This window comes from Lotus japonicus, chromosome 2 (assembly GCF_012489685.1).
Source record: "Lotus japonicus ecotype B-129 chromosome 2, LjGifu_v1.2".
Taxonomy (NCBI): Eukaryota; Viridiplantae; Streptophyta; class Magnoliopsida; order Fabales; family Fabaceae; genus Lotus; species Lotus japonicus.
Window position 1 is genome coordinate 4,192,594 of NC_080042.1, and position 71,283 is coordinate 4,263,876.

General features: G+C 37.8%; 6 protein-coding genes and 2 long non-coding RNA genes across 10 annotated transcripts in view; 3 read left to right on the plus strand and 5 right to left on the minus strand.

Moving 5' to 3' along the window:
• Window positions 1–10,983: 10,983 nt before the first annotated feature.
• Window positions 10,984–13,628, minus strand: LOC130735939 (uncharacterized). Its single transcript, XM_057587807.1, has 4 exons — window positions 13,113–13,628; window positions 11,866–12,878; window positions 11,604–11,754; window positions 10,984–11,025 (listed from the first exon to the last, which is right to left on the minus strand). The coding sequence occupies exons 1-4, from the start codon at window positions 13,626–13,628 to the stop codon at window positions 10,984–10,986; spliced, it is 1,722 nt and encodes a 573-aa protein (XP_057443790.1).
• A 16,548-nt stretch (window positions 13,629–30,176) lies between these two features.
• On the minus strand, window positions 30,177–35,821 carry LOC130737438 (pyrophosphate--fructose 6-phosphate 1-phosphotransferase subunit alpha). The gene is made up of 19 exons (XM_057589196.1): window positions 35,506–35,821; window positions 35,198–35,370; window positions 34,981–35,093; window positions 34,733–34,807; window positions 34,526–34,639; window positions 34,373–34,440; window positions 34,070–34,153; window positions 33,649–33,702; window positions 33,424–33,504; window positions 33,233–33,326; window positions 33,071–33,144; window positions 32,771–32,881; window positions 32,626–32,670; window positions 32,476–32,532; window positions 31,920–32,024; window positions 31,716–31,832; window positions 31,279–31,382; window positions 30,988–31,153; window positions 30,177–30,490 (listed from the first exon to the last, which is right to left on the minus strand). The coding sequence occupies exons 1-19, from the start codon at window positions 35,593–35,595 to the stop codon at window positions 30,359–30,361; spliced, it is 1,857 nt and encodes a 618-aa protein (XP_057445179.1). The 5' UTR covers window positions 35,596–35,821; the 3' UTR covers window positions 30,177–30,358.
• A 1,174-nt stretch (window positions 35,822–36,995) lies between these two features.
• Window positions 36,996–37,418, minus strand: LOC130735940 (uncharacterized). The gene has a single exon (XM_057587808.1). It carries the CDS (start codon window positions 37,416–37,418, stop codon window positions 36,996–36,998), a length of 423 nt encoding a protein of 140 aa, XP_057443791.1.
• Window positions 37,419–37,586: 168 nt separating this feature from the next.
• On the minus strand, window positions 37,587–38,414 carry LOC130735941 (uncharacterized). The gene has a single exon (XM_057587809.1). The coding sequence runs from the start codon at window positions 38,412–38,414 to the stop codon at window positions 37,587–37,589; it is 828 nt and encodes a 275-aa protein (XP_057443792.1).
• Window positions 38,415–56,180: 17,766 nt separating this feature from the next.
• Window positions 56,181–58,263, plus strand: LOC130735200 (uncharacterized). Its single transcript, XR_009018336.1, has 2 exons — window positions 56,181–56,274; window positions 57,980–58,263. It is a non-coding gene; the product is annotated as an uncharacterized LOC130735200 (long non-coding RNA).
• A 2,004-nt stretch (window positions 58,264–60,267) lies between these two features.
• Window positions 60,268–62,964, plus strand: LOC130735202 (uncharacterized). The gene is made up of 2 exons (XR_009018337.1): window positions 60,268–60,975; window positions 62,681–62,964. It is a non-coding gene; the product is annotated as an uncharacterized LOC130735202 (long non-coding RNA).
• Window positions 62,965–65,234: 2,270 nt separating this feature from the next.
• LOC130737439 (cytochrome P450 71D11-like) lies at window positions 65,235–68,096 on the plus strand. 2 transcript variants are annotated; one of them, XM_057589197.1, is made up of 3 exons: window positions 65,235–66,300; window positions 67,014–67,632; window positions 67,743–68,096. In XM_057589197.1, the coding sequence occupies exons 1-3, from the start codon at window positions 65,386–65,388 to the stop codon at window positions 67,760–67,762; spliced, it is 1,554 nt and encodes a 517-aa protein (XP_057445180.1). In that variant the 5' UTR covers window positions 65,235–65,385; the 3' UTR covers window positions 67,763–68,096. The 2 variants fall into 2 exon arrangements, with proteins under 2 accessions (XP_057445180.1, XP_057445181.1); XM_057589198.1 differs by having other exon boundaries at window positions 65,237–66,300; window positions 67,014–67,628.
• A 1,252-nt stretch (window positions 68,097–69,348) lies between these two features.
• The window catches only part of LOC130737440 (splicing factor U2af small subunit B), a 3,447-nt gene continuing 1,512 nt past the window's right edge, over window positions 69,349–71,283 (minus strand). The window contains exons 3-4 of one of the 2 annotated variants that reach the window (XR_009018692.1): window positions 69,691–69,806; window positions 69,349–69,572 (exon numbers count right to left, since the gene is read on the minus strand). The gene's annotated coding sequence lies outside the window, so the exon portion shown is untranslated. Of the gene's footprint in view, window positions 69,807–71,283 lie in introns of both variants that reach the window. The other variant, XM_057589199.1, reaches the window with a different exon arrangement.

The following is a 71,283-nucleotide window of genomic DNA, read 5'->3' on the forward strand; positions in this document are numbered from 1 at the left end:
ACTAACTGTTTGTTTGACTAAGCATAGGATGGTGAGCCCTGACCGTATGGCGAAGGCAATAGCTACCATGATTGAGGTCAATGATGAATCAGGCTGCTGAGGACGCTTACAGACGCGCTGAGGAGGCTGCACGTGAACGACCTCAACCGCTAATCGAGGCGTCCAAGTACCAGCATAGTGGATTGGACCGAGCTGGAGCTGGAGGACCAGTGAGATCAGATCCACAGGAGTACCGGCAGTGGAAGCCATACCAACATCCTGAGGGAAGAGACCCTACCCCAGGATCACGCAAGTCAACGACCGCAACTAATTGCCAGGAGGCTGTGACATGCTACCGTTGTGGGAAACTTGGACACTACGCCTTTCAGTGCCCAATGACTGGACCAAAATGCTTCAAGTGTAAACAACGTGGACATTTGGCCGTAAACTGTAGGACGTTTCAGGCAGGACCGTCTGACAACAAGATGAAGGGCAAGCTTCCTGCCATGGCCAGAGGGGAAAAGAAACAAGTGTCATGTTACAGATGTGGAGAAATTGGTCACTATGCTAACAAGTGCGAGGACAAAGGGAAGCCGAGGTGTTTCAAGTGTGATCTACCAGGACATCTGGCCAACAACTGCAAGACACCCAAGGTTGAGCCATTTGTTAACACCATAAGGGGAAAGCGCCCTGCTGCTACAGGAAGGGTTTATATCATGGACGGTGAAGGAGCCGAGGGGTTAACCAGAGGAGAACGCAAGAATGATGGTAACCTTCTAACCATTCTTCCTCATTCTAGTATAATACGCTTCATTACTCTCGTAGAATGTGCAACACACCTAACTTACTTATACCGTTTAAGCTTTGACCTTATAGTTAATACATCTATTAAGACTTTATTTGACGGTTACTCGTGTTTAAACTATAGAAGTTACACGAGGTTTAGAATGACACGCTAAGCCTAGAAAGTAGTCTAGCACCGATGCGGTTATAAGGAAGCTAGAAGCTAAAGAATGAATCTTAGAGGAATTCCTTATGGGCAGTATACGGGTTATGTTGAGGGTGTGTGGTTCCGTAGCGGAATCGTTAGGGACTTGATATCAAGATATTTGTGGTTACTGGATGTTAGGAACTCATTGACTGTTCCAGTGGGTTTTTCTAAATTTCCACCTTCGATGTATTAGGCCTGATCAACTTAATATTGAGGGGGTGATATTCGGAATCACAGCTGGTCATGGGCTTTGATAGAAGGATGTGTAAGATGAATTTGAATTGATCGAGGATTAGTCGGATTTGAGAGGAAAGTTCGTGTTAAGTAATTGATTTTCCTTGAGAAGGAGTTGTAGCTTTAAGAAATGAATATTCATTTAAGAAGTGTTGGAGAGTTAAAGGATATTGGTGGTCCAAACTTAGTGAAGGTTTAGATTTTAAGTCAATTGATTTTATCCCAAACGCGTGAGACAGGAAGTCTTGTCAGGTTCTGATCGAGAGACTAATTGTTGGATTGATTGGAGGATGATCAAGTTACAGTAAGGAGAATGTTAGTATTAAGATGGATACCTGAGGTTGTTATATTTGGACGAGTTTCGTAGAGTTTAAGAGTCAATGGAACTTTGTTATGGTTTTCTGTGACGCATGCTAGGGTTAGCATTTACGATTATAGTAAAACCTCGGAAAGTTGAAGGATCGAATGATAAAATGACTAGTTAAGTCCCTTGAGGTATAGTTATGATTTAATCTTCTAGGGGATGAGTTCTGATTTGTGCGAAGTGTTAAGGATTTCAGTAAGTGTGAATTGGTTTGAGTAAGGAAAGTTTTAAGGAAGGAAACGACAATGAAGGACTGTTAGATATTAAGACGATGATTAGCTTATCAGTTGTTTGTGAATTGATGTTAAGGGAATACGTTGAGTGATGTGCAAAGTATTTAGACTCAAGTAGAGTTTTAACTTGAATGGAGACTAAGAAGAAGATTGATTCCATGATGCGAATAAGGTTAGTTACGAAGTTGGAAGTGATGTTAATAGACTAGTAGATTCCAAGGAAATAATTCGTCCAGGAGTTACCAAGCGATCGAGTTGAGTTTTGGATCATGAGTGAACATCACGAGGACAAGTTGAGCATTCACTCCAGAACATGGAGATGTACCGAGTTTCTAGTCAGAATTTTGAACGAACAAAAGCAAAGGAGTAAGTGGTTAAGGTTGTGCGAATGCACGGAATGCCAACAAATATTATTTCCAACGTAGACTAAATGCAAGTGGTCACGCTGGACAACATAGAGCTGAAAGATAATATGTCTTTTGAGACGCTGTCGGACAACATTAGGGCTAGAAAGTGAAACAATCGAGAGGAGAGCAGAGTGCTTTAGTGAAAGTTATTTGGAACAAAGACACGGACGATGCTATATGGGAGTGAGAGGAAAAAAATCAAGGAATAATATCCTGAGCTTTTTACTGAACCTTAAGTTTCGATGACGAAACTTTCTTTTTGGAGGGTAGTAATGCGAAACCCAAGTTTTCAAGTTTGGAATAAATCAAATAAAATTCCTTTTCACGACTAATTTGATGTAACGTGAAGGAAAATCTGAACAAATGTTTATTGGATGGAATCAATTTGTGAAGGAGAAAGTTCAGGAAAAAACTAAGGATTTTATCAAAGTCGATAACAATTATAGCACGACTAATATTCGCATTAAACCTAGGTCAAGAACGCTAGTAAATAACTAATTTACATTTTTTAGACGCGATGGAAATTAATTCCAAAAATCTTCAGAGAAATGTTAGAACTTCTCTTATTCGTCTATAAACAAGGGTTTCGATACGAAACCCTAGAATGTAAGAACGTCAAATTCCAATACTCGGAAGTTTGCCGAAGCCGAATCACTGATAGTTCAAAACCCTAAAATCAACGGACGATGAAGACTTTTTCTATTCAGAGCTTCAAATAAAGATATCATCCGCGTTCGCCCACTCTAATCGACGTTCCAAATCTTTCTTCAGAAGGAAGTTTCTGCATCCGAGGTCAAAACCATAAAGTGCATTTTAAGCCTGTAAACATTAAAAACAAGCCTCGAAAACCAAAAATCATACTGATATTTCTTTGGAGAATTAGAAGATTCAGAGGGAAGAATATCGTGTCTAAAATACGTAGGAATCAGTAGGAAAAATCGGAATCGCGAAATTTTCATTTTTCCGCATTTTCCAAAACCTATAAATAGCCAAGAATTGAAAAATTTTCAAAATCCACCCCATTGAACCCCAAAACCCGCGAGCACAAGGAGGAGAGGAGGAGGAATTGATTTTCGCCGTTTCTTGCCCAATCGCTACACAGCTCGTTGCTACTTGAAGATTACGAGGTATAGTTACTATCCCTCGCTTCTAATCGTCGTTTCTGTCGCTTTTCTCTATGTCTTTCTGTGCTCAAAGTTTTGAGCTTTTTGTAAAACTGTCCAAATAAGCTGATTTTAGTGTCTAAACTTATTCCTTGCATGCCCCTGAGCGTGTTTAGCGGATTACATTTTGCCGAATGTCGCCGAAATGCCGCCGGAATCCATTTCTGTTGGAAAAACCCATTTCTGGGTAAAGCTCTGTTCTTTACGTTAAAAATTCACGACCTAGCTTAGCGCTAGTAGGATTAGTCGTCATAAACGTCGTTGTTGACGTCTCCATCCAATTTTTTTTTCAAAAATCCAGTTTTGAAATTCTGAGCTGAAAATAATGACCAAAATACCCCTGCGACAGTTTTCGATCCGAAAATTTTTCTGAGCTTAGAACCGTCTTAGTTACGACTAATGATAACCTAGGAACCAAGTTTGATCGAAGAAAAATCGGCCTTCCTAATTGTGAAAAGTGGCCGAGAGCTACCCTAGGGGGGGGAGGAAATTTCGTTTTTCGAAAATTTGTCTTAACGCGTTAGATTGTCGTACTTCGGAGGTTGTAATGTTTCGTGTAACCCTAGTACGTATTGTTTGTTGAGTTTCTGACTCATTGTGATTGATTTCCGTGAATTTGTCCTAAGGTTCTTTTGAGGAACTTAGTGGATTCGAGGAAGAAGATTGTGAAGGAAAGTTTGGGGAGCAAGCTGGAAAACCTACAGGTGAGGTCTTCTCACTGAAACTAGATAATGAATTAGGTGTCGACGATTTCGACTTGATTTACTGTTTATGCACTTGATTGTGTTTGACTGGGAAAAACGTTTTCTGAGGCTACGGCTGACAATTTATAATCATTTATTGCTTGATTGTTGTTGAGGTTGGTTCACATGCTATGTGCTACCTGGTTAATCTAGGATGTGTGATATCTGCCCTATATGCTAAGTGCTAAATGGTTAGTCCTCAATGTATTGATATATGTGTCATGACTGTTGGATTGTATTGTTTTGAATATGCAAATACACATATATCTGTTGATTTGATAGAGTGAGGATAACGGGCGATTATGCCGGATTTATCGTGAGATTTTGATAAAGTTTGACGGGACGAACAGAGTTTCGAGCCTTGTTGTTGTTTTGTTGGATCGAGACCTTCTCTGGAAATTACTTGGGATTACGGGATCTTTTAAACTCATAAGGTTAGAGACAAAACTAAATGGAAACTGTTTTTACCAGGAAAATTCATAAGACATAAAACAACCTCTAAACCTTTAAATAATGATCACATTCTCAAATAAGAGCTTAGGATTTGGATATTAGTTTTGCAAAATGAGAAGTGTCGCCGAATCCAAGATTTAGGAAAAACTAATGAGTTTCCGAGTATTTTTATACTCTTTCGCTCGATGAGCAGTTTTGTTGTTTGGCTATCTAAAAGATAAGCCGGGAAAATTAATAACTTTCTGAGTACTTTGATGCTCTTTCGCTCGATGAGCATTTTTGTTGTTTGGCTATCTAAAAGATAAGCCGGGAAAATTAATAAGTTTCTGAGTACTTTGATGCTCTTACGCTCGATGAGCAGATTTGTTGTTTGACTATCTAAAAGATGAGTCCGGGAACTATACGTTTCCAAGTACATTGGTACTCTTCGCTCGCTGAGCAGATTTTGACCGTCGGATGGAGATGAGTCAGATAACTCGAGAAGTTATCACGAGTGATTACACTCTCTCTGATATTTAATTGTCTTTTGTCGCAGAATCGACATTTACCTTAGGGTATTCTTTTTAGAGACAATAAGTTAGCTAGAACACGTGACGACGTGACGAGTGAGGTCAGAGACGTTGTTTGGCTAATCACGTTGCATTCATTCACACATTTTGAGGTATTAACACGGCAGGAAGTCGGACCTCGATGGATTCCAAAATGGTCATAAGACCCGGATTTCCATATAAGAACACTACGGTGATTCTTAGTAGCAGACGGAAATGGCAGACCTACGGGTTCACTGCTGATCTGACTACATTTTGTTTGGTATAAGAGACGCCCGAGCAGAAATGGTCCCACCTTGGCCGGTGTTAGGGCTGACTCGATGGTGCCCATCCCTCCGGATTGCATCTTGTTCCTTAGCATTTGCATTTCATGCACCATTCATGCTGATTTAGTTGCTGGATGTGTTTGCTACTTGTTATCGTTGTTTAAGACATGTTAAATGCTTGCAACTGTTATTTATTCATTTGACAGGATATACAATTATAATGTTGTTATACATAATTAAGCCTATGTGGCTACTACTTAAGTTTTGCCTATTGGATGTACTATTATGTAATTCTTTGAGTTGACCCTTGCGCGTACTACCTGTGTATGGGGGGCTATGTATGCTCTTTATTGTCAGATGTCGATGGCCGACTGGTTGAGATGGTTGTAAGACCTGGATTTACAGAACAAGTTAATTTCCGACTCACGCGTAGAATCAGTGTAAGCGTGACAGGAGTTGGAGGTTTGAGAAAGATCAATGAAGAGGAAAGTTCAGGAATTGCTTGAGGAATGTTGCGTAGTCACTGTAGGAATTAGGGCGAGTCGTCTGCACACCTGCCTTATGGCGAGCGTGTCCAGAATAGGCTAATTTCGCTTTAGAGCAACGTTTTAAGTGAGATTTCGAATCCTTGGAAAATTTAAAGATTCTCTTTATTTTTCCTTCGACCAGCGTTTCATTTCGGAATTCTGGACTGTATGCACGATAGTATTCACTTTTCGGAAGTCCGACGACGCTAATTTCTTTGCTTCGAAACCCTAGATTCGAGTAGTGGATGAAGACTTTTTCTATTCGGGACTTCTAACAAAGTTTCCGTTTGCGTTGCCAGATTTGTTTCGACATTTCCAATCTTTTTCCAGTACAAAGTTTTGTCGTTTGAGCATCACAGCAAAAAGTAGTTTTTCGGGACAGATTAACTTACACCGCCTTTGGGATTTTGGATATCGTTTTTCCCAAATCATAGATATTTGTTTTGAGTTCTGGAATTCTGACGCCAGAATATCTCTTAGAATTCATCGATGAACGTGCTGCAAAAATCGGAATCGCGAAATTTTCATTTTCCCGCGATTTGGCCTGCCTATAAATAGCCAAAGTTTCAAAAATATCCCCCATTTGCACCCTTAGAGCCGCGAGTTTCAAGGAGAGGAGGGGAGAAGAGATTTTCGCGAAAACTCGACCAATCTTCGTACAGTTCGTCCCTACTTCTAGGTATTGAGGTAACTAGCATGATTCCTACCTCTGATTACTGTTTCAGTTGCGTTTCTGAAGTCGTTTCTGTGCTCACAGTTTTGAGCTTTTTGTAAAACTGTCTGATTTCTCTGATTTCTTGGTTGGGGTTTGTTCCCTAGGTTCCCAAGAGCCTAAAACCTCCGTCAGTAATCGCTGATTGTGATCCAGTTGACAAGGATCTGAAAAACTGATTCAAAACCCCTTTAGTCGCACATTTCGAAACTTTATTGTCGAAAAGCTGTAATCTGACTTCGTGCCTTTAGGATTTGTTGTCACGGATGTCGTTAGGATCAATGCTGTCAAATTTGTTTTCCGAACTGATAACTTTGAGGTTTTGAGCCTTTATTTTGGACCAAAATGCCCCTGGATAGTCGTATTTCGACCCGATTGTCCGAAAATTGTTCCGACAGTTTCTTTGCCTTAGTTTTACCCTAAAACTACCTTGTAAACAGATTTGATTGAAGAAAAAGAGACGAAGCCCTTTTTCCTTAATGGCCGAGAGCTATTCCTTTAGGGGGGGGGGAGTTTTCGTTTTCGAAAACTTGTCTTTTCATACCCGATTGTCGTATTCTGAAGCTTTAATGCTTTGTCTATCGTTTACGTGTTGTATTGCGATCGAACTAATCGATTTTGTTTGGATTCTGCTTTGTTTTCTCCGAGGTTCAGTTGAAGGAACTTTAGGAACTTCAAAGCAATTGAGTGAAGGAGCCTTTGCTTGCGAGACTGGATCAGCTCGAGGTTAGGGCAACTTACTATATTAGCTATGATTGCATGATAGGCGTCGATAAATTCGACTTATGCTTTATTTGATGTTGTTTATGATGATGAGTTGATGTTATGATGCTTTTCCATAACTTGTGATATTGTGCTATTGTTGGATTGTGCGTTTTGACGCGACTTCGGAGTGGAGATTCATTGATCTGGTGATCTTTGATATTTCGGGTTGGATGAACAACCTTAGGCAAGTTCAAATGTGGGGTTTGAGACTTAGCCATTTGTTGGGATTCGTTTGAATACTTAGACTTTCCCCGGGAAACTTCTTTTGGAGGGTTTTTGGAAAACTTAGAATGATTAGAATTTCGAAAACTAGAGACTTTGGGAGACTTAGACTTTGAGAAATAAACTCATAACCTGACTAATCCAATTCGAACCGTTTTTACTAAACGAATAATTATAGGGAACCTAAAGGAGAAAATGATTGCGAAAGACGGGGAAAAGTCGACTTTTGTTGTGGGTTTGGAGAGTTTTGGAATTGGGGAAAGCCACTAAGGTGAGCTTTGGTGATGATTGAAAGTCACCGAGTACTCTAGTACTCTTGGGAGTGTTGTTCGAGTCGTGCTGTATTGACCGGCACAGACTCTGGGCTTTGTTTGTGGGTTTTGTGGTGGGAGTTGTGTTGTATTGACCGACACTAACTCCGAGTCGTGTTGTATTGACCGACACTGACTCTGGCTTTGATTTTGGGTTTTGTTGTTGGGGTTGTGTTGTATTGACCGACACTAATCCCTTGGGTTATCTTGTTGTTGGAGCCGTGTTGTATTGACCGACACTTAGTGCTCTTGTTGTTTGGGCTGTGTTGTATTGACCGACACTAGACCCTTGTGTATTCTTGTTGGTGGAGTTGTGTTGTATTGACCGACACTTACTCCGAGTTGTGTTGTATTGACCGACACTAACTCTTGGGTTGTTTCGAGTTTGGGTTTGAGCTAAACACTTATGTGGTGAGGACGATTCGATGTTTGGCTAATCATATTGCATCAATCGGGTGAATAACGGGAATGGTTCACCTGTGCATCTCATGGTGAATAACGGGAATGGTCCACCACTGCATTTAATGATGAATAACGGGAATGGTTCATCATACGGTGAATAACGGGAATGGTTCACCAAGGATGAATACCGGGAATGGTTCATCCATAGTGAAGAACGGGAATGCTTCACTTGTGGCGAACGGGAACGCGTCACAATCCGGATCATGATTGCATTTCACGCATACATTCATTCTGACTGGAATTGTGTGCTGTTTGATTTATTGAAGCATTGTTAGAGCCAATAACATGCTAGGATTGTTTATATATATATATATATATATATATATATATATATATCAACATATATATCTATACCCCATATCACATGTTGAGTGTATATCTACTTATTACCGTGAGTTGACCCTAGCGCCTTGGCTTTGGTTTCATGTTTGTGTTTGGGCGGTCGTCCTGCTGCCAGATGTCGACGGTGGATTGGGTTTCGATGGTCTCTCCCTCGGGGGGGATCAGGTATGAGCTTGTGGATCGTGCTGCCCCCACCGCTTGGGTGATCAATCTTGTGGGTCATCGAGCGACGTACCGGGGAAGGGTCATGGAGGACTGACGAGCGTGGACGTCTGACGAAAGGAGCTTTACGACGCATGGAGCTGAGCTTCAACTTACCAACTTCAGTTTGCGGTGGACTTGGTACTGGGAGGGTAGGTTTAGGCTGGCGTTATGTTTTGTGTAGAGCTCTGATTCGTTTTGCTTTTGGGACAGGGTAGGTTTCCGACGCATGACTTTTTGTGTGGTTCTCTTACTGAGGGATCACAGTGAGTCAGTTGGACCATAGGGGTCTTTGCTTAGGCCATTTTGAGGCCGACTTTCTCCTGGTGGGTTGTACTTATGATTTTCTTACTTACACTTCTGGGTCTGTACATATTTGCCTACGAGCACACTACTTTGGAGTCACTGCGAGTGCGCGTGACGTGGAAGTGCAGCTGAGGCTGTACATGTTTATATTTGATGTATATTGGTTAGTTTAGTGGTTGGGCTATGTCTTTATTTCCTATTGCTTGATTTAAAAGGAATCAAACGAAAAAAATTACCTGTTTTCCGCGTAGAGTTTATTTTTGGTTACTAAAGTGGCACCTGGAATTCGGGGTGTTACAATGGTCGTCCCTTCGGGGGGGACTAGGTTCGAGTTGTTAGATACGGACACTCCGGGCTATTGGGTGGTCGACCCCGCCGGCCACCGAGCTATTTATTCGGGGCGAATAATGGAGGATCCGCGTTGACCGAATGGGAAACATGACGCACGGAGTCTTGAGACGACACACCGTTAGCTTAAACCTACCACCGGGCGTGCACTGTGGCCCTAGAGTTGTTGTACCGCCATCATCACCTGAGGACGAGGAGGACCCTTCGGAGGAGTTGCCTGTAGGAGGGACTTCATCTGAGTCTAGCTCACCCACCGCCGCGGCTGCTGTTGATTTGGGATCGGGTACAGTACCCGTAGGACCCGCTGGGAGTGGTGTGTTGTACTTCTCTAGTCAGGATTAGGGTAGGAGTAGTGTCGAGGCTCTGATCTTCAGTTTTTCTCATTTTGGACAGGGTAGGTCCCCGACCTTTAGCTTTTTGTGTGATTCTCTTTACGGGAGTCACAGGAAGTTGGTCGGATCTAGGAGGTCTTCGGGCTATGTTGAGCTGACCTACTTTCTTTTGGAGGACTGTATTTCGCATACTGACCTTATATTTTGTGTTGTACATATTTTCCGTCAGGCACTACTTTCCCGTCACTGGAGGTTACTCGTGACGTGGCTGCTGTTTACTGTGGGGTGTGTATATATATTGTACATTAGTCTTGTTTATATTCTGTCGATGTTTCATTGATTCGGCAAGTCATTATTTATTTAAAACAATTATCGATCGAAAAAAAATATTCACGTTTTTCCGCTTTTATTTTCTTTTTGGTTACTAAAGTGACGCCACCAAAATTGGGGTGTTACACCTTTCCCGTATCGGGTTTTTGAAGGAGATTAAGGATGGGCAGGTAGTCGGCGATGATGATGTTGGTATTGACCTCCTTCCTCAATTCAACTCTGAAAGTGAATCTGAGGAGGAAAATGGTGAAGATGGTAATGGCGAGGACAAGAATGGGGATGAAGGGGAAAAGGACCCAAAAGTTGCCGCAAGCCAAGACAACAACGCCAACAATGAAAACCTGGCTTGATCTTATTTGTTGTTTTATTTTGTTTATGAGCCAAGCTTTGTTTTGGGCTTTGCCTCTTTTTGTTACTTAAAGCATGTATGGGCCACGCCCTTTTCTATCTTTAATGAAGTTCATTTCAGTTTAACTATGTTGTTACTTTGAAGTTGTTATTTACTGAGCTTTATTAACGTTTAGGTTTATATCCCTTAGCCTATTTTTCGACGAGGCTTGGTTTCTAGTGGCCACTAGAATTGTCAAGGCTTTTAATACTCGGTGGCGATACTTTCTTATTCCGAAAGGATTATTCGCGGTATTTTATACCTTGATACGACTTACGCCGCATAAATTCGTAATATAAATCAAAAATAAATAATCTCTTGAAATGATTTTTTCATTGCTTTTCCACACATGGGAACTATTGTCCCTTCATTTTTACATATGCCGCCTCATAGAAAACCTTTCCAAAGAAAGGGAAAAAGAGTGCGGCTTCATTCATTTTTGTTGTTCCACTTAACTAAAGTACTGCTTCAAGTGTGAGGCGTTCCATGTTCGTGGAATCTTTTGACCATTAAGTTGTTCCAATTTATAGGCTCCACCTCCAACATCGCCAATTATCATGTAAGTCCCGCCCCAATTGGGCGATTGTTTGTTATGCTTGTCAGGTATAGTCTTCTTTCGAAGCATTAAGTCTCCTACCCTCATAGTTCTTGGGACCACCTTTGTTGCGAACTTCCTTGCAATCTTCACCTTTCCCGCCTCATTCCTTAAGTGTGCCTCCCATTGTTCCTCAGGCAGCATGATTAGATTTGCTATCAAATTCTCCCAATTGTCGTCCTCATTAAACCAAGTGACTCGCCAACTTTGGTTTTCAATTTCCACTAGGAGCATGGCATCAGTTCCATAAGTTAGACGATATGGGGTTTCCTTCTTGCTTGTCTGTTCAGTCGTGTCGTATGCCCATAGGACGCCTGGAAGCTCTTCCGCCCAAAGACCTTTCGCTTCATCCAATTTTTTCTTTAAGCCCTTCAAAATAACCTTGTTGGCTGATTCTGCCTGCCCATTGGTCTGAGGATGCTCTACTGATGCAAATCGCATTTCAATTCCCATATCCGCACAAAATTCTCTGGTGACATTGCTTGTGAATTGAGTCCCATTATCCATTACCAAAGCCATGGGGACACCAAACCTGCACACAATTCGTCGCCATAGAAAGTTCCTGACTTTAGGGGCTGTAATAGTCGCCACTGCTTCCGCCTCTATCCACTTAGTAAAATAATCAACCGCCACAATGATATACTTCATTTGCGCCTTTGCTACCGGGAATGGTCCTAAAATGTCCGTCCCCCACATAGCAAATGGCCAAGGTGCCATCATGGTTGTTAACTCTTCAGGCGAGGCTTTGTGTAGGTCAGAGAAAACTTGACACTTTTCACACTTCTTGACGTATTCCAGGCAGTCTTTCTTCATTGTTGGCCAGTAAAATCCTGCTCTCAATACCTTTACTGCCAATGATCGCCCTCCTATATGACTAGAGCATACTCCTTCATGAACTTCTACCATGATTCCTTGGGCATCTCTCATGTCAACACATTTGAGCATAGGAGACATAATTCCCCGCCGATATAGATCATCGCCTACCAGCGTGTAAAAACTAACCTCCTTACGCTTTTTTTTCGTGTTCAGATCATCATCCTTTGGAGGGTTTTTGAGGAAAGTTTTGATTGATTCCATCCACGAAGGCTTGTCTTCGGTTACCGTTTTTACTGCCTTTAACTTAACTTCCACCAAGTCAATACTGGGGCGAGGAAGAGTTTCTTGGATGACTGTTTGATAATTGCCCAATCGCCCCGTGCTGGCCAGTTTTGCCAGCACGTCTACCCTTTCATTTTGACTTCTTGGAATATGTTCTATCCTGATCTTCTCTATTTCCATCATTAACCTGTGCACCACTTCCAGGTATTTAGAAAGTTGTGGATCCTTCACCTGATACTCTCCTTTTACCTGCTTAACAACCAGCTGTGAGTCGCCTTTGATGAACAATTTCTGAACGCCTAATTCAATGGCGAGCCTTAATCCGGCGATTAGTGCCTCGTATTCTGATTGGTTGTTGCTCGCCTTAAACTCGAATTTCAAAGATTGTTCGATGACCATCTTGTCCGGGCTTTCAATAGTTATTCCTGCCCCACTTCCCGTATCGTTGGAGGATCCATCAACAAACAGGACCCACTCTCCCTGAGTTTTCTCGCCTTCTGTGGGTGTTAATTCCGCCACGAAGTCAATCAAGCTTTGGATTGTAACTTGTCCCCTTGGCTAACACTGTATATCATATTCAGACAACTCGACTGACCAACTGACCAATCGTCCTGACAGATCGGGTTTCTGGAGTACTTGCCTTAAGGGAACATCAGTTTTAACTTTGATTTGGAAACTTTGGAAGTATGTCCTAAGACGTCTCGCTGTTTTTAGAATTGCCAAGGCCTCCTTCTCGATTTTTTGGTATCGCAATTCAGCACCTTGCAGAGTATGACTCACAAAATATATAACCTTCTGCTTTTTCCCTTCTTCCTGAAGCAACACCGTACTGACCGCCCTATCCGTAACTGCCAAGTAGAGCGTCAAAGGAACGCCTGGCGTGGGTTTGGATAGTACTAGTAATGTTGCTAATGATTCTTTCAATTTAGTAAAAGCTTGTTCACATGCCTCGGTCCATTGAAACTTCGAATTCTTTTTCAAACAAGTGAAGAACGGAGCTGCTTTGTCACACGCCATTGGCAAGAAGCGTGCTAAGGCAGTCATGCGTCCTGTTAACCGTTGTACTTCCTTGACATTTGTTGGGCTTTTCATTTCCAAGATCGCCTTACCTTTATCTGGATTTACTTCTATCCCCCTTGATGTTATCATGAATCCCAAAAACTTTCCCCCTTGAATCCCAAATGAACATTTCTCGGGATTTAACTTCATACGGTATTTTCTTAGCTGAGCAAATGCTTCCTTAAGATCATCGCCGTGGTCACTGGACTTGGCGGACTTAACAATCATATCATCCACATATACTTCCATGTTCCTTCCCACTTGGCTCGAAATTTTTTTATCCATGAGGCGTTGGTATGTAGCTCCCGCATTTTTTAAACCAAAATGCATAGTTTTGTAACAATAATTCGCCTGATTAATCATGAACGTCGTACTTTCCTCGTCTGAAGGATGCATCATGATTTGATTATACCCAGAGTATGCATCCATGAGACTTAAAAGTTCATTTCCGGAAGCCCCATCCACCAATTTATCAACATTGGGAAGAGGATATGAATCTTTGGGACACACTTTGTTCAGGCTTGTGTAATCCGTGCACATTCTCCACTTCCCATTGGCTTTCTTGGCCATCACTACGTTGGCGAGCCAGGTTGGGTACTGCACCTCGCGAATGAATTGGGCCTTGATTAACTTTTCAGTTTCTACTTGCACCGCCTTGTTTTTTTCATCACTCATCCTCCGCCTTGGCTGGATGACTAGTGTTGCCCCTGGCCATTTGGCCAGTTTATGAGTGATAACATTGGGGTCAATCCCTGGTACATCATTAATTGTCCATGCAAAGAGATCTAGATTATCGCCCAAAAGGGTGATCAACCTTTCCTCCTGTTCTTTTGTTAAACTGCTGCCGATTTTCAAAACCTTATCCTTGACTTGCGCTGATTTGGTTTCTTCCAAAGGTTGTGGGCGGAAATCGTCAGCATCATCCCTTGGGTCTAAACTAAACCCTTCTTGTGGAAAAATTTATGTGATACGGTGGCTTTCCTTGGCGGCCTTTCGCCCGTAGAGCGCCACACTTCTTAGGTAACATTCTCTCGCCGCATTCTGATCCACGCGAAGGACACCGATCTACCCATTGCAGGCTGGGTATTTGATAGTTAAATGAGCGGTTGAAATTACAGCGCATAACTTGTTAAGAGTGTCCCGCCCCAAAAGTACATTGTAATTAGCTCTACACGCCAATACTAGGTACTTGACTTGAAATTTCTTGACAAACTCCCCTTCACCAAAGGCTGTTGGTATTTCCACGTATCCCCGCACATTGATACGATCCCCTGTAAATCCCACCAGGGTTCCTTTATATGGTTTCAAATTTGACTCCTTTAGCCCCAGGCGATCAAAGGCATCTCCATAAATGATGTCTGCCGAAGATCCCTGATATAAAAACACTTTCTTCGTCATGTAATTGTTAACCCTGATTGTTACAACAATCGGGTCATTGTCATGGGGAATTACATGTGCAAAATCCTGAGGGGTGAATATGATTGGAGAGTGATTCAACCAACATTCGCCTTCGTATGCTTCGTGCACGGAATGTACTGCTGCCACATAACGCTTTCTAGCCTTGCTAGAAATCGCGCCTTCTCCAAACCCTCCTGCAATGGATGAGCATTCCCCAACAGGGTCGCCCAATTCATCTACTATCTCCTTTCCTTTTCCTTTGTCCCCTTGAGTTACCTTGGCGGCGTCTGGCGTTGCTGCATCTTTAACAAAATTTGCCAGATGGCCAGCCTTAATTAACCGATCAATCTCCCGCCGCAAGTTCCAACAATTATCCGTGGTGTGACCCAACGTTTTGTGGTACTCACACCATCTGTTTGTATCCACATTAGTTGGTGGTCGCCGAGGTGGTGGCGGATATTGCACAACATTTGTCTGTCCAACTGCTTTCAATATGGTGCTTAGGGGCGCATTCAGTTTAGTAAGTGGAACCGTATTTGGCGAGGCAACATGTTGACCAGCCGAGGCTGTAGTGGTACCTTGGGGATTTCTATGACATGTATTATGGAATCCAGGTTTGGAGTTTTGATATGGACCAGGCCTTGGTGCACGTGGAGTTTGAGCTAGCCTTGTATCCTTTCCAACCTTGGGTTTGTCCTGCGCAACTCCGCCTGGTTGGACGTGTTTCCGTCCCTCCTCCCTTTCTTGCTTTTTCTGATCGTCTTGCTCAATTAAGATGAATTCCTGAACGCGAGCGCGAAGATCCATCATGTCACGCGCTGGTCGTCTTGTTAAATCTCGATTCAAATCTCCCGCCCTAAGGCCATTTTTTAAAGACGCCAGGCATACATCCGGGTTATCCTCCTCCAATTGAACAGCCATCTTACTGAAGCGCGCCATGTAGGTCTTTAGCTTCTCTTCTGGCTGCTGATGTATGCTGATGAGATCAAACATAGTTGCTTTTGTAGTTTTGTTGGCGGAGAATTGAGTTAAGAATTTAGTGGACAAATCCGTAAAATTGTCAATTGAGAAGGGCGGTTGTCTAATGAACCACTGCATCGCCATTCCCTTGAATGTTGAAGGCAACAATCTGCACTTCACCTCGTCCGTTGCCCCACCAATAACCATTTTGGTGTTAAAGTACCTCAAATGTTCCATGGGATCAGTATCGCCCGAAAAGGCGTCTAATGCCATTGTTTGCAAATGTTTTGGTATGTCCACCTTTGTGATGGCTGGAACAAAAGGTTGAAATTCGACGACATCCTCAGCCTCAAGACGTTGTCTCTGCTTAAAATCTTGCCTCTGTGTTAAATATTCCACCTGGGCTTGTAACTGTTCGTTCTGGTTTTGTACCTTTTGCAAGGTATCCAGCATTTGCTTCAAAGCCACGGGCGTGATACCCGTTACCACCTCCTGCGCTTTCCTCGGAGCACTGTTCTTAAGATCTTCTAAGTTTACGTACTCAGGCGGCGTTGATCGTCGCCTGACACCTAGATCTGATTTGGCTATCAGATCTGAGGGCTTACCCGGAGCTAGTTTTACCAGCGACGTTGGTGACTGCGCCACCGAGTGAACACCCTCCGAGGAAGCCTCCTGCTCTTGCTCTTGAAGTACTGCACGATTGTTGTCTCGACCGCCGCCGCGTCCGCCCTGACGACCACCACCTCTACGGCGATGATCACGGCGGCCCACACCGCACGAACGAGTTTCCATGAATCGTAACTCTCACCCTCTACGTCACTTGTAGATCTAGGTTAGAGCCATAGACGGCGCCAATGTTGCATTCTAAGGTAAGCTTACGTGAGAAAATGTACAAAAAGCAAACCCTAGCAGAGCACTAAAATAGTAAAGATGTAATAAAAGGGAATATTCTCATTAAGTGTCAAAAAGTTCTTTGTACAAGGTGATGACCTTCCCTTTTATAGAGGGCAGGGTCATGATATGGACTTTTCCTACATTTGGGCCTGACAACCTGTGCCCAAATCCCTATGCACATAGGACAAATCCAAGAGAATCTTCCAGCTGGATTGCGGGTCCACTTAAAGGAGTCGAGAATCCTCGGTATTTCGTCAGTTCCCGCCATGTCTGTCTCCGTCCCGCTGATTGCTTGTTTTGGGCGGGCATGGAGGTCTTTATGCCCCGCCCAGTCCAATGTCATTTGATGGTCTAAAAACAAATGATTTAAATATGTTTTTTGTCTCCCAAAATAAAGGATATGTTGGTATTTACTCCCAGGAAAATGCTTTATAAATCCCTCGAAATATATATACACTGTTATCTATTTTAAATCATGTCGCTAAGAGCATCTCCAACAAGGGGATCTTATTTGGTGACTTAACTCATTTTTTGTGGGTCCGTGCTACCACATAGGATTTAGGACACCCATAAGGTCCCGATGCACATTTTGCTCAAATATTCTAGATCTTACTTTAGTTTTGGTTGGACCCACAATACCTAATATATTTGTATTATTTATTTTAGGCTTAATACATCAGAAGGCCCCTGTAATTGTAAAGGGAATCAAAACCAGGGCCTAGAAAATTTTTGCATCAAATTGGGTCCCTAGAAAAAAAAATTTAATTCAATTAAGGCCAAAGTGTGCCAGCTCTCAATTTTATCTCAGTCATCATTTCCACGTGGCTTTTATTATTATTTTTTAATTTAAAAAATAATTAAAAAATATTTTTAATTCCAACTCTATTATTTAACCAGAAAACTTATTTTTTAAAAATTTACTAATTTACTAATCTGATCTAATTAAACACAACACAAAATTAAAAACCCTAAAATTCTGAATTCATCCCCAACCTCCCAACCACCTTCCTCAACACCTTCTTCATTCCCACTCTCATCTTCAACAACCCACTACTCTTTCCTCCTGTTGTAACTCGCTCTCTTCTTTCCGATGGTTTCAGTGGCCAAATTGGTTACGGAGGGATCCCGAATGGGAGTGAGAGAAGGAGAGGGAGGCCGACTGCAGATCTTGACTTGGGTGCATCTTCATTTCCGGTTTGCTGGGTTTTCTCTTCACCCCCACTCACCATTCTCCTTAAAGCTTGAATCTTTTCACTTTTCCTGTACAGATCTGATTTTTCGTTCTCCATTTCTTCTTCCCCTTTGTTGGATTTTGGGATATTTGGTTTTGGTGGTGGGGTGGGGATTTTGGGATTTTCGGTTCTGGGTTACCCCATCAAAACCCACACCTCCATATCTCTCTCTACGAACCCCTTATCCCTTATGTGGTGGTTCTTCCTTCTTCCTCTCATGCTCTGCTCTGCTCTCCCTTCTTCCTCTCTGCAAGTTCTGGTTGTGGGTTCAATTCTTTTTTTGTTTTGATTTGATTCTACTGGGTTTGAATGTGTTGTGGTGGTTTAGATATAGGTTCTGTTTGGGGGTAATGGAAATTTTGATGATAGATGCCGGTGGAGTTGAAATTGGGAGAAACAGAGTTGTGGCACATGGTGGCTATGGGGTTTGGAAGCAATTTACCAAGTGGATCAAGTTTATCAATTTTAGGGTTGAATTTGAGATCGAACTTGGTGGATCTGGACAAGATCGAACTTTGTCATCTTGTGTTTGATAAGTGTTGTTGTTGCTTGTTTAGAGTTTGATAATTTGAATTCTTCTTCCTCTCCTAAAATTCTGAATTCATCCTCAGTTTGATACTGGTTGGGTTTGTTGTTGATAATTTCTGGGTTGAGTTTGTTGTTTTTGGGTGAAGGGTTTAATTTATGGATTAGATAAGTAACCCTAATTTATTAAGTTTTTAAATTTTTATTCTGATTAAATTATTGAGTTGGAATTAAAAATAATTTTTTTTAATTAAAAATAATTATAAAAGCCACATGGAATTGATGACTGGGATAAAATTGAGATTTGACCTTAATTGAATTAAAAAAAATTTCTTAGGGACCCTATTTGATGCGAAATTTTTCAGGCCCTGGAACTGATTCCCTTTACAGCATTTCTTATACTGAATGAGAGAGAAACAATGATTATTTTATTTAAGATCTCCATTGGAAATGATGTAACTTATGTGATGCCTATGCGTCTAACAAAATGCTGAATCAATCACCCCACATGTATGGCAATGTGCACATGGTTCAATTTAGGTTTCACAAAATTTTCTAAAATCCAAACGTTCATTCTGCTCTTCTTCTCTCGGACGGCATCGGTTCTGCACCTTCTTCTCCAATGTTTTCTTCCACCACCTCCACCACCATCGAAATTTTTTGCAACTGATCTCCACCATCATTGACCATTTCTTCCTTCCCTCAAGGTTCCTTCTTTTCTCCATTCCATATAACCAAATGATGGGGAGCCAAAGTGAATAAAAGAGGACAAGGATGTACAAATATTATGGGATGAAGAAGAAAATAGAAAAAACGAAGAAGATGAAGCGAAGAACAAAGTGGAGAAGATGCGGGGAATAAAGAAAGAGATGCAACAAAGGAGATGGTTTGGGAATAACTTCAGAATTTGAGGGAACTTGCTTCCTCATGAAGTTAGAACACGAGTTTTCTTCATCACCCAGTTCAAACGTTGATAATTTCATTTTATTTCCTGCCAACGTGCCACGATCTCGGGTGACAACGTTTTGCAAAGGCTTTCATTTTTCCTCTCTCTATTCTTTCTCAGCTGCTAGAGTTTCTCCAACGAATTCTACTTCAAATTGAAATTGTCACTCAATTTCATTGCGACTCTATGAATTTCACGGCTCACAAGATAACAAACCATGGCATTGAAAAATAGGATTCTAACATCACCATCAAATTGATCGGTGTTTGCAGAAAAACCCTTGTCTAGTTTCCGCTTAACCGTCTTAAAATAAAATGAAAGGAAGTGCAGTGTACAAGAATAGGTGATGGAGACAAAGGAAGGGATATCACAAGACAAGGACGTACGGATAAGATGGGACGAAGAAGAAAATTGGAAGAACGAAGGAGATGGTGTGGGAATAACGACATTTGCAGGTTCTCTTCATCACCTGATTCAAATGCTGATAATTTCCTTTTCTTTTATGACAATGAGCAACGATCTCGGGTGACTACGTTCTTCAAAGGCTTGTGTTTTAGCTCTCCCTTTTGTTTCTCATTTTCCCAGAGTATTTCCAATGACTTCTAGTTCAACTCAAACAGACCACTTAATGTCATTGCGATTATGCGAATTTCATGACTCACGTGATAAAAAGCAATGGCACTGCAAAACATGATTCTAACATCACCAGCAAAATGATCAAAGTTTTCATAAAAACAGTTGTCTAAATTTCATCTCACCATCTCAAAATCAGATGAAGGGAAGTGCATCACATAAGAGCAAATGATGGGGAACGAAGAGAGAAGAATAGAGGACAATGACATACAAATAAGATGGGATGAGAAGAAAATGGGAAAAACTAAGGAGATGGAGCGAAGAAGAAAGTGGAAACTTGTCCGGGAAGAATGAAGGAGATGGAACGAAGAAGATGGTTTGGGAATAATTGTAGCATTTGAGGTAACTTTCTTACTCATGGAGTTAAAACACGAGTTTTCTCTTCATCACCCGGTTCAAACGCTAATAATTTCCTTTTCTTACCAGCCAATGGGCCACAGTCTAGAGGACAACATTTTGCAAATGCTTTTGCTTTGGCTCTCCATTTTTTCTCTCAAAGCAGAGTTTCTCCAACGAATCCTACTTCAACAACGTCACTCAATTTCACTATGATTTTGTTAAGTATTTAGTATTTTAAGTATGGGGTTTGTTAACTTACACCCACTAGATTTTATGAAGGAATAAGTTAACAAGGAACACCTTTTTTTTTTTTTTTTTTTTTTTTGACTAAAACTGCCCTTAATGTTTATCATTAAAAAAAGTCAAGTTATGGGTTTATTGTAATTTAAAACACAATTTGTTCTCTCTTCATTAGTCACTTTCTTTCTCTTTTTCTCTCCTTATTTTTAATAGTAACCATCACCCTTCTTCATCTTCTTCATCTGCATTCCAAAGTCCAAACAATGTCATGAAATAAATCAAGTCTCTTTCTCTCGTGTGTTTTGAATTGTTTGTCCTCTCCTAATTCAACTTGCTCCTAACTAAATAATTTTGTAAAGGATCTAATAAAGGAAAAATATTGTTAAAATTGTGACGAACTATGACTGGCCGGAGAACAAATTCAAATTCCTCTTGCTTTTCTCCCTTCAGATGCAAGTGATTGCTGACGTTCTTGGCATCGAAACTGTATTCGAAAAAGTTTACTCCCTCCGGTCCTATTTATAAGCATGAAAGAGAAGAAAAATCTTGGTCATTTTTATAAGAACCAAATGAAAGTTTGAGCTATATTAATTAATTTTTTCCAATGAAGCCCTTATTAATTCTAACTTGTAAAATGTGTCTCATTAATTATTCTCTCTCTTTTCCACTTTCCAACACTAATAACAAAGGGTAATTTTGGAAGTTCATTTTAATTTAAGACAAATTTAATGCATTTTATCTAGTTTAACTACATTTCTTAAACTATGTGAATTTTTTTTTTGTTGCTTATAAATAGGACCGGTGGGAGTATTTCCCTGGAGAAGTAGCTGCTATGGTTTTGATGAAAGAGAAAAATAAATAAAGTGATAAATGTGGAGAGAGAAAATTTTGAATTTTAAAATTGAATGGAGTTTTGGGTATTCAAAATTACCAGAAACCCACATTTTAAATATTTTTAAACAAAAAAAGTGGGGGCAGTTTTAGTCCAAAAGAAAAGGTGTTCCTTGTTAACTTACTCCTTCATAAAATCTAGTGGGTGTAAGTTAACAAACCCCTTTAAGTATTAGTATTTTATTTAGTTTTGTATTTTTGTTAGTTTCTCCTATTGTTTAGGAGTATTTCCCATGTTTTCCACATCTGAGTAGTGGGTTGTTTCTTTTTGTTGTTCAGTTATTTTGTAAGGCCATTTAATAGCTCTTTTACTCATTCAATAAACAAGATAGTTCTCCCACTGATTTTTATATCTGATACTTGGTATCAGAGCAAAATCATTTCTGAAGCCGTAGTCTTCTTTGGGTTCTAAGCAATGGAAAAAGAAAAAGAGACTTTTGTTCAACCAGCTATCCCCAAGCTTGATGGACATTATGATCACTGGTGTTTGCTTATGGAGAATTTTCTTCGTTCCAAGCAGTATTGGGACTTGATTGAGAATGGGATTCCTTCAGCACGTGCTAACTAAACTGAAGGACAGAGAAAGGCTATTGAAGATGCTAAGTTGAAAGATCTCAAGGTCAAGAACTATTTGTTCCAGGCCATTGATCGATCAGTCCTTGAAACTATTTTGAACAAGGACACTGCAAAGAGCATTTGGGATTCTTTGAAGCTGAAGAATCAAGGCACTGCCAGAGTGCAGCGTGCTCAACGACAAGCTCTTCGTAAAGACTTTGAGGTACACTCAATGACATCTGGTGAGTCCGTTAATGATTTCTTTGCTCGTACGCTTTTTGTGTCTAACAAATTGCGCAACTATGGCGAGCCCATAACGGATACAATAATTATTGAAAAAATATTGCGCTCTATGACTCCAATGTTCAATTATGTTGTTTGTTCCATTGAGGAGTCTACTGCTGATTTTTCTGCCATGACTATCGATGAATTGCAAAGTCGTATTCTTGTCCATGAGCAGCGTATGAACACTGAAGTCATTGAAGAACAAGTACTAAAGGTCACTCACGGTGATTCATCCAACGGCAGAGGACGAGGACGTGGTCAAGGTAGTTACCGTGGACGAGGTCGAGGAAGAGGCAGGCAGTCTTTCGATAAATCCATCATTGAATGCTACTCTTGCCACAAGCTTGGACATTTTCAATATGAATGTCCTCGCAAAGTGCAGGAAAATGCCAATTATACTGAGGTCAGTGATGAGATGCTATTGATGGCCTACCAGGATGTCCCAACAACAGATCGTAGAGAAGAATTGTGGTTTCTTGATTCTGGTTGTATCAACCACATGTGCGGTAAAAAGGAGTATTTCAGCGAGCTTAATATTAATTATCGCACCTCTGTAAAATTGGGTGATAATTCAAGCATGGCTGTTCATGGCAAAGGCAATATACGGATGCTGGTGAATGGTATTGTACAAACTGTAACTGGTGTATTTTATGTACCAGGCTTGATTCACAGCTTGCTCAGTGTTGGGCAATTGCAAGAAAAAGGCTTAACAATTCTGGTGCAACATGGAAAATGCAAGATCTTCCATCCTGAGAGAGGATTGATCATGGTCACTACTATGTCCTCAAATAGAATGTTCACTGTGACCTCTCTTATACAACCAAAGGTGGGAGAGGTATGTTTAAACTCTTTGACTGAAAATCAATCTTCTCTTTGGCACAACAGATATGGGCACTTGAGCTTTACTGGATTAAAGGCACTTCAACAAAACAACTGGGTGATTGGTCTGCCACCATTAGAAAATCCAACCAAGCTATGTGATGCTTGCTTGAATGGAAAACAGCGACGAGATCCTTTTCCGAAAGCAAGCACCTGGAGAGCCTCTCAAGTTTTACAATTGGTGCATGCTGACATTTGTGGCCCAATCAATCCAACTTCACATAGCAACAAAAGGTACTTGCTTATGTTCATTGATGATTATAGTCGCAAAACTTGGGTATATTTCCTAGCAGAAAAGGGTGAAGCTTTTACCTCTTTCAAGCTATTCAAGAACCGTGTGGAGAAAGATACTGGTTCGTCATTGAAGTGCCTAAGAACTGACCGTGGAGGCGAATTCACTTCACGCGAGTTTACTGATTTTTGTCAAACTCATGGCATTAGCAGACAATTGACAGCTGCCTATACACCCCAACAAAACGGTGTAGCGGAGCGGAAGAATCAAACCGTCATGAACATGGTTCGCAGCATGCTTTCTGGGAAACAAATGCCACATACATTCTGGCCCGATGCAGTAAATTGGGTTGTATATGTTCTCAATCGAAGTCCCACCTTTGCAGTTAAAGTTATGACTCCTGAAGAAGCTTGGAGTGGTATCAAACCCTCAGTGGCACACTTTCGTGTATTTGGTTGTCTCGCACATGTTCATATTCCTGACACTAAGCGCAAAAAGCTCGATGATAAAAGTGTTCAGTGTGTCTTGCTTGGAGTTTCTGAAGAATCAAAAGCTTATCGCCTCTACGATCCAGCTACAAAAAAAATTATTGTCAGTCGTGATGTGATTTTTGACGAGGCAAAAGGGTGGAATTGGACTGTACAGCAAGAAGGAGCTAGTTTTGTGGATCTTTATTGGGGTGAACCTCTAGAAGATGAGAACACTAATGCAGATCTTGTTGTAGTTGATAGCATTAATACTGATGCAGATCTTGCTATAGCTGGTGGCACTAATAGTGATGGCAGCACTACAATGAACAATGCATCAACAGAAGATGTTGTGACTGAAGATACACCTGAAGTCATCAACCGTAACACAAGAAGTCGAAGGGAACCAGCTTGGATGCAAGATTATATTCCTGGAGAAGAACTTTCTGAGGAAGATGATTCTATCTTCTTTGCCATGTTTATTGGTAGTGATCCAATCTCTTTTCAAGAAGCAGTGAAAATTTCAAAATGGAGACAAGAAATGGATGCTGAAATTGCTGCCATAGAGAAGAATGATACATGGTTTTTGACATACTTGCCTGTGAATGGGAAGAAAATTGGTGTCAAATGGGTTTATAAAACTAAGCTTGATGCCAATGGAGAGGTGGATAAATATAAGGCTCGATTGGTTGCAAAAGGATACTCTCAAAAACATGGGGTGGATTACACTGAAGTCTTTGCGCCTGTGGCTCGTTTGGATACAGTTCGATTGATAATCTCTCTTGCAACTCTAAAGCAATGGACAATTTTTCAGTTAGATGTCAAGTCGGCTTTCCTACATGGTGAGCTTATTGAAGATGTTTTTGTGGAGCAACCACCTGGCTACATAAAAAAAGGGGCTGAACAGAAAGTTCTGAAATTAAAGAAGGCATTGTATGGACTTAAACAAGCTCCTCGAGCTTGGTATAGTCGTATAGAGTCCTATTTCATGAAAGAAGGCTTTGAGAAATGCAAGCATGAACACACTCTTTTCATCAAGTCTAGAGATGGAGGTAAGATCTTAATTGTTTGTCTATATGTTGATGATCTTATTTTCACCGGTAATGATGAGTTGATGTTTGCACATTTTAAAAAGTCTATGATGTTAGAGTTTGATATGACTGATCTTGGCAAGATGAAATATTTTCTTGGTATTGAAGTGCTACAAACAGCTGATGGTATCTTCATTGGTCAAAAGAAATATGTACAAGAGGTGCTGGAACGCTTTGGTATGGAAAATTGTAATTCAGTTAAAAATCCTATGGTTCCAGGCTGCAAACTTGTAAAGGATGCAGATGGTATACGAGTAGACAACACTTTCTTCAAACAACTTGTTGGTAGTCTTATGTATTTAACAGCTACTCGTCCTGATATCATGTTTATTGTGAGCCTTATCAGTCGTTATATGGAATGTCCTACTGAGTTACACTTGGAAGCTGCCAAAAGATTATTAAGGTACTTGAAGGGAACTGCTGATTTTGGTTTGTTCTACAAGAGAGGAAGACAGCAAGAGTTAATTGCCTACACTGATAGTGATTATGCAGGAGATATGGATGACAGGAAAAGCACATCAGGGTATGTCTTTATGATGGGTTCAGGAGCTGTCTCATGGTCTTCTAAGAAGCAACCTGTGGTGACTTTATCCACTACTGAAGCTGAATTTATTTCTGCTGCCTCTTGTGCTTGTCAAGCAATATGGTTAAGAAGAATTTTGGAAACACTGAGTCATTCTCAACAGACTTCAACTACTGTGTTTTGTGATAATTGTTCTACAATTAAACTGTCCAAGAACCCTGTGATGCATGGCCGCAGGGTTTCGCTTTGGCTCTCCCTTTTCTTTCTCGGTTGCCCACATGTTCTCCAAGGAACTCTACTCCAACTCAAATAGGTTACTTAATTTCACTGCGATTCAGTGAACTTCATGGCTCAAATGATAAAACATCTTGGCAGTGCAAAACATGATTCTTCTAACATCACCAACAAAAGCATTAGTGTTAGCATACAAAAATCATTGTTTAGTTTCCGCTTCTCCGTCTTAAAAGGAAATGAGGGGAAGTGCAGCCCACAAGATCAGATGATGGGGAACGAAACAGTGAAGAACAGAGGACAAGGACGTACAAATAAGATGGGACGAAGAAGAAAATGGGAAGAATGAATGAGATGGAGTGAAGAAGAAAGTAGAGAAGAGGCAGGGAAGAACAAAGGAGATGAAACGAAGATAGTTTCAGAGTAACAATGGCATTTTAGGGAGCTTGGTTCCTCATGGAATTAGAACACAAGTTTTCTTCATAGCCCGATTCAAATATCTTCTATTTCATTACTGCAACGAGCCATGATCTCGGGTGATAACATTTTGCAAAGGCTATATATGAACCAAAATCAAATTTCACTAATTATACATAGACCAAAAAACTAGTTAACCCTTTCATATATCTAATTGAAAAGAACATAAATGACGTGTACGTGAAGTTATGTTATGTGATAGCTCTATCTAAGAGTGCAGAGATAAAGCTATGTGAAGATAATTTGAGTATAGGTCACAAAATTGAAACCCCCGGAGATTAGAGTTAGAGCATGAAGTAAAAGAAGAAATTGATGCCCTTAGTGATACATCTATACTTATATTAAAACACTAACTTTCCAAGAATTTTTTCTGCAAGGAGAGTCATCCAAGCCTCTTCCATCCAATCACAATCTTACACTTGTCCCCTCATCTATTATTTTATTAGTTTTTATTCTCTCTCTCTTCATTCTTATGGGGCCCTTTCTCTAAAATAATAATATTTTATTCTCTCTCTTCCGATGGCCCCCTACTCTCTTAAAAAATATTATTTTATTTCCTTTCTCCTTCAAATAAATTCCTTCCTTAATTTGTTTTAATGATTCCCTTTCCCCATACATTATTCCCCACACTTCCCTATTCTCTCCTTCCCCTATTCAACATAAATTTATCCCTAATTTCACTCATTCTCTTTATCCCACACAAACTACAATTAATCCCTTTACTGATAAGATTGTTCATATTCTATCATTTCAATTAGTCCTCAATTTGTAATTTCCGAACGGCTAACCATTTTAAATTAAAAAATCATTATTTTATTTTCCATAATTACGTTCATATCTTATTCAACCATTTTTTTTTGTTTTTGATTCCCTCCATTTGCAGATCTTGATCTCTTCCCCAATCTAAATAAATCATTATCTATTTGCCATATTTCTATTTCCAAAAACAAAAATCCATATTTTCGTTTCCAATTCTTTGAACCTGTTAGTTTCTGCAATCTAATAATAATAATAATAATAATAATAATAATAATAATAATAATAATAATAATAATAATGATGATGGTTAAAAGAATTGAAATTCCTGTTGGAACTCGAATCCTTAATTTTTTATTTGTCCATCAATACTTTAAATGTTATTCCTATTTTCGTTGTTCATTTGCTTTTTCCAAGATTTTTTTCCTTTCCTCTTTAATGATTCGTTATTTTCAAAATATCCTTTCTTATTAAAGCTTTTTGGAACTCCAATTATATAGGTAATCCAAAGGTTTTGTGCCCTTATTTTTTTCTATATAAGCCCCTTTGGTTTGAAGTTTTGATTCACTATCCAAATTTCCATCGGCTGATTTCTAGAACTCTAAGAATTTCTGTTTCATTTATCCTATGGCTCTCAAAGTTGATGATCTGTCCAAAATTGATGCTTCTAAAGAAACTTGGATTGTAGTTGTGAAGGTCCTTCGATTGTGGTTAACTCCTAGCTACTCAGGTTCTAAACTTCCTTCATCTTTGGAAATGGTTTTGATGGACTCGAAGGTATCTTTTATCTAGATTTTTAATCTTTACATCGTTGCTTTTAAATTTTTTGATATTTTGTTTTTTTTTTGTCATTTTTTCAAGGGCTGTAAAATTCATGCATCTATCAGATGAACATTGGTATCGTTTCCAGAACCAGATAACCGAGGGTCGTGTTTATCAAATATTTTTCTTTGGTGTTTGCGAGAATGGAGGCGAATTCAGGACAACCTCTCATTCATACAAGATCAATTTCCCAATGCATTCCAGTGTCAGGCTCATGTCTTCAACCTCTATCACCGGAAACCCATTTTCTTTCATGTCATTGTCTGATGTAGTATTCAAAGAACCTGATACCTCATTCCTTATAGGTATTTGATTAATGTGTTTTTTTTTAATTTATTAGTATTTTTTTAGTTGTCAATAACTACATGCAGATTGGTTGATTTAAAAATAAAATACATGATAATATTTATATTTGAGTAGGTTAGGAAAATTTAAGTTAAGATTTTTTAATTTACAATCTCCTCCCTTGCGTTTTTCCTCTCACTATATTCCTCATTAAATTCGTACCAATTTGTTCTTTCTTCTTCTCTCTTTAGAAATTTTAAATTTTAAATTTTAAATATTTTTATTTACCATGTGTAGACTGTTAAGTATTAATGCTTCCACCATGCATAACATTCATTGGGAACCTACACCATTTTCAAGTTTCTCTCATTCCCGCAAGCTTTTATCAAGTTCTCATTCTGAGTTGGAACTTCTCATGGATCCTTCCACACAAGCTTTTTGTGGAATGCTCATCTTTTTTTGGTCTCTTAATTCTAGCAACTAAAAAAATCGGCAAATATTGATTTTAGTATAATAATTTTATTTTGAATCATTGTGTTGGTACATGTCTAAATAATACGAGAAAAATCTCCCGTGCGCGGGTAAGAACATTCTACTTGAAAACACTTTCATGTAAAAGCTAATAGAAAAAATAATTTTCAAATAATTTAAGTGGATTGTTCATAATTTTAAAATAAATTTAGGAGCAATTATATATATATATATATATATATATTAGTTGACCTTTGTAAGTCCGGAAACTAATAGATCCAAATATATATGTATTTATATCTTCAACGCAAAAATCATTTATACGTCATATGTGCAACACTGACAGTAGTAAACTTCGCCGTGCAGCGCACGGGGAAAAACACCAATCAAATTCTTCTACTAGGAGGAACATTTTAACAAGAAAATACTAACATGTTAAACCTAATAGGAAAATAATTTTATGAGTAAATATATGTAAAAGTTGTGTGAAATTTTGCGAGTTGTGTGTTATTCATTGTGCTTTTATTTTATTAAATGCTCATTTTTTTATTCTCTTAATTCTAACTGCTAAAAAATTGGCAAATAATAATTTTAGTATATCAATTTTGTTTTGAATATTTATATTTGTACATGCCTAAAAATAGAAAAATCCACCACGTACGGGTCAGAACATTCTACATGAAAACACTTTCATGTTTAAACCAATAGAAAAATTTATCTTCAAATAATTTAAGTGCACTGTCCATAGTTTGAAAATAAATATAGAATTAGTTATATATATATATATATGTATTTTGGTTTCACTTTGTAAGTCTCAACCTAATAGTTTTAATTATATGTATTTACATCAAGGAAAAAATCATTTATACATCACATGAGGAAAATTGAAGATTTTGGCTAATTAATTTCTTTTTGTTATGAAATTTTTATATTGATTAAATCAGTGTATGAATACAAAATACTATAATTGAGTGCCCGAATTTATGTTTTTTAAATATCTACTTCTTTATTATGATTGTTCTTTCATTTTTAGCATATATAATTATTTATACTTAAAATAATTATTGATTTATCAAATGTAATAAAAAAAATCGCCGTGCAGCGCACGAGGAAAAACACTAGTTCGATAGAAACTACAAAGATTAAAGTATCTTCTGAATAACAAGGAACACTAATCATAAAAATTAAGTCCAACATATTAGGGTCAAAACTAATATAAACCTAACTTTTTTCCCTTCCCCAAATTGATTGTTCAATTTGCCAATGTAAAAAAGCACTATTTTCCAGTTTTTACTGGCGCAGACATAGTTCTGACCAATAATATTTGGAGAATTTTATGTCTTTAAATACAGAGACCTGAATAAACAAATGAACATCAACATGTTGATCTAGGTGGTAGGCAGCTAGATCCCTAAAAAAAGTTTGAACTCTGGGAAGTTATTTGTTCAGAGACAGTGTCACAATCTCCTGAACAGGTTTACGCCAATCAAAAAATATATATTAAAAATGAACCATATAAAGGTTTTCGGTAAAAATTCACATAGCAGATCACTTGTAATATAAGTATAAGAAATTTAAAAAAAATGTAAGTATAGAAAATCAAAAAATGAGCTATCCCAATAAGAACAGGAATAATCTCAAACAATGCCACATGGAACACTGATGTCGAAAAAATCACCGTTATATGAAAGAGAGTCAAAACTTCTAATACAATAATCTCATGTTCACATCATTTCAAAACTCTTATTTCCAACCATCAGCTACCTCCATGGCTATCAAATGTAAATAAAAGAGAACAACGTTAAGCCACAAAATTTCAAAAAGAATACAAGTTCCATCTGTTACTCTTAAAGGGATGAAAGGCCGTTACTAGCAGCTGACGACGTCATGACAGACAGAACTTCAGTAACAGACCCCATGGCACTCAGCGCTGCTTTCAGAACCTCTTGAGGGCACCCCGGCTTTACAATGTTTCGAACCTGAAGCAACAAGGAGAAACTCCATGAGAAGCAGAATATTGATTCAAGAAACGGAAAAATGGTTAACTTAGTCCTCAACAACTAGGTATGGAACATTAATATTAAAAGCTTCTGCTAATCCAGTACATATGAGGAGAAGCTACTCCTTGCTTAATTTTTACATTTGATTCTAAAGCTAAAATCAATTCTTGGGAGAAGCAATTTTAGCAGCTTTTGGTTGTCAGAATTGATTCTAAGGAAAAATAAGTTGTGATCTAGATGTGCTTCACTGGTTTATAGGTCTTGCGCAAGAGACGCTTAACACCAGCAGCAGCAAGTGAGCAAACATATTTACCTAATGATTCAATAAAATTATCTAGTTGATTCAGTCTAGAAGATTGCATCTAGTTATAACGCTTGTTATACCCTAAAATTTGAATTTCTTTAACATGAGATTTGAAGTAAGGAAATCATGTCTTGGGCAGTTAAGGTATCAGTGAGTTAATTATTGTCAATACCTGTTCAAGGTACACCTGAAGTTGCTTAATGCGACCCATGTAGTCCTGGTCTTCAACAGAAAGAGTTATAGGTTTGGCATCAGCACCAGGACCTTCAAATTGAAGTGGACCAGGATTTCTATAAATATCATCCAGAAGAAAGCTTGTTGCGTTTTTCCTCAAGAGACTGCAACCAAAGACATGCATCAGATTCAAATAACTGCGCTCTAGAGTAATAACTAACTAACCATGAGGAGTTGCAAATTAAAAATCTTTTCATACAGATACATAAAACATGACAAAAGGGCTTACTCATATGCTTTGCCTCTCAATTCCACAGTAGCTGGATGAATAGCAGGTTTCCCAATTGATGTGGCTCCTGGATTTGGGGACCAACGCTTCACAGTCATCATTGACTAGAGATTATCACAAATAAACAAAACCTGTTAAAATTTTCTACCGTGGAAACAATACGCAAACAACACATTCAGTTTGAGAGAGAAAACAAGAGAAATAATGTCTGAGCAAGTATATATAGCTGATCTGATTAGTTACAGAGCGGTTACAATCTGCTATGATAGTTCTAACTAATGCTAACCATAAGCAACTGCTAGGTCTAGAACACTCCATGACATCAGGGTCTAAAACACTTCATGACATCAGGTTGTGTACTCTAATAGCACAAAACAATCATGAATAACCATTTAGGAGGGAATATAAGCAAAAATATGAAAAGAACAAAGACATACAGAAATTGGAGCAGCCCCACATCGCCACTTGTTCACAGGATTCTTCAGGTTGGTTAAAGATGCCATGTATCCATTTAAACCTGCAGCCAGTATATGGGAGCAGATGTGTCCAAGAACCTGCAATAATATCAAAGACAACAAGTTATTAACAAAAGAGAGAAATACAGAGAGATAGATGATGATGAGGCAACTGAATCAACATACATATGCATAGTCACAGTCAAACTTTGATGGAAGGGATCCACGAGCTTGATAACCGAAAAAATGGCAAATGGCATTGAATTTCTTCCCCTTATATGTGCCTTCTTTCTGTCAAAAGAACAACCAGATTTTTAGCTTTCAGACAGAAGTGGATAATTCATCTTATAAGTCACTAAAAGCAATTAAAGCCATGTCCACAAAGCTTTTTGAGCCTCAAGCAACAAATTGAATGATTTCAAAACCATACTACATTATCACAAATATCTACCATTATAGCCACCAAGGAAATGTTCAATTTTTAACAAATTTAAAAATTGGTCATAGAAACATAACGAAAAAAAAAAAAACAGATGTAGCTTGGGAGCAGAAGAATAAAAGCGAGTTGGATAGCTTAGTAATTGTATTGCAAGTAGGAAACAGCCACAAACAAATACCAAAAAAAAAAAGTTCATGCATAAGAGTCTTCAGAAGTGCAACCAAAATGGCGGAAAACCAATTATGCCAAATCTAGTAAAAGGAATATATGATGCAGAATGAAACAGAGATCTAGAGACCACACCTGACGCTTGTTTATCTCTGCTTCCACAAGGTATGCTAGTAGTTTCTCAGTTTCAATCTGAGAATCATTACAAAAAAGGGAGAACAAAGACGTTAAGAAATTTCCTTTCTAGTAAATCATATGAACAGCAAAGGATCAGACAATTAGTACCTGTGACAACTGTGCAGAGTCATCTGATTCAGGGTAAAGGAGTAGCTGCAGCATTGAAGACATTAGGGTAAATCATACCTGTGTTAACTGTTTAAAACCAAGTTGATACTAAGGCCAGTTTTCAGCATGAAAATAATAAGTTTACCTGTTTCCTAATAAATGGTGGTAGAAATTCGAATAGAGCAGATGCCCATGGCGAAAGCTGAGAAGATATCTTGCCAACCGCAACACCTTGTCTGAGTAAAGTGTGAATTTCCTGAGAGACAAATGGTTATGGAAAGAACGGATTATGGTCACATTGTTTATCATATTCAAACGAGACAGAAAACACTATTAATAATGGCTAACATCATATTCAAGAGTCTTCTATGGCATGAAGACACATAATACCGATGGATGAATACTTTAACTAACAAGAGTTTGAAAATGTTTCGTTCTTGCGTACCTTCAAGAGTGCATACACTTCAGGGATGCTCTCTATCAACCCTTCTGGCAGGAGGATTACTCCATGGTATTTGTCTGACCAAAACATAGGAATGTAATTCTAGATCTAAGCAGATAGTAAGAAAATGAAGACATGTAAAAAGGCAATTCAGATAATTCAAACCTTGCTCTGCTCTAGCCTGAACGGCATCCGAAATCTGTTTCGTAATTTCAAAAAGGGTAAGCTTCGATGCAGCAACCTCCTCACCAAGAATTACCTGCATAGAGCATAATAAAGAATATTTTGTCAGCATAGATTTGTAGACCATAAGGTCATGAATAGTCATTAATGATGCAAGACAAAATAATATGTACCATGTTTGGATGGGATTGGAGGGTGCATTCCAAAGCAACATGTGATGCCTTGCGTCCCATAAGACGGATGAAATAATAATACTAGCAAAGAAAACTCAGTCAGAAAGATGTTAGAAAAATAATTATTGAATATTCAAAGCTTACTCGAATATGCAAGTGTGTCTGTGTGTGCATAAGAGCGCGTAGAAATGATATTAAAGAAAATCAGGGCATTAGACTCCTTACCTTCTCCGCAGAGAGAGCATCAGTGCAGACATTGCTGATGAGCTGAGAATTCACCTGAGCAAACAAAAAGAAAGTTTTCACTGGTACTTCAATTGCTCATTATTCCTTAGCATAATTTTGCAAACTATCCCAAAAATCCCAAACAGTGTTTCTTTATGAACAGGAAAATGTCACTTAAAAAAGATGAAATATTTTCATCAGCCACAGGGGGAATAGCAAATACAGACTGGCCTATCATATTGAACCCAAGTTGGCAATCATCACATTTCCTAATAGCTGTCAGAATGTCAAAATTGACACCCTCACGATAACATCACATTTTCAATGTAAAGCATAAAGAAAAATACACACATTGAGCTCCATCACATGAAAACAATTTAAAACCCCATTAAAAAAATTCTCACCCTCATTGGACAAATACCTTACAAATGGTATCAAAACCAACATTAGTTTCCACAAACTGATTTTTAAGATCTCCATTCAAAGTCACAGGAACGCCAACCACCTGCAGAATCCCAACAAGTGTCATCAATATATTTTTGTAGAAAATATACATATGAAATTAAACCAAACAATATGAAGAGGTACAACAGATAACTCGGAGACTAAACCAGTAACAAAAATTAAGAGATAATCTCAACCATAGAGCTTTTATAAGCAGCCCTTGTTGTCTTGCATCTACAATGACAAAATTACAAAATCCACAAGATAGTCCCAACCATACCTTTGTGGGGCATTTTGCTTCAGCAAACGTTTCTGCAAGCTGGGCAGCATCTGTGTTTGATGTCACCCCTGAAAGATAATGTATTTCAACATTCAGAAACCTCTTCCTAAAAATGTAAAACCATACATGAAGATCTAGTAAGATTATGTATACCCCCAATGATGACAAGACCATCAAGTTTCAAGCTGTTGCATGCAGCAAGAGCAGCATTAACTTGCTCTGTGGTCCTAATTTGATCTTTCGTCCGACCAAGCAAATCATAACCACCTAAGAAAGAAAGCCATAGTGTCATAAGAAGGCCTTAATAATTTTCTGAAAGATAATTGACAAACTAAAACAACTTCATTTGCCATAACCAACCTTGATTCTTGTATGTGGAAAGAACACTGTCAGTTATCTCCAGAGTTTTCTGGGCAAATAGACCTTCTGAACCACCTGGAGAAAGGAATAAGCACATGCAGACCTAGTTACTAAGTTTTCTATCAAATATGGCAATTTTAAAATGGAAGAAAATATTAAATATTAAATCAATATACCAAATCAAGCAAAACATGGAGTTAGGATTTCTAGTTGAAAAAAAAAACTAAAAGACCAATTATGAAAATTACCAAGAAATCCAAGTAGAACACTTTTAGGATTGTGGATTTTGAGAGCAGTGTGAAGACCCCAAATGACATTGTGTCCTCCAGGAGATTGCCTTCCACAAAAAACAATCCCTACCCTGAAACATCACCAACAAAACTTGTAAGATTCAAAACACACAAGAATCATAAGCAGATTCAGAACAATGCCTAGGGAACATCAACATGACAAACAGAAGTTGACCTCATTGGTGGGTGCTCAGTAATAATCTGAGCATCAGGGACTTTAGCAGTGGCCCTGAGAAAGTGAGCCAAAGGGTGTCCATAGGTGTGTGGAAAAGCTCTGCTTATAGCAGGGGCATCAGAAGGGTCAGCAGTTGTGGTAGCATCACCAAATTCAACTCTCACAGTGGTTCCCTGCACTCAAAAACAAAAAAGAAGAAAAGGGTCAACGCAATTTCAAACAAGTTCATCACCCAGATAATAAAAAAAAAAAAAAAAAAAACATGAGATCTAATCACACAAATAGGTAGTGAATGAGCGAGCACTAACCTGGAGGCAAGGAGGAAGCTCAGGCTGGTACAAGGATCTAAGCTTTTGAAGATCTGAGAGTTCTCTGGGAATACCATAGTCAGAATCCATGGCAGAAGAAGAGAGGGTGAGAAACACAACACAAACGTTGTTGTTGTTGTTGTTGTTGGCGATGAGTACTATGGAAGAGTGTAAGTAACTATTGTTGTTTGTATTTGGTGGGATGTTGAAAGTTGTTGAGAGAAGAAAACCCTTTTAAAAGAGTGCACCTTACACCTGACCTAACCAATTTTCTTCGCTTCTTCAAATCTAATGACCCATCTTCCACCAAAATCTATACCTACCAAGCCCATCGAATTCGGGTCCCTTTTTATTCGCATATTCTATTATTTTTTTTAACTTTTTTAATCTTTATCTTTATTTTCCTTAGTGTAGTCTTTTGTCATCTCTCCAAGGTAGAACAAAAAGTAAAAAGGAAAGAATTTAGATATATCTTTTTACAATAAAATATGGATTTTGGATCTTTTTAGATGATAAATATGCCTTTTGGTCTTCAAAAAGTTATACCATAGGATTGAGATTCCTTACCAACTGAGGGCTCTCAGAATTTGTAGTTGAATGGTATATGTGAGATTCCATTGTTTAGTGACTCCGGGAATCACACGCAATACCAATAACTAGTAACTTTTTTCAAAAGGTAGGATTAGATTTTATTGATTGAATTATTTGGATATTTTTCATGTAAATTGAGTTAGAATATATTCTTTTCAAAAATGATATTATCTCTTAGATTGCCTTTAAAATAAACCGCTCAAAATAAGTTTTGCACAGTCATGCAACCATATCTCTCCATTTTGCTAATTCATAATTAATTTTAAATTTAATGATATTTAAAATAAGAAATTGAAGGATATGATTAAATGACTGTGCAACAGTACATAGAAATTAATCTCAATTTAAAATTTAATTTTTAAATAATTTGTATATCTTTTTTATAATTTAGATACTTAATTTTATATCTTTTTAAGAATTTTAAATATTTAATCCTGTGCGTAGTTTTAAATTTGATTCATCTTTTTTTTTGAACGAATTTGATTCATCTTTGACAGCAGGGAAAATACATCTATCACGTTAGAAGAGATCTCATTCTCACGTGATTTTTGTTTTTCGTGTTTTTTCATGATGACCCAATAGCTTGCTTTGTTCGATGTAAACAAGAAAAAAATTGACGAGAAAGAAAGCTTTATCAAAAAAAAAATGGGAATCATATACAAGCTTTTTTTTAGGGGGCAAGCAAATACAAGCTTGAAGGCATTGAGAATTGAGATGTACAATTAAACCAAGTTCCATTCTCATGCGAGAAAGAAAACTTATCTAAATGCGCAGCATTATTTGTTGATTTTGCACATGTAAACAAGAAAATTACCGGAAGAGGGAGAAATAAATTAATTAGTGGCATTTATAAAATTAAATTATCCTTTTTCTTTTGTACATGAGGAAGAAAAACTAAACTAACTAACAAAATCCTGCAAAAGGAAATAAATCAGGCTAGAAGGAGGTTGTCCCCAAACACACTGTGGCGAACCCTCCCTTGCAGCATGGCGAGCCAGCGAATCTGCAGCTGAGTTCTTGTCACGCGGTATCGGGAGTAGCATAACCTGCCAATCTTGCTGGAGTAAACCTCTAACTCGTGCAATGTCCTCCCTCGCCCAATAGTCATCCACTGCAGCTCTAGGTTGCAGCACCATCAACGCTTGTGGACAATCCGTGCAGCAGACAACGTTTCGATAGCCAACGCTCCAACCGTGTTGGTGGCCAAGCTCCATAGTCAGGATCTCCACCGCGAAAGCTGACCCTGTGCCATAACTACCTGATGTGCTAGAAATCCAATTCCCAAACGCATCCCTGATTATGGCACCACAACCTATCCTCATCGTGTTTGGGTTCCAACTCCCGTCAACTTGGATGCGAATGGCATCAAGAGGTTGTTGTTGGTTCAACTATTGTGGTGCTTGCTGCAGCAGCGTTGGTGACGCTCCGCGGCTCCAAGTCAATATATCCTGCAAAACCTGTCGACTGCCAGCCATTCACCATGTGCCAGCTCAGGTTTTAATGGCTATCGATCCTGACTTCGTAATCACTGAGGGAATCGTGACTTGCGCTGGTGGCCCTTGTGTCGTTACAATTTCCTCTGGCGTCGGTATTGGGGTTGTAACGTTCGTTGTGCTCGTTGCCTTCTCGCCAGCCGCCACCGTCGTTTCGCTCGCTCCCTGCGTTTCTCTATTTGAACCTGCGTGAATGGGTTGCGTGGTGCAATTACGTGAGAGGTGTCCATAATACCTACATTTCAGAAATAGCGAATGGAGACCCTCGTACTCCACATTGTACCAAGTGCCTTCTAACCCCACAACTCCAAGCACCGGTTTGTTAAGATCAATCTCTACACATATACGTGCAAACTTGCCTCTATGCATATATGTTGTGTTCAAATCCACTTTGATGGGTGTTCCCACCGCTGACGCCAACGTCATGAGAATATTCTTGCCATAGAATTGGAAGCCAAGACCTGGAATGCGAATCCAAACAACAATAGTGTTGATCGTCGAGTTCGCCGCAACAAAGTCTGGCGTCCAAGGCTTAACTGCGAGGTAATGATCATAGATAAGCCAAGGTGCCTCTGATGTTACCCGCCCCTTATCCTCCTTCTTGTCAAAATTTACAAGAAAGTAGCCATGGTGCACATCATGCACCTCATATCCTCCAGACAATTTCCCCTTCACTCTCAGCTTCTCACAAAGAGCTCCATAACCAATATGTTTACCTAATAGCTTCACCACGAGGCAATCCTCCAAAAGTTTACAAATCTCCACATATGTGCGTGGATCAATAGAGAACATGGGGAAAGACTCATCCCCCTCCGCATACACCATCTTCATGACACCATAATCGACAAGGTTCACAAACTCCCTAGTTTCTGTGCTTTTCTATGATCCAAGGACTTTCTCCTTGAACGTTGGCTTCCGAACTATGTCTTCCCGTGGCTTGGCCGCTGGTTGGCTCCCATTTTGGTGATCGCCAAGATCCTCGTTATCAACCTCCCTCTCCAATTCAATGTTTAGAAAGTTAATTCTCCCAACAAAGATTTTATTTCTAAAGGAGAATAAAGCAAGTATTATTTGACCCGACCATCTATTAGTAAATCATATTTTTTTACAATTTTTCTTTGGTGCATTCATTACTATCCTAATTTAAATTTTGGTATGTTGAAAATCAAATATCTCCTCAAATACATGATTTCTAAGAATTGAACTTTGTCCAAATTGAAGTTAGTTTGGTTCTTTCAAAAAAAAAATATTTTGGTTAACAATTATTTTGGTGATAATAATAAAAATTAAGATCTTTAGAATTTAAATTTGCAATTTTCAAAATACTTTATTAATAAAATATTTCAAATGATATGTATAAATGTTTTATTATTTTAAATATTGATTGAAGAAATTTTAGTACTACTATAAAGAAAAATATATTTTAGTATTAATTGATAAAATTAAGTAAATTAAAAATATTTACTTTATTACATATTTAATTTAATATAAAACACCATGACACATGTTTCAACTAGTTGCTGGTAATTCATCGTGGGGTCCCACCTGGGATGACCGTTCAATTTCATCATGTTATGAGGGAAGCCAACTCTTTGGCGGATTGTTTGGCTAAAGTTGATCATGTCTTTGGCTTTGGTACTTACTCTGTTAACAGAATGTCTTAATTTGTTTGTATCTGGATGTTGAGGAGGCTTTAGCCTCCCTCCGTGCTCCTGTTGCTTAGCGTTGTTTCGCTCTTGGGGCCATGCCCCTCCATGTAACAAAAAAAATTTGGTTGTTGGTTCAAGTGATACATGTTGATTAAGTGGGAAAGTCCAGGGATCATGAGAACATAGAGCACCTCGTGTACCAACATGGTGTTGTTCATGTTGTAGGCAAATTAAACCTCTATTTTGGTTAAAATACAAGTTTGAACTCTAAAAAAATTATTTGTTGGAAGAGGCTGTTACTATTTTACAAATGGGATTAGCCTTGCTATTAAAAGACGATTGTGTACCCAAAAAAAAAACGATTGTTCAATTTCTAATTTATAAGAATTAAAATTAGTTTAATAATAATTTTTAAATACATATTTGATTTAAATTTAATTGATTAAAACATTTAAGTATTGATCAATGACACATAGTTTTATGAAAAGAGATAAAATAATGCGAGTTTATTAGATTTTAAAAACTTAATAATGTCAGGGTTTGGGTTAGTGGTGCGTGATCATAATGACAGGATGATGTTTGCTGCTACATGTATGGAGCCTGCTCACTTTGATCTAGCTATGGCAGAGGCGTTAGCATTGATATGGAGCTTGAGCGTGATAGAGGAACTGAGCATGGATGAAGTGGTAATTGAGACAGACTCAATGATAGTCTATAGGGGTGTAAGCGGGTTTGGTCCGATCCGCGAATCCGATCAAATTTATCCGAACCAAACACATTGTGGTGGGTTGGATTGGATCAATGGTTCGGTTCGGATTTTTTTTACTGAATCCGATCACCTTCGGTTCGGGTATCGGATTTGGGGATTGAAAAACCGATCAATCCGAACCAACCCAATAATTGAGAATTTTTTTTATATTCAACTCAAACACTGAACATATTTAATTGGTTCGGACATTTAAACACCCTAAATCCGAACCAATCCGGTCCGATTACACCCCTAGTCTACAAAGCTATGAGGGAGGCTCATTGCAAGCCTTACATTGAGCCAATTATTTTAGACTGCAAGTTATTAGCCTCCATGTTTCCTAAGTTTTCCATTAGTCATGTAAAAAGAAAGGCTAATAATTCAGCCCATTCCTTAGCTGCCTTAGCAAATGAATTCCCCTCTAATGTGTGGTGGGATTATCTTCCTCGTTGAGTTGCAGAGGCTATCTTTGTAGATGCTTTTTCTTATGATTAATGAAAATTGCGTACTGGCTTTCAAAAAAAAAAACTTAATATATCAGGGTAGATTAGTAATTAGAAACTATCCAACCCAAATACCCAATGCAAAGTATACATATATAAAATATTATAGTAATTAAAAATCTTATCAAAATTTAGCTTAATGTAAATAATTATATTAGGGATGATAAAATATAAAAATACCGCTAGAAATTTATTTTAAAAGTACCAATTACATAAAATTATTTTATTGATAAAACTTATGTTAACAATAATATCAAATAAAATATATAAATATATATTATAAAAAATTAATTTAATTTTACATAATATATTTTCTTAAATTATTCATTTTAATTTTTTTCTATCGAAAAGTTGGTCCCGGGATCTCCCTCCCACATATCCCTTAGCTCTCACCACTTGAACTATCATTCGGGGACTTTAAATTTTCTTTTTATTTATTATTTATTTACAACATTTTGTATTTTTTGAAAGAAACATTTTGTATTTTTTTAAAGAAACATTTTATATTTTTAAAATCATTATCATTTAATAGGTATATAAACTTGAAATTTAGTAAAGAAGCTTCTAAATAGTATTTAAATTATTTTAAATATTCAAAGTACTCAACCGTCTCAACGTCAATCTTGAAATCATATTCTTGACCACTGTTAGACTTAGACGTATGGGTCTTCATTCTGAAAGAGGAACCCAAATTCACATCTACCCCTTCAAAGTTTTCAACTGCATGAAACTAAAGAACCAATAATTTCTATGTCTGATGATAGCAAAATATATTTTATCTCTATTTCTCTAATCTGTTACCAATGGTCAAATAAAATTTCCATTTGTCAAAAAAAAAAAACCCAATGGTCAAAGCGTCTAGAACAAGGCTGAACAACAGAGAAAGGAAGATACATTGTGCCCTTCGGATCAAATTTTATTATTCTATATTTAATTAAATCATTATTCTATTTCAACTCCTCTAAATCCCGAGTGATAGCTCAAGTTGTAAGAGTTATGGTAGGGATGTCAAAATTACCCACACTCACGGGTATCTGCGAATAAAAATCCGCTATGAGTAATTACTCACACCCACAGGTATATGCAGATTTATTTAATTGTTATTTTCACTATCCATTTACTAATAGGGAGAGGGGTAGTTCACTTGGTGAACTAAGGAAAATGAAGGGATTTGCAGGATGGAGGTCAGGATTCAAACCCGGGTGAAGGAACTAATTTACTACTCCCTCCATTTCTATATAACTGGTACTTTAAGGTTGTTGCACAAGTATTAAGAAACAACAACTAATATTCGTGTTTTACTAAAATTATTATCTAACTTCCAATTACACCATTTATCTCTCTTATTAATTCTAACTTTTCAATTTTTCTACCATTAATAAATGAATGGTACACTTGGTAAAGTAGAATTAATGCTCTCTTGAAACTTTAAAAGTATCAATTATATAGGAACAACAAAAGAACCAAAATAGTATCAGTTATTTAGGAACGAAGGGAGTAACAATTAACAACTAACATTTGTCTAAAATGGGGTGGATCCGGATATTGATGCATCAATACCCATGGATACTCGCCCGATATAACAAATACTAAAATATCTTTGATATATATATATATATATATATATATAGTCTAGCAAGAGATGTATTTTAAGTTTAATATATATCTAATGAATTTGTGTTTGAATTATAGTTATCTCTAAAGTAAGTTTTTACAATAGTAATGGTAAAAAGAAGTCATTTTAGTCCTAAAAAAGAGGTAAAAAATAAGTGTTTTTCTTTACACATTAATTGACTATAAAGTCGAGTCTTAAATTTTATTTTCAATTGAACAAAGATATGCAAATCCATATATGTTCATGGGTGTCGGGTGCCCATGGACATCCACGAGTATTTTAAAAACCGGTTAAAACTCATTTAATGGATATCCATGCGGGTATGAAGCGGGTACATGTATAAATTTTTACATGCGGAGCGGGTGGTGGTTATATACTTCCCATGCCCACCCTAGCCATTGACATCCCTAGTTATAAGACATATGAGTTGAGTAGAGAGGTCCAGAGATCAATCCCTGGATGGTATAATTTATCTTTTGGATGTACCAAAAACACACCTCCAAACATTTTAACTGTTTCACTTTGCCAAAGTTCCATTTTATTTTATTTCTCTTTCAAAAAAATATGGTGTACCAAATGATAGCTAAAATGTTAAGAGTTAAGGGATATATGGATTAAGTGGGAAAGTCTCGAGATCAATTCTTGACGGATGCAATTTATCTTTCTGGTATATAAAATAAATAACTAAACACACCACTGATTTTAAATGTTTATACTTTTTTTCTTCCCCCATCATGTTTTACCCTTTAAGTTAAAAGGTATATTATATGTGTGACTTTTTTAATCAGAAAACATAGGGGTTGTGAGCAGTGGCGGATCCAGGACGCCCGGATCAGGGGTTCAAATTTTTCAAATGAACACATGGGTGAAAATTTAATTAGAAATAACTTTAATATGTTTATACATCATAAATTATACAAGTCATAGTTGTCCTCTACGTGATTTCATATTCTGAAATCGTTGAACAACTTACACTAACACTAACGATCATGTTCTTCCCTCAATCGAGGGAAAACTGAATAAAGTTAAATTTTACATAAAACTTGCAGAAAAATATAAAAGCGACTTTCTCTTATCACTTTACTTACTAAGAAAATAACAGCCAAATAAGTAAAAATAGACGAAAACGCATCCATCACTTGAAATTTTGTATCTGCAAATATTTATGTATGTATGCACATTCATATGTATGTATGATTCATTAATATCTATCATTTTAGTTTCACTTTTGACATTCAATAATTAATTAATGCATATTATTTCACCTATCCTCAATCATAATTTTGCCAAATATCTTAGTTAAATTGACCAACTGAGGTTAGAAATCTAAACTGAAAACACTAGAAACATATACTATTCTCGTTGAGCGTTTCCAATTCAGTAAAGATCAGATAAATGAATAATTAGATTGTCTTTAAGAACTAAGTAACTAACTCGAAACAGAAAAATTGAACGAAGGATATATAATTTAATATTGAACTATTTTGCAGACGATGATTCTGATTGCAGTTCTCACTTCTTAGTTGGGTGGGACTTAGGGTAGCGAGAGAAAGATGGTGAGTGGCTGAGTGCGCGTGTGTGAGAGAGAGAGTGAGGGGAGTAGGTGAGTGTGAGTCCTTGGTGCAAAACTTGATCTACTAGTATAATTTAAAATTTTCAGGGGTTCAAAAAAAATATTACTCCCTCCGTTCCAGAAAGTTTGTTGTTTTACACCATTTTTCAATATCCCAAAATGTTTGTTGTTAGAAAACCAATGCATTTTTTGCTAATTTTTTCCACCTCTACCCTCATTTAATACATTTTCTCTCACTTATCACCTTCCATATTAACCAACCACAACTCTTCTCTATTAATTACATTCTTTTCTATCTAAGTATAATTTAATAGTTGCACATCATACTAATAAAAGCAAATAAGGGCAATCTAGTCAAATTATACTATTAATAATTGTTTTCTTACTCTTTGTGCCACAACCTTAAACTACAAACTTTATGGAACGGAGGGAGTATATAGGAATGTAAGTGTAATTTTTTTTTTGTTCAGGGGGTCCATCTGAACTCCCTCATGTTCAAGTGCGTCCGCCACTAGTTGTGAGTTATTGGACTCATAACTTAATGGACCAATAGAAGAATTTTTTATAAATAAAATATAAAAATTTTAACTCACTTATCTTCAATGTAATTTGACGATGAATTATTTAACACAAACTTTCTCATAGGTCATTTGAACAACCCGAAAACATATCTCTGGTCGGGCCAAATAGTATATCCTATGAACAGTGAATCTTGGATTCGACTTCTTTACCGTCCAACCATGCAAATTTGCTCGCTTCTAAGTTTTAAACTTAAAAGATTGTATACTTTTCATGGGGTAGGACCAAAGAGTGTATAATATGAATAAAGAACTCCAAGTCTGACTTTGTTATCATCGAGCCATGCAAGTCTACTCGTTTCTAAGTTTTAAACTTAAGAGGTTATGTTCCTCTAGGGCGGAGGCAGGGGGTGGCCTGCCTGTGCCATGGCCACACCCAAGATTTTGCAAATCTCTTATAAAAGAAAAATTAGCTTTTGTATTGTTAAAAATCCACAACTGTTTCTTCTTCTCTGTTGTTATATTTTCGCTTTTGGCCCCGGTGAGATCAAATTGCTAGCTCCGCCACTGTTTCCTCCCTACCCGTTCTGATAAGTGCATATAAGTATATAACCCAAAGCAAGATTAAAAGGTGTCCCTATTCCAACTCGGGCAGCTCATCCACGCTTGCAGGAGTTATTTAAAGTCTAGCGCATTGCTCCACCCGAATGGTAACGGTTTTAGGGGACCGTAAGCCACAATAAATCGAAAAAGAGACAAGGCTTAATTGCATTTTTGGTCCCCAACTTTGCCCTTCCCGCGAAAATCGTCCCCGATTTACGAAATTAGCAAAAACCATCCTCAACATTTATACTCCGTTGCAAAACTAGTATGTTGTTTCACTTCCGTCTGAAAAATAACGTTTTGTGGGTAAAAACCCATAAATATGATGAATATTTATCTTCTTCATTCTTCATTCATCATTCATCATTCCAACCCAGGTGGAATTTTTTTTTTCCTGTAGTCAAATAATTCAACCAAAAGGTTAAAACTTTGAGAAAATCCACCGCACCTGCTCAAGATGCAAACAAAATAAAACACGCAGCTGCTTCACAAACCAATAAACGTAACCCAGGAACAGCTCCCCCAAGATGCAAACTGAATTGAATTGAAGTTCAATAAATTGTTCTGCGCACTAGGTCATCCAACAAACATCATTCGTCAGCAGGTTCGATCCCAACGATGTGGACTGAGGAATCAACCTGAAGTGAACCCCGAAGCCATGCAGGCATCAACATCCAAACCTACAGATCTAGCTCTCCTAATTTTATCGGCCATCTCTACCTCTCCATTTGAGGGAAAATTGACGGAAGCTAGAAAATTTAGGGGTTTGCTAAGTTCAGATTGGCACCAAACCCATGTTCTCCGAACCCGATCTAACAAGGAAGGAGGAGGATGAAGAAAAAGATAAGGGTGGGTGACTCTCCAGATTGTTCTTAGGCGTTGTTGATGAAGACGGTGAGATGCACGGGAGGCGTTGATGATGGTGAAGATGGGTTTGGGATTAGCTTTGTAAATGACATATGTAACCAATCCAAAACAAAATTCATATTAGCTTCATCATCTTCCCTTTAGATTAGATTGATCAATAGAAAAACAATGTTTCTTGTTGAATTTGAAGTTGGAAAAGATACCTAGCAGTTGGATCTGACCATGTTTTTGATGCGCAGGAGATGAAGATAAGAGTTGATGTTTTTGATCGATTCTTCTTCTTCTCTGGGTTGTTGTGGGGTGGGTTTCTGGGTTTTTGGGGGTGGGGGTTGGTTTTTGGGATTTTGGTGGGTTCTTGGGCATATGAAGATGAACTTCGTCATGAAGAATCTTTGAAGAAAGAGATGAAGATGATGAAGTTCATGTGTTTTTTTGTTATTTTTTATTTTTTACCCAGAAAACGTTAGTTTTCAGATGGAAGTGTAACGACAGACCAGTTTTGCAACAGAGTGTAAACGTTGAGGATGATTTTTGCTAATTTCGTAGTTCGGGAACGATTTTCACAGGAAGGGCAAAGTTGAGGGACCAAAAGTACAATTAAGCCAAGAAACAAATATCAAAAACATAGTAATGAGAGGCAGCATGGAGCAGTGAGAAAGGGGACAGACAATACATATTAACCATTTCTCGGAAACTCACATGCTTAAAAGAGGAAGATGACAATACCACTATAGAGTAAAGGGCAAAGCAATGGAGCAGCTAGTCTGAAGGAAAAAGGACCAATTGCCAAGATAAAAGGGACTACTAAATTAGGAGAAGGCATTTTATATTGTAATTGCATAAAAGGTCATAGTAACAATGGTTAAAGTTTCTTCCTCCACTTTGCCTTTCACTGTGCATTATAACCCATGTAAAACATCATTTATTTACACCCCTCGTGTGATCACCACCCTTATTCTTATGTACAAATCTCTAAATGCTTTTTCAAACTTAAATGTCATACTATCTTTGTAAGTATCTTTCGTCTTATTACACTACAAGAAACACGGGTTTTAGCGGCCGTTATGTTTTCTTTTAGCGGCGATTATAACCGCCGCTAAAAACGTTTAGCGTCGGTTGGAAAAAACGACATTGAATAAGGCGACGCAAAATTTTAGCGGCGGCTATATAGCGACTGCCGAAAAAATCGCCACTAAATTTAGCGGCGATTTTACCAAATATATTGCGGCGGTCATACTTGCCCCTAGACCGAAAGTGTCAATTTCTTTTCAACGTTTAGCGGCGGTTTCAACCGCCGCCATTGCCCAAAATGAATTTTTTAAAATTTTCAGTGGTTGCCTCAATTGCCCCTGGTAGTGTTCTTTTTAAATCAATGCAGTACCACTCCTTTCAAATACAAAAAATATTTTATTTAAATTTGATCCTCATGGATTAGAGCTGTCGATGAGTTGCAACCCGCGAGCCAGCCCAACGGGTTGGTTAAATGAGTCGGGTTGGGTTGACTAAATTCCAACTCGGATATAATATGGGTCAGTGCAACCCAACCCATTTAGGGTTAAACGAGCCGGCCCGCGAGTCAAGCGAGCCAGCCCGCGGGTCAGAGTAATTTTTTATTTTTATTTTTAAATTGTTCTGGAGAGTGAGCACATTGACATATTTGTTTAAAAACCTTATTTGTTAGTATTATTATTAAAATATGTTGAACTATGGTAGATTTGGACCGGTTGAGTTGATATCGTTACTAATTACTATTGTAAAACTATGTTAGATTTGAAGTTTGAACTTAAATTTAGATATGAATAAAGTGAATGATGTTATATTGTTTACTTATAATCTTAGATTGATGAACTTTTATAAGTACCTTTTTATAATAATTTTTTTTAAACATTTTCAAGATTTTTTAATCCAATTTTTGCATTTTATTTATTTATTTCATCCAACTCGCGAGCCAGCCCGTCAACCCGCGGGTTCATAGCGAGTCGGGTTGGGTCCATAATTTTCTGGCTCATTTAAATACGGGTTGACATAACCCAACCCGTGACCAACCCAACCCGTTACGGGTCAGCCCATATGGGTCGGGCTGACCCGTTTTGACAACTCTATCATGGATAGATAATAATATAAGTCAATTTACCTTATTAACCAGATATATATTGCTAGGGTAAATGGTCATTTTGGTCCTCAAAAGTGTCAACTGACTTCACATTCATCCCTGAATGAATTTTATTCAGCTCGCGGTCCCTGGAAGTTGCTAACGCCAGTCAATTTAGTTCCTGGCGTTAAAAAAAGTTACGGACGTTAGCACAATTTAAAATTTTTTTTTTTGCATAGCTGGACCTGCCTACGTGAAATTCAAATATTGGTAAAACATTTGGACGTCAAATTAGTCCCTGAATGTGACAAATTAGTCCCCAAACCATCATCACCATCATCTTCATGAAGATAAACCCAGAAATTGAAGAACTTCATTCTTTATCCTTCTCCTCGTTCATAATCAACCCAGAAATTCTTCCCTCTCAACTCAGAAAAAAAAAACCATAAATTATTCCCTGTCAACCCAAAAATTTACTTTTTTTATAGGCCAAATACATTAGTAACGAACACAAGATGAATATCAGCACAACAAAGCTAGATACAAAAACAAATATCCAACCCATTACCATCAAACAAGAGAAATAATCAACCCATTCCTAGCTTCAACAATTCAGTACCATAGCCCCAACTTACATTCCAGTGGCTAGAAAATCTGTAATGTGAGCATAAGACTAAAGCCCGTGCTCAATTAGTTGAATATAGCAGCACAAAGCCAAAATCCATATTACAAGTTTACAACATCAGGAACATTAAGAGAAAGTTCAATAAGTTCAAGATTTGGTTTTTTCAAGAGACATCATCTGCATAAGAAGCTCATTCCCCTTCCACAATACCAATGGTCTAAGCACTCCTCTTAGATACACAGATCTGCAATAAAACCAAACGACTTTCATCCAAGCCACAATCAACCGTAAAGTTTACAACTTTCCTCATCTCTAAGCAAAATCAACCCCTTCACCATCGATCTGAAGCTTTTCTCACTAAACACTAAAAACCCAACATCCATAGCCACACCCACCTTCTGTAACCGAACCAACCAGCCTTCTTCCTCATTCAAACCTCCAACCCATATCTGGTTAATCCTTTCTCTCATTCCACAAAGAGCAGTACCCAAATCTGGGTCTCAGGGATTTGGATACAAATCTGAGATTTATCTTCACCGAGGTCTGGAGTGAGGGGGTGGTGACCGGAGAACTTGAATCAGGTGGTTTACGTGGTGGAGGTTGGTCATTTAAATGGGGAGGTGGTTGGAGTGGTGGCCGGATGGGGTGGAGTTCTTGGGGAAGATGAATAAGGAGAAGATGAACAAGATGCAAATGAAGGAGGTGAAGATTGTGGGTTTACGTTCTGGGTTTCTGAAGCATGATGGTTTTTATTTTATGGTTGATATAGTTGATGAAGAAGGGTAAAAGTGAAGATGATGGAAGAAAGGGGATGAAGATGATGGAAGAAAGAAGAAAAGGACCAAAGTGAAAAAAAATTAGATAGATAATATTGACTTTTCAACCGAAGGACTAAATTGACACCTAAAAGATTGTTTAAGTGGCAAAAAATGTGTCATGTCAGCTCCTTTGTTAACGTCCGTCAGTTTTTTTAACGTCAGTGACTAAATTGACTGGCGTTAGCCACTTCTAGGGACCGCGAGCTGAATAAAATTCATTTAAGGACGAATGTAAAGTCGGTTGACACTTTTGCCATTTACCCTATAATGCTATTACTACTTCTACTTGTACTTCCCTTTAGTAGATGGATCTCAACCATTTTGTAATTAACAAAAGGAGAAGAAAGGAAGTCAAAGTAAAGAGTGTATACATGAGAAGAGGAAAACTGGACATTTTGTTTTTAAAGCAAAAGATATATTAATAGATAGAATGTTGAGAAATAACCCCCCTCAACATGGGTACAATAACCAAGCAAAAAAAGTGGCAAAAACCCAACCACTAACGTCAAAAACCCCACAAAGACGGGTTCAACCAAGACAGCATCCTTATCAAGCTGTACGAAACCTGCTGACGAAGACCCAACCTAGCCCTACAAACCAAAAGACCCTCCAGCAGTAAACCAACGGAACGTTTGTGTTGAGACACCGAACCTAAAAAACAAAAACATAAAAAATAAAATAAAAGCTTAAAAGGACGACCGAACGAGCAGATGAACAAGCAGCACACAGCGCCACAGGCTCCAACACCTCGAGCCCCACAGAAGCGACCCAAAGAAGATTTTCTAGCCAAACACATGCAGAACCAGACCACTGTAGCCGGAAGGTGACGTGAAAGGATGGGGCCACGCCCGCGCCTGTCGCACACTGCTATAGGGAAGAAAGGCAAGAGGAAGTGCGGAAAGCTTTGTTTGTCATGCCCTGGAACACAAAGACGAAGAAGGAACTATCAAGGGGAATGAGAACAAGGAGAGGGGGTTGTCGCCGCACAATGAGGCGGCGCGGCGGCCACCCTAGATCTTGAAATCGAGAGTGTAGATAGGAAAAGAGTGGATTTTCAGTTGAAAACTGGACATTTGTTACAAGTTTTAGAAAACTAGTTCTAGGAATGATGTTTAATTCCCAGGAATCTGATGTAGTACAGTTTTTGACCCATCTGAATTCGTCTCAAGTCTAAAAATATCATTTTAATATTTTAATTAATTTTAATATTTTATTTAGGATCTTTTAATTTTGTTTAGGATTATCTTTTAAATTCGTTTAGGATCTCTTAATTTCATTTAGGATTATATTTTAAATTCGTTAAGATCTTTTAATTTCATTTAGGATTATCTTTTAATTTCGTTTAGGATTTGTTTATTTTCTGGTAGGATATTTTCTTTTCCTATTGAAGCAATTGTAAGGCATAACCTATTCAGCTTGTTATTGATAATACAATTTGATAATTTTCTCTCTTTTCTGGTGGATTCCGGACTTTCTGGTGGATTCTAAAGTTATCATTTTAGGGTTCAGTGCTTGTTAACCCGTGTGTGCTTCCAACTGCATTAGAATCTCATTACCAACACAAACATTCCCAGGTAAAATGATAAATATGTCTGGTTTCTATATATTATTCCTAAGAATATTTTTAAAAATATTTTATTAAAAAAATATAAAAATAGAAAACGTGTTGTGGAATGAGGGTTAGTGAGAAATAACTTTTATTCCTATGAGAATGTTAGATTCTCTCTGTTTGAGGTGAGAATAAAACTTACAAAGTCATGTCTAATTTAAATTTCTGAGAATCTTTCATACCCGAGAATAAAAGTTTTAACACTTATTACAAACCTGAGAATGTTACATTCCCAATCTTACATTCTTGGGAATATTTTGAGATAGCTCTCTAAGGGAAAATTAGATGATCTATTAGCAAATAGTTCTGCCCTTAAATAGTGGGAAAGAAATATGGGATGCAAAGGCTTATCATGAAAGAATGATAAGTTAGAATCATTATACTTATAGAAAATGTTAGGAGAAGAGATGACACTCTACAATGTTTTTCTAAAATTTGAAAATTTGTAAAAGAAAATACAAAAGGGTGAAAAACCTATAACAAGAAATTGAAAATGTGGCTAGGCTTAAGCTTATGACTTTATTACGCATCTTAATGATTTAGTTTTAAATGTCAAGACATAATTGACAAAAATATGATAACGGTTCAAGTTTCAAAACCTAAAAAACCGATTAAATAACAGTTTGAGCGACTTATCTTAACCACATATCGATCCGAGAACTTCATCTTCGTGTAGGTCAGGGCCGTGTAGGGCCTTAGGCAAAATAGGCAATTGCCTAAGGCCCCCCAAAATATATAGGCCCTCAAAATTATTTTTTTGGTATGTATATATGTTATATTATTGGGACTTAAAAAAGTAGTGAAACAGTAAAAAATTAAGGAATATTAATTGTAACATGGATAATGTAATGTAAGAACATCAGTGCCATGTGAGAAGTGCAATTTTGATAGTTATTAATAGTATTATTTTGTATTAGTAAATTTACATTTTTCAGAAAAAACAATAAATAATAAATAAAATATATGTTGTTTATACATTTAAAAAACTCAAAAAAATAAATTGTGTTACTCATAACAATTAGTTTTTTTGTTTGTTACAAGAGGAAAATTTTATAACAATTAGTTTGCTTTGCATCATTGTTTCTTCTGTAAAACAAAATTTTTTTTTTTTCATTTTTCTACGTTGAAGTGAATTATCAAAGGAGATATTTGTTATTAAAATGTTGTAAAATCTCTCATTGATTCATTCATTGTGTTTCATGTTCTATTGTTCATAATTTTTTACTTATGTTAGAGTATAAAACTCTAATAAATGATTTCACAGCTCAAAAAACGGGAAGATAATATAGAAAATTAATAATTTACATGATATGTTTGGTCTCTTTAAGATTTTTGTCAAAATAAAAACACTTTAACATTTTCGTCTTAAGCCTCAAAATCTCTATACACGGCCCTAGTGTAGGTAGAAATTTTAATATCAATTTACAATTGGTTATCTCAGATACTTATGACACAATGACAAGATGATTTCTATACTCTCAAACACCAACATCTAAAATTATAAAAAAGTTGTGCTTTATAAAGGAGGAATTTAATATGCTGAAGTTTTTTTTTTCGACCTTACACAAGAGCAATTTGACCAGCTATGGTGAGTTGCCCGACTTTCTTATTCAACAGGCTTCTTCAACTTCATCTTCAACAAAGCGAACACACCGGACCACCCGCTCCAATACCACTTCAATTTCAAATACAATATTTCACTACGTCTATGTTGAGCATTGCAATGCGTTGACATTTCTCAAGTATAGACTAGCTTGTGCAAAACATCAAGTTTTGCTACTAACTTGTTCAGTTAATTTACAATATCAATTTACAATTGGTTATCTCACATTGCAATTTATTTTTCTATTTAAGTATGATTTATTTGGCTTAAATACTCCGGAAGTCCCTAAAATTGTATGTCGTACGAAAATAAGTCTCTGAAAAAAAATTCTGATTCCGAATCCCTGGAACTTTTATTTTTAATCTAAATAAGTCCCTACCCGTGTTATGTGCTTATGTGGCTCTATTATTGCACAGTCATAGATTCCACATGGCTTTTTTATTTTCCTTTTATTACACATGTATTAATAAATAATAATTAAACATTTTAGTCTTAACATTAATCCCTAATCCCTAATAACAAATTTTATAAATTTTTATACCTTAAAATAACATTTTAGATTTGTTATTAGGGACTTATTAAAGATTATTGGGGATTAGAGATTATTAGATTTAGGGATTAATTTTAAGTTTAAAATGTTTATTATTATTTATTAATACATGTGTAATAAAAGGAAAATAAAAAAGTCACGTGGAATTGATGACTGTGTAAAAATAGAGCCACAGAAGCACATAACACGGGTAGGGACTTATTTAGATTAAAAAAAAATTCCAGGGACCCGGAATCAGATTTTTTTTTCAATGACTTATTTGCGTACGCCATACAATTTTAGGGACCTCCAAAGTATTTAAATCAATTTATTTTACTTACAAATTACTTTGTCTTCTCGACATTGCATATACATTACATGCCAAGCTAAAGACTCGTGTACCTGGCTGCCCAAATGACCTTTCGGTTTACCATTATCGTGGTCAGCTCAAATAACCACCATCCATCAAACTAGTTGATCACGAGGACCAAACGAAAGACTTCCACTTTCCTAATTAACTCGTTGAACAAAATGCTAAGTTATAAGGATCGGTGGTCAAGTTCACTTAAGTAAGGCTAACACTACAAATTAAAGCCATCTACATCACAGCTGGTAATTAACCTCTCTTGCAATTTCTCCCTCAAACCATTATATATGCATGTTTGATCAACACTGTAAGATAAACATTGTTTACTTGCTCTCTTATTGGTCTTCAAGACTTTTAAAATTCTCTCTCTAATTTAATGACTACTTGAGCGTCATAGTTCCTTTAGATGGTATCTCCTTACCGTGAATTCTCACTGCTCGATTGTGCTCTCAGCTACGTTCATCACCACGCACCACTACATTTGATGGAAGAATGTCTTTGCTCAGATTAGGGAAGAATGTGGTTACAAAAACATGTTTTCACTTTTGAAGTGTCGTGAAAACTGAGAACCAAAGAAAACTCACTTACTTTTCTTTGATACTTTGACCATATTTTAGTCTTTCCAAACTCTTATTCACTTTTTAAAGAGAAATAGTATTAATGTTAGTTTATTTATTTAAAAATATTATAATATAATAAATTATAATGAAGAAGTTTATAAATATTTATATATTTTTATTGTATATTGGAAACGATTAAGTGAAATAATTTGTTTACAATTTTATAATAACATTTTAAAAGTTTATTTGGATTTTATGAGCGCGAAATTGTAATAATATACTCCTCATTTTCCCTTTCAATTTCTTTGATTTATTTTAATTCAAACAACTTAAAAATCACCTCATTTTTTTCTTTCCATTCCACTTTACATTGTGTCCAAATAAAACATTGGCTTAATAGTTATTTTGGTCCCTCACTTATCATGATTTTGCACTTTTGGTCTCTCCAGAATAAAATTAGCAAAATTAGTCCCTCACATATACAAACTTTTGCCGCTTTAGTCCCAAATAAGGATCATTTTTGCAAAATATTAAGCAATGTGGAGGACCAAAAGTGCTAATTTTTTTATCAGGGGCCGAAAGTGCAAAATCGTGATAAGTGAGGGACCAAAAGAGCTATTAACCCTAAAACATTTAAGTGGATGTCATGGCATGAGTGGTTCCACTAACTCAAATGTTCTCCCTTTGTCTAATTTAATTGCTTGATTAAGAGTGTAAGACCCAAGTTTTAAGCTTAGAATAAGTGGAAGAGATTTCCATTTACGATTAGGTTTGACGTATCGTGAAGGGAAAACCTGAACAAGAGTTTATCGAATGGAATAAATTTATGAAGGAGAAAGTTCAGGAAAAGTCAAAGGATTGTATCGAAGTCGATTTAAGTTATAGCACGACTAATATTCGTTTTAAAACCTAGGACAAGAACCTTAGGAAATCAAACTGTGTTCCACCCTTGGAACACTGTAGGAATTTAGTCCAAAAATCTTCAGAGAAATGTTAGAACTTCTCTTTTTCCATATATCACAATCGTTTCGAGGCGAAACTCTAGAATCTACGAACGTCCGATTCCAATCATCGGAAGTTTGCCGAAACCAAAACCCTGGTATTTCAAAACCCTAGAATCACCCGACGATGAAGACTTTTTCTATTCAGAGCTTCAAATGAAGATTCTACACGCGTACACCCATTTCTCTCGATGATTTCAATCTTTCTTCAGAAGGAAGTTTTCTATTCCGACATCCGATGCAAAAAGCAACTTATCGGGTAAAATAGTTTTACACCGACTTTGCATTAGTTACCAAAAATACAAGGAAACCTTTTCTTAGTTTTGGATTTATGTCGCCAAAACCTATCTTAGAATTCATGGAGAATGAAGCCAGAAAAATCAGATTCGCGAAACTTTCATTTTTCCGCGTTTTGCCAACCTCAATATATAGCATTAAAAACAAGCCTCGAAAACCAAAAATCATACCGATATTTCTTTGAAGAATTAGAAGATTCAGCGGGGAGAATATCGTGTCTAGAATACCTTGGAATCAGTAGGAAGAATCGGAAATCACTCTCATATTTTTATCTTAACTCTATGAGCTAAATCCTCCGATATCTAAACAAATCTGTACCGGTTTACAAAATATCTTCTCAAAAATATCTTCACAAAATATCTTCTCAAAATATCTTTGATAAATATCTATCCATCCTTATCCAATCTTTACAAAATATCTTCCATTTCATTCCCTATATATATATGTTGAAGCTTGAAACAAAAACCTCACAAAACACAAAAACTCACCCATTTTCTCTCTTGAAGCCGCGAGTTTGCTAGGAGGAGGAGGAGAAGAGATTTTGTTCATTTCTTGCTGGATCGTCGATTAAACAGTTGCTACTTCAAGGTTTCGAGGTATAGTCGCTTTTCCTTACCTCTGATCGTTTTTTTTCATAGCTTTTCTCTATGTCCTTCTGTGCTCATAGTTTTGAGGTTTTTGCAATACTATCTTGAATACTTCATTTTTGATTCTAAACATCTTCCTTACGTGCCCAAGAGCACTTCTGTCGGATTAGTTTTTCCGTTATGTCGCCGGAACTCCGCCGGAATCAATTTCTGCTTAAAATACCCATTTTTAAGCAAAGTCTCAACCTTTGGGCTGAAAACTATCGCCTTAGCTTAGTGCTAGTAGGATTAGTCGTCATAATCGTCGTTAGTATCAACCCCATCTAATTTGTTTTTCGAAACTCTGATTTTGAAATTCTGAGCTGAAAATAATGACCAAAATACCCCTGCGACAGTTTTCGAATTGACTTGTTTTGATTGACCTTCGCTTCGTTTGCTCAAAGATTCGTTTGGAGGAACACTTGGAGCAGGAAAAGAGGATTGTGAAGGAGCCTTGCTTGAACACACTGGACGAGTTCGAGGTTAGGGCAACTTACTTACTAGCTATTTGCATTGTAGGCGTCGATAACTTCGACTTGAATATTGCGTGATATTGTATATTGCTTGGATATTGTTTATCGCTGTGAATTGGAAAATGTTTTCTGGAGGCTTCGGCCGAGTGAACTTATATGAGACGTGTGTCTCCGTTTTCTGAGAGGCTTCGGCCGTTTACTGGTTTCTGTCTTATCGCTTTCTAGTGGATATGACAAGGTTATGTTTACAGCACTGCCATATTGATTCATCGCTCGATAGAGCTTGATGTATTTGCGTTATGATTAAATTGTGCTGACTATTTTCGTGTATTTTGATACCACTTTTGGGAGTGTAGAATACACTTACCTTCGTCATGACAAGGACGGGTTTGTTTTGGGAACGTTTGTTAGGTCGGACCAAGGTTCGAACCTTCATTGTTTTAGGGGATCTAGTGTTTTCTCGGAGAGTTGTTTGGGTTTGATGGGAACTTTGAACTTATAGAGTTTTGGACCGAAAATAATCATAATATGTTTTATGTAAATAAATCCATAATATACTTACTAAGAATATAATGTTTTTAATTAATGACGATGATTCAACAGAAAAGACTTAGGAATGAAAGTGAGTTTGGAAAACGGGAATGGGTCGGTGATCCTAGCTTTGGGAACTTTATTTTGAAAGGTGTTGGAAATGAAAACTGAACTTTGGTATTAACGACATAATGGATTAACTCACGATGGAACACTTTACCTAATAAAAGAAATATTGTTTTAAGGGAACTCATTTTTATGGAAAAGAATTTGAAGACGGGCTTTAGCCAAGGGTCTGGGCATTAGTAAGGTACCTAGTAGAGTACACTTGGCACAACAGGTAGTGACGGTCAGCCGTGTAGAGTTGTATCGTGCCTGTTGATGTCTGGCGTAGCAAGCAGAATAGTTAAACCCGTAGGGTCACAACCGACTTGACTATAGCCTAGGGTTCTCGTTGTAGAAGCCTTTGGTCAATGAACCAATTTTACCTGTGAGGACGAATCGTTGTTTAGCTAACCATATTGCACCCATGCATACACGCGATGAAGTGCCAAGTGGAGTACTTCGGTATAGCAGGAAGCAACGATCAGCCGTGTAGAGTTGAATCGGTCCTGATTATACCTGGCACAACAGGAGGTAACGATCATCCATGTAGAGTTGTATCGTGCCTGTTGATGTCCGGCATAGCAAGCAGAAATGGTCGAACCATGTAGAGTTTGTACCGTCTTGACTATAGCCAAAGGTGATAAGTGACGCCCGAGCAGAAATGGTTAAACACGAGGCCAGTGTTACGACCTTCTCGAGGTGCCCAGCCTTTAAGTGGCAATACCATTGGTTTGTCCCGTCGCCAAGCAGAGTGACGTTATTCGGGTTTGTGTCAGCATATTCTGCATTGGCATACCATGCATTTAACTATATTCATTGATATATTGCTTATCGAGTTTTCGAGATATAACTTATTGAACTGTTGAGATATTGAATATTGAATTTAGAAATCTGATAACATGTTATGTATATACCTTAGGGTAGACGATACAGAACTTATATGGATATATACAACCTATATATATATACCCCTTTATTCATCACATGTTGCTTGTATTATCTATTATATTCGGTGAGTTGACCCTAGCGCCTTGGCTTTGTGTGTATGGTTGTGTTTGGGCGGTCGGCCTGCTGCCAGACGTCCAACAGCTGATTCAAGATGGATCGTCGTTCGGGGAGGATCCGGAGCGCAATGACTATTACTGAGCCTTTGACGTGGACCCGGACTTCATGCATGATCGGATGAGGGTCGATGTTAGGAGTGTATTATATGGGGGGATTGTTTTCACAGCTCTGATTGTCATTTCCCGTTTTGGGGCTGACTTATCTCCTTGAAAACTGTATTCATAAAACTCATGGCTCTGACCATGGGATGCACTTATTCGCCTGCGGGCACTATCCCCAATTACTTTATGTTTATTATCTTTGGGTTGAGTCTTCATTATGTTAAGTCTTCTATTTGAAAAGAAAACGAAAAAAAATATTTACGCATTTTCCGCACTATTGATTTAAAGTCACTAAAGTGACACCACCGAAATCGGGGTGTTAAATTGTGGTATCAGAGCTTGAAGAGTCTTTCGGGAGTCTTTGGGGAATAGGTTTTCTGTGCTAGGTTGTGTGACTCTGCAAAGAGTGAAAATTGATTGTCTGCAAGCGATTTTTCGCTTAGAATTGATTGAAGTTATTGCTTAACCATATTGTATAGCATGTTAGATGTTATCTTATGATGAGTACTAACTGTTTGATTGACTTAACAGAACCTAGATGTTATCCTAGGAATGGATTAGTTGTTCCACCATCATTGTCTTTTGGACTGCAACCGAATAAGAGATTTAGTGGTGTTAGCATTTACGATTGTGGTTAAATCTCGGAAGGTTGAAGATGATATGTCTGTTGAGACGCCGTCGGTCAATATTGGGACTAGAAGAGTGAAACAATCGAAGGGGAAGCAGAGTGCTTTAGTAAAAGTTATTTGGAACGAAGACACGGACGGTGCTATATGAGAATTAGAGGAAAAGATCAAGGAATAATATCCGGAGCTTTTACTGAACCCTAAGTTTCGAGGACGAAACTTTCTTTTTGGAGGGTAGTAATGTAAGACCCAAGTTTTAAGCTTAGAATAAGTGGAAGAGATTTCCATTTACGATTAGGTTTGACGTATCGTGAAGGGAAAACCTGAACAAGAGTTTATCGAATGGAATAAATTTATGAAGGAGAAAGTTCAGGAAAAGTCAAAGGATTGTATCGAAGTCGATTTAAGTTATAGCACGACTAATATTCGTTTTAAAACCTAGGACAAGAACCTTAGGAAATCAAACTGTGTTCCACCCTTGGAACACTGTAGGAATTTAGTCCAAAAATCTTCAGAGAAATGTTAGAACTTCTCTTTTTCCATATATCACAATCGTTTCGAGGCGTAACTCTAGAATCTACGAACGTCCGATTCCAATCATCGGAAGTTTGCCGAAACCAAAACCCTGGTATTTCAAAACCCTAGAATTACCCGACGATGAAGACTTTTTCTATTCAGAGCTTCAAATGAAGATTCTACACGCGTACACCCATTTCTCTCGATGATTTCAATCTTTCTTCAAAAGGAAGCTTTCTATTCCGACATCCGATGCAAAAAGCAACTTATCGGGTAAAATAGTTTTACACCGACTTTGCATTAGTTACCAAAAATACAAGGAAACCTTTTCTTAGTTTTGGATTTATGTCGCCAAAACCTATCTTAGAATTCATGGAGAATGAAGCCAGAAAAATCAGATTCGCGAAACTTTCATTTTTCCGCGTTTTGCCAACCTCAATATATAGCATTAAAAACAAGCCTCGAAAACCAAAAATCATACCGATATTTCTTTGAAGAATTAGAAGATTCAGCGGGGAGAATATCGTGTCTGGAATACCTTGGAATCAGTAGGAAGAATCGGAAATCACTCTCATATTTTTATCTTAACTCTATGAGCTAAATCCTCCGATATCTAAACAAATCTGTACCGGTTTACAAAATATCTTCTCAAAAATATCTTCACAAAATATCTTCTCAAAATATCTTTGATAAATATCTATCCATCCTTATCCAATCTTTACAAAATATCTTCCATTTCATTCCCTATATATATATGTTGAAGCTTGAAACAAAAACCTCACAAAACACAAAAACTCACCCATTTTCTCTCTTGAAGCCGCGACTTTGCTAGGAGGAGGAGGAGAAGAGATTTTGTTCATTTCTTGCTGGATCGTCGATTAAACAGTTGCTACTTCAAGGTTTCGAGGTATAGTCGCTTTTCCTTACCTCTGATCGTTTTTTTTTCATAGCTTTTCTCTATGTCCTTCTGTGCTCATAGTTTTGAGGTTTTTGCAAAACTATCTTAAATACTTCATTTTTGATTCTAAACATCTTCCTTACGTGCCCAAGAGCACTTCTGTCGGATTAGTTTTTCCGTTATGTCGCCGGAACTCCGCCGGAATCAATTTCTGCTTAAAATACCCATTTTTAAGCAAAGTCTCAACCTTTGGGCTGAAAACTATCGCCTTAGCTTAGTGCTAGTAGGATTAGTCGTCATAATCGTCGTTAGTATCAACCCCATCTAATTTGTTTTTCGAAACTCTGATTTTGAAATTCTGAGCTGAAAATAATGACCAAAATACCCCTGCGACAGTTTTCGATTCGATATTTTTTCTGAGAGTTTCCTTGGCCTAGATATCGCCTAAGAATACCTAGGAATCGATTTAGATCGAAGAAAAAGTTCGGAAACCCTATTTTACATAGTGGCCGAAACCTATTGCTTAGAGTACCGTGTCCAAAAATAATTTTTGGGTCTCTATGACCTGAGCCATTGCGTAGCTCTTCCGATTGTCGAAATTTTGGCGCTGGTTTCGTGTCATTCCGAGTTCTGTAGCTCGAGTTATGCTCGTTTTAGCGAACGAGGTTATGTCGTCTATTCATGCTTAAAAATTGTACTCTGAAGCTTCTTAAGCTTTGTCTAACGCTAGTTAGTGTTATATTGACCGAATTGACTTGTTTTGATTGACCTTCGCTTCGTTTGCTCAAAGATTCGTTTGGAGGAACACTTGGAGCAGGAAAAGAGGATTGTGAAGGAGCCTTGCTTGAACACACTGGACGAGTTCGAGGTTAGGGCAACTTACTTACTAGCTATTTGCATTGTAGGCGTCGATAACTTCGACTTGAATATTGCGTGATATTGTATATTGCTTGGATATTGTTTATCGCTGTGAATTGGAAAATGTTTTCTGGAGGCTTCGGCCGAGTGAACTTATATGAGACGTGTGTCTCCGTTTTCTGAGAGGCTTCGGCCGTTTACTGGTTTCTGTCTTATCGCTTTCTAGTGGATATGACAAGGTTATGTTTACAGCACTGCCATATTGATTCATCGCTCGATAGAGCTTGATGTATTTGCGTTATGATTAAATTGTGCTGACTATATTCGTGTATTTTGATACCACTTTTGGGAGTGTAGAATACACTTACCTTCGTCATGACAAGGACGGGTTTGTTTTGGGAACGTTTGTTAGGTCGGACCAAGGTTCGAACCTTCATTGTTTTAGGGGATCTAGTGTTTTCTCGGAGAGTTGTTTGGGTTTGATGGGAACTTTGAACTTATATAGTTTTGGACCGAAAATAATCATAATATGTTTTATGTAAATAAATCCATAATATACTTACTAAGAATATAATGTTTTTAATTAATGACGATGATTCAACAGAAAAGACTTAGGAATGAAAGTGAGTTTGGAAAACGGGAATGGGTCGGTGATCCTAGCTTTGGGAACTTTATTTTGAAAGGTGTTGGAAATGAAAACTGAACTTTGGTATTAACGACATAATGGATTAACTCACGATGGAACACTTTACCTAATAAAAGAAATATTGTTTTAAGGGAACTCATTTTTATGGAAAAGAATTTGAAGACGGGCTTTAGCCAAGGGTCTGGGCATTAGTAAGGTACCTAGTAGAGTACACTTGGCACAACAGGTAGTGACGGTCAGCCGTGTAGAGTTGTATCGTGCCTGTTGATGTCTGGCGTAGCAAGCAGAATGGTTAAACCCGTAGGGTCACAACCGACTTGACTATAGCCTAGGGTTCTCGTTGTAGAAGCCTTTGGTCAATGAACCAATTTTACTTGTGAGGACGAATCGTTGTTTAGCTAACCATATTGCACCCATGCATACACGCGATGAAGTGCCAAGTGGAGTACTTCGGTATAGCAGGAAGCAACGATCAGCCGTGTAGAGTTGAATCGGTCCTGATTATACCTGGCACAACAGGAGGTAACGATCATCCATGTAGAGTTGTATCGTGCCTGTTGATGTCCGGCATAGCAAGCAGAAATGGTCGAACCATGTAGAGTTTGTACCGTCTTGACTATAGCCAAAGGTGATAAGTGACGCCCGAGCAGAAATGGTTAAACACGAGGCCAGTGTTACGACCGTCTCGAGGTGCCCAGCCTTTAAGTGGCAATACCATTGGTTTGTCCCGTCGCCAAGCAGAGTGACGTTATTCGGGTTTGTGTCAGCATATTCTGCATTGGCATACCATGCATTTAACTATATTCGTTGATATATTGCTTATCGAGTTTTCGAGATATAACTTATTGAACTGTTGAGATATTGAATATTGAATTTAGAAATCTGATAACATGTTATGTATATACCTTAGGGTAGACGATACAGAACTTATATGGATATATACAACCTATATATATATACCCCTTTATTCATCACATGTTGCTTGTATTATCTATTATATTCTGTGAGTTGACCCTAGCGCCTTGGCTTTGTGTGTATGGTTGTGTTTGGGCGGTCGGCCTGCTGCCAGACGTCCAACAGCTGATTCAAGATGGATCGTCGTTCGGGGAGGATCCGGAGCGCAATGACTATTACTGAGCCTTTGACGTGGACCCGGACTTCATGCATGATCGGATGAGGGTCGATGTTAGGAGTGTATTATATGGGGGGATTGTTTTCACAGCTCTGATTGTCATTTCCCGTTTTGGGGCTGACTTATCTCCTTGAAAACTGTATTCATAAAACTCATGGCTCTGACCATGGGATGCACTTATTCGCCTGCGGGCACTATCCCCAATTACTTTATGTTTATTATCTTTGGGTTGAGTCTTCATTATGTTAAGTCTTCTATTTGAAAAGAAAACGAAAAAAAATATTTACGCATTTTCCGCACTATTGATTTAAAGTCACTAAAGTGACACCACCGAAATCGGGGTGTTAAAAAGAGCATCTCCAATGCTATAGTTCTTAGCAGTTAGCACTATTCCTGTAGACCCGTACTACCACATGTGCTTAAGCAACTCATTGCAGATTTTGCTCTAACCATGAGTTCTTACTTCTTAATTCTTAACACTATTCATCCAATCCCACAATACCATTATATTAATATTTTTTATTTCAATATAATTTTAATTTAAATTTAAATGCTAATTCAATACTTAAATTAAATGAATGAGAGAGAAAAAAATTAATTTTTTATGCTAAGAACTAAAAAAAAAGTAAAAAAGCCCTAATGGTACTATTTAGGGGGCGAAGAGAGACTATCGCCCAAGCTATGCTTGGTCAAGCATTCTCAAAACAAGCTGGTTATTTGAGAAAGGGGCCATGTGGCGTGTGGGAAACAGTGAGAGCATTGATGTGTGGAAAGATAGGTAGGTGACGCAGGGTTGACCTCTGATTTATAGAGAGGATCTAGCACATGAGGCTAGGATATCTAAAGTCTCTGACTTGCTTGTTTCTAGGCAGGGTCGTTGGAATAAAGATCTAATTGAGGGTGTTTTCCATCCTAGTACAACTAGCTAGTGCTATTCTAGCTATTCCGTTGAGTATGGGAGGAGGTCAGGATAATCTCTTTTGGCCAAGCACTGCTGATGGACATTACACTTCAAAAGCAGGTTATTCAATGATTCGAGAGCTACTTGTTGAGAAGGAGCCGTCTTCTTCACCTTCTTCTACTTTGTGCCCGAGCCTATGGAGGAAGTTCTGGGCCAACCCAGCTATTCCCAGGTGCAAAGAGACAGCGTGGCGAGCTATTCGTGGCTTTCTTCCTGTGTGAGACAAGCTGTTCCAGAGGCACATGGATGTTGATCCATCTTGCGAGTTGTGTGGCCAGGACATGGAAATGGTGGAGCATATTTTCCTCCGCTATCTTGCGAGACAAGCTGTTCCAGAGGCACATGGATGTTGATGCATCTTGCGGGTTGTGTGGCCAGGACATGGAAACGACGGAGCATATTTTCCTCTGCTGCCCGGTTGCTTTAGTTGTCTGGTATGTGTCTCCGCTAGCCTTGCGGGTGGAGAAGTACCTAACGTTCCATCAGTTTTGGGGGGAGATTCTGCGGATTGATGATGAAGACGTGGTGGCCATGGTTCAATGCGTGTTATACCAGCTAGGAACCAGTGTTTTTAACCAGCAACAGGTGCGCATCGATCGGATTACTTAGAAGGTTGGGGCTCTCATTAGTGCTGCGGTTGGGGCGGTTTCTCCTCCTCATTCGCGTCAAGTGGCTGCTGTTTGGAAGAGACCAGCCTTGGACCAGATCAAGATTAATTGTGATGCATCCTTTCGAGCTCCAACGAACGTGGGTCTAGGCATGGTGGCGCGGAACTCGAGTGGGGAGGTAATGGCTTCTGCAACATCATCTTCTTGCTCTGTTTTATCGCCTCTTCTTACTGAAGCTTCATGTCTTCGTTGGGCTATGTCACTAGCTATTGACTTGGAATTCCGACAAGTGATTTTTGAGGTTGATTGTCTCCAACTATTCAAGGCTTGGAGGGCAGGAGTAGCCGGGAGGAACTATTTGGCTACTATTGTTAGTGATTGTCGTAGACTTAGTTTGCATTTTGATTCTGCTATTTTTACTTTTACTAGACGCTCAGGTAATTCTGTGGCGGACTATTTAGCTAGGAACGCTTCAACCTATGGCGAATTTGTCTGGGTGGAGGAGGTTCCGCCTGGCACTATCCGTTTTGTTGACTCTGATTGTTTGGCATCTTTGGCCGCTTAATTTATATCATGCTATTTGAGTTTTAAAAAAAATCTAGGTTCTTATTTTGAACTAAGAACTTCACGTCATCCCCTCTAGTGGTTAAGAATTATGTTCTCAAAAATAAGAACTAAGAACCTTGTATTGGAGATGCTCTAAGTACAATTTCAAGACTTTGTATGAGATTCCGCTCAAGTAAACGATAAAAGCAGTCTAAGTACAATTTGTGTCATCAATCTGAGGCCCTACAAGATTCATTTCTATGAATTAATAATTACCTCACAAATTTTAGCAGCAGAAAAAGTATAATTTTATGAGGTATCTGACAATTGTTTTATAGATTATTGGTGTTAGCTAGTCATACATCTCAATCTCCATTATTACATAGATGCTCCATTTAACAATTAGTCCACCCAACATAACAAGCAAGAAACAACATTCAATATCCCAGTTATCTCTTATTGGATTTTCTCTACTAGTCCACCATTAACAATCTTACTCAAACAAGCAGGAGGTTGGTTCAACCTCTATGGATTCACAACAAATACTTGACTTATTACCCCTCGTCTCTTTTTTCCTCTTCATCCTTGTGGCATTGAAAATGGGGATGAATCTGAAGAAACCAATCTCAACACAAAAACTACCTCCAGGTCCATGGAAGCTACCTATTATAGGAAATTTACCACACCTTGTTATGTCTCCACCACATAGAAAATTAAGAGACTTAGCCAAAATCTATGGACCATTGATGCATCTACAACTTGGAGAGATCTTCACAATTGTTGTTTCCTCACCAGAGTATGCCAGGGAGGTGATGAAAACCCATGATGTCATCTTTGCATCAAGGCCTCAGATTCTGTCTGCAAAGATAATTTCTTATGATTCCACAACCATAACTTTTGCACCTTATGGAAATTATTGGAGACAGCTACGGAAAATTTGCACATTGGAGCTTTTGACCCCAAAACGTGTCAATTCATTCCAACCAATAAGAGAAGAAGAGCTCAACAATCTCATCAAGAAGGTTTCTTCAGAGGAAGGATCAGATTCAGCCATCAATCTCACCAAAGCAGTGCTTTCATCGGTGTACGCGATCACTTCAAGGGCTGCATTTGGCAAGAAATGCAAAGACCAAGAAGAATTCATATCACTGGTGAAAGAAGTAGTGATTGTTGCAGCAGGTTTTTCCATAGGGGATTTGTTTCCTTCTGCGAAATGGCTTCAACATGTTTCTGGATTGAGGCCTAAGCTTGAGAGGTTGCACAGACAAATTGATCAGATATTGGAAAACATTGTCAATGAACATAAAGAAGCAAAGTCAAGAGCCAAAGAAGGACCAGATGAAGAAGAGGAAGATCTGGTGGATGTTCTCCTAAAATTTCAGCATGGTAGCAGCAACCAAGATATTTGCTTAACTAATGACAATATCAAGGCTGTAATCCTGGTAAGATTACTTACTAACTTCTTGCAAATAAATTTATGATGATAATCATTTTCTTATTGGAGTATTAACAACTTGTATTTATGACAGCTGGTTAGTTACTTATAACTCATTCTGTTTTACTGCCAGTTAGTTTGTTCTAACTGATTCTGTTTTTACCTCATGTATATAAACACTTGCAGTGAATGAATACAAAGTAGCTTAGCATTTCACTCCATTCATTTAAATTTAATGGTATCAGAGCCAATTCCTAGATCCATTTTTGGGCCAACCATTGGAATTTGAAATTAAAGAACCGACCTCACCACCCAATAGATATCTGGTGATGGGGATTAAGACATTGACCTGACCCGCCCCCACTACGGGGATATGGGCATTCCAATGATATAAGGTTTGTGATTTCCCCACTGATCAATATGTTTAGTCTTGATGCAAAGGGAGGTGTTAAGTCCCACATTTATTAAAAATATGCTAATGACGTAATTATAAATGAGAAGACAATTCTCACACCTACGCTAGCTTTTCGGGTAGAGTTGGACAAAACTCATATTTTAATACTTGCTGTGTAGTCTAGTTGAGAATGTAATTACTCTATAATATTACACATGTGAGTTCTTTGAAATTGTGCAGTATTGGATGACAACTGCTTATCTCTTTTAACTATGTGCTTGGATATCCTTGCTTTAGCTTAGCCCCACCTAACAATTACTTTTCAGAATATATTTGGTGCTGGTGGTGAGACAACAGCAACTACCATAGATTGGGCAATGGCAGAGATGGCAAGGGACCCAAGAGTAATGAAGAAAGCACAAGTTGAGGTGAGAGAGGTATTCAATATGAAAGGAAGGGTGGATGAAAATTGCATTAATGAACTCAAATATTTGAAATCAGTTGTCAAAGAGACCTTAAGATTACACCCTCCAGCTCCACTTTTACTTCCAAGAGAATGTGGACAAGCATGTGAGATTCAAGGGTATCATATACCAGCAAAAAGTAAGGTCATTGTCAATGCTTGGGCCATTGGAAGAGATCCAAGATACTGGAGTGAACCAGAAAGATTTTATCCAGAGAGATTCATTGATAGCTCTATTGACTACAAAGGGGGTAATTTTGAGTACATTCCATTTGGTGCTGGAAGAAGAATATGCCCTGGAACCACATTTGGTTTAATCAATGTTGAGGTGGCTCTTGCATCTTTGTTGTATCACTTTGATTGGAACCTGCCCAATGGAATGAAATGTGAGGAGTTGGACATGACTGAGCAATTTGGAGCCACCATTAGAAGAAAAGATGACTTGTTCTTGATTCCCATTGCTGCTACTCCTATCACAGTAAGTAAGATAAACCTAAACCATACAAGCAAAAGCTATATAGCCTTTAAATTATTGAATTTCTTATTCCCCATTCACTTGTGAAATATTCTTTGTTCATTTTGTTGATATCAGGAGAGCTAAGGACTTCCTAATGTGTCCAAAGTCAGAGGCAACTATGTTATGAACCTCCATCCTGACAAGGGAAATTTAGTTCCAATAAATTGCCATGTAGCATATGTGAACTGAAAATGAAGAACCAACTGTAAAGGAATGCGCACTACTAAAGGCGAATGAATAATTATTTCGTTGTATTTATCTTAGAGAAATTTTAGGTGTAAAAGACTCATTTTTTCCTGCTCCTCTTCTCTTTGATGTATGATACTATAATCTCTTACTTTTTTCACCACTCTAGTCCTTCGATTGCTTGTAGCTTGTTTATGGATCATGGTTCATGAAAAGGCAATGACACTTTTCTCTTTATTTCTACTTGCGCATCCCTAATCTCCCTTCAATTGTAGCCAATTACAAACTTCAAATAGAAAAATCTAAGGATTAGTCTCATGCTGTTCAACCTATTCAAATTGTTTTCACGTGGGCATAACTTCAAATATTCAAATATCTCCTTAGTTAGCTCGCTAACTTATGTTACAGATAAAGCCACAACATATGTAGCCATGTAGGAGGCTATTTAGTAAAGAATCTGGGGTTCTTAGAAAAGTTAATAGTACAATTTTTTTCCTCAGAATTCAGGGCGAACATAATATCACCCAAGATTTTAGATTATCTGAGTTTGCAGGTTAAGGTTCCTAAGATGTCACCTTGCGTTTCACTCAGGGAGGTTTAGTCAAGCTTGGTTCTCACAAGGCTGTTGGTTCAACTAAAACTCACTGTCAATCTGCACTTGATTAAGAGATTGATGACCCTCTTCCACTCCTTCCTACCATTACCCGGATACTAATTATATGCCCTCCATTATTATGCCACATATGTGTGCTTTTTTCAACAGCAAAAACTAATCATCAATTTTCTATTACAATAAAAACAATCTCCATTTCATTTAAACTTTTCAAATCAGAACACAACTAAAATTAATTGCATTGAACAAGAATATAGCCGCACGACCCAATGACCCTCTTGTGCCCAAAAACTATTTTTTCTTTCTTCCAACCGGGTTTGGATTGAGTAACGCCGCCCTAGTGAAGGTTTTACACTAACAGGCTACCGATGACATGGTTTTACACCAACAGGCTACCAATACGTAAGTTATCCCTCTTCATAGTCTGCGATTGTCATAATTTGAAAGTAAAAAGAAAATAAAACCAGGTTTGCCTTCATTTTGTTGTTTATTTCCTGACTTCTCTTTCAAACTTCCTTGGCTACATAATAACTCATAGAGATCCACTTAAGACTTGAAAGAACCACCACTACATTGAGATCAATATTCTGACTATAGAACTTGATCAACCACAGTTGATTCTATTGAATGATTATCTATCACAGGGGTTTGATTCTCATGCAAGTATGGTTAGTGACCACCCAAGAAAACAAATCACGGTAAGACTTCAGGAGTTTTAGAGAGTAGTGCTGCCTGTACACCTGTGAAGCACACTATGTTGGGTTTCATGGACCTAAACTGCTCCAACATATGGCTACCAGATGAAGACAATCATCATTCTTTCCTAACGAGTGAGTGGAAAACAACTGCTTTCTCTCAAAATGGTGAACTTCATCAACGAAATCCATAAAAACCTAGGAGTAAGCATAGATGATAGCAAAGACTAAGCCATATGTTGGCCACAGGATCCGGAGCTCAAACACCACTATAGTTTAAGTGGCAGAACTCCCAAGACAATAATAACAAACCAGAAGTTGCCATCTTAGTTGTCTCAAATTTGTACAGTATTTAGCACTTGGATTCAGCACAAACATTTCTCTGAAACATGCTTTTACATACCTATAGTGCTGAAAAGACAACAAAGAAAGCCTGTTATAAAATCCACAGATGGACCTGCCTGAATTGAATAGGGGTGCAAAGAAAATGATTCCAGTCTCACATGTAAACATAAATGTTTAATAATACCTAATAACAGCAACATGTAGTCTTACAAAAGGAGTTCAAACCCCAACCTTGCTAATCCTTGAAGTGCAATTCCTACATCTCAAGAACATCTGCTGCATAATCAATCCCTCTGGTACCTATTTACACAGGAAAAAAATGCATTTAAAATCTTGACATCATGCAGTAGAACAGAAGGGAACAAAAAAACATAAATAAGAGAGGACACAAACGAGAAAGAGGAACTATTAAAGATTAGTGTTCGCACATAAGCATCCTAAAAGCATGAAAAGGTAAATATTTTTAAATTCCATTCCTAAATTTCCATTCGAATTTTTCTTTTTAGCAAAACTCATTTAGATATAGCTTCCGCCTGTCAGTAGCTTAATATCAAATAGCACATTTGTAGTAATAGGTAGCTTGCGGTGCTTTAGTATAGCAAACCACACAATACAAGTAAAAGCTATTTAAGAAATATAGCGCATAAACATCACAGATCACAGCATCATAGGAAAACAAATTTGTTTTTGGCCTATGTTTTAGCACTAAAAAAAGAGAAAATTAGAACTACAAACAACCATGGAGAAAAATCACACATTAGTACATTACCACTTATTCAGTTAGATACAGCACATATGAAGTAAAAATTTAGGATATGGTAAAAATCAACATGCATTACAAATATGCATTAAGAGTAAACAGACAACAGCATAGCAGATAGTGCATAGCTACAGTCCCCTATGGCCAAATGTTCTAACTGCGTAAGTCTAAGCCGAAATTCAGGTCTAAGAAGATGTCCTAATTTTCCTATCATGCCCAGAAGTGAAAAGTAGTACGCCAATGAAAATTGCTCCCTATCCTTGTAGTAATAAGCTTATCCAATTTGCCATCAAAACACATGGATACATTATATGTCACTTAGCTTTCATTTGCCATAACATGAACAACAAGGAAAGAGAATGTAAGCAGGGTTGCAACTCAGTGCTCAACATTTTAACCAATCAGGGCTATATAAACTAACTTTCTAGAAAACAGAAATTACATAAAACAAAAAATGCGGCCGCCACATGTATTTTACTTAACAAAACCTCTTATTTATAACCCCAACCAAGAAATAGACCCAAGTAGTAGAAATAATTCACTGAAGCCTCCAACAAAAGGTCTGTTTTTATTTTAATCAGTCAAAATTCAATCAACACAATTGTCCTCACCAGCTGATCTTAGATCATGCACGTAAACATCCAAAATCATATCCAAACCATGATAAGCAGCAAATAAAATTGACCCTCACAATATCAAGCAGGTAATTGTCACCTTAGTGTGTGTTTAAATTTCTGTTGAACTCAACATCAGTCCACGTTAAAATCAACGTGGCAAAATCTTGCTTCTCTATTTGTGCATTGAGATGTGTCTTTCTGTTTGCGTTGAGTAAAACAGAAACCAAACGTAACAAAAAAGAACTAAGGTTCCTACTCTGCTATTGGCTTTCTTCATATAACAGTGCATACATATACCAAAGAGTAAATAAAGCTAATCATTCCTCTCTCAGAATGCTCCATCAGGAACACCACCCGCCAAAAGAAAAAATCACCCAAAAGTAAATATTCAATAGTCAAT

Excerpts from the sequence above, each read along its gene's own strand:
- LOC130735939 (XM_057587807.1), bottom strand. The coding sequence starts at position 13,628 with ATGGAAGTATATGTGGATGATATGATTGTTAAGTCCGCCAAGTCCAGT. Across the intron at positions 12,879-13,112 it reads AAGAAGGGAAAAAGCAGAAG|CCAAGGGGACAAGTTACAAT; the intron begins GTTATATATTTT and ends ATACAGTGTTAG. Across the intron at positions 11,026-11,603 it reads AGGCAGAATCAGCCAACAAG|GTTTTCTATGAGGCGGCATA; the intron begins GTTATTTTGAAG and ends TTCTTTGGAAAG.
- LOC130737438 (XM_057589196.1), bottom strand. The coding sequence starts at position 35,595 with ATGGATTCTGACTATGGTATTCCCAGAGAACTCTCAGATCTTCAAAAG. Across the intron at positions 32,671-32,770 it reads CACCATTTATTAGGAAACAG|CTACTCCTTTACCCTGAATC; the intron begins GTAAACTTATTA and ends TCAATGCTGCAG. Across the intron at positions 31,154-31,278 it reads TTGAGAGGCAAAGCATATGA|TCTCTTGAGGAAAAACGCAA; the intron begins GTAAGCCCTTTT and ends CTTTGGTTGCAG.
- LOC130735940 (XM_057587808.1), bottom strand. The coding sequence starts at position 37,418 with ATGAGGATAGGTTGTGGTGCCATAATCAGGGATGCGTTTGGGAATTGG.
- LOC130735941 (XM_057587809.1), bottom strand. The coding sequence starts at position 38,414 with ATGGTGTATGCGGAGGGGGATGAGTCTTTCCCCATGTTCTCTATTGAT.
- LOC130737439 (XM_057589197.1), top strand. The coding sequence starts at position 65,386 with ATGGATTCACAACAAATACTTGACTTATTACCCCTCGTCTCTTTTTTC. Across the intron at positions 66,301-67,013 it reads ATATCAAGGCTGTAATCCTG|AATATATTTGGTGCTGGTGG; the intron begins GTAAGATTACTT and ends ATTACTTTTCAG. Across the intron at positions 67,633-67,742 it reads TGCTACTCCTATCACAGTAA|GAGAGCTAAGGACTTCCTAA; the intron begins GTAAGATAAACC and ends TGTTGATATCAG.